The sequence below is a fragment of the Papaver somniferum genome, chromosome 3 (assembly GCF_003573695.1).
Source record: "Papaver somniferum cultivar HN1 chromosome 3, ASM357369v1, whole genome shotgun sequence".
Lineage (NCBI taxonomy): Eukaryota > Viridiplantae > Streptophyta > Magnoliopsida > Ranunculales > Papaveraceae > Papaver > Papaver somniferum.
Genome location: NC_039360.1, coordinates 121726699 through 121798787, shown reverse-complemented (window position 1 = coordinate 121798787; position 72089 = coordinate 121726699). Strand labels below are relative to the sequence as shown.

Sequence of the window (72089 nt, the reverse complement as noted above, 5' to 3'; positions counted from 1 at the left end):
TTCGCGGACTTAGCTCACGCCACTATTCCGGTTCACTTGATCAACAAAGTTCGCAAACTTCGGTTCAAGAAAAAATGACTTATACATATATGTGTTACCACACAATGCTTATATCCATCATTGGTTATATAATCTAAACTTTCATTTCAATCATTGAAACATTCTCAGAGGACGTTATATAGTTGTTATTTACAAACCATTTTTCGTCAGAGCAATTTTCAAAGTGATTGAAACATAACATGACTTTCGTCACTAGGTAAAGATGAACTTGGCCAAAGCAAAAGCTTACCAACACATATTTCGAGAAATAGATGGGGGAGATAAACTCGGCTCGAAATAGCAAATGTGTATAATCAAAACCTACATAGCAAAACAACTTTTATCTCAAAATAGGAGATAGAGTAGATAGACTTTTGAGTGATAGATAAGTTCAAGTCTCCACATACCTTTTAGTCGATGAAGATCCACCAGTTCCTTGAGTAGTCCTTCGTCTTGTATGATGATTGTCATGGAGTTCTTGAGCTCAACTACACTTTCTATCCTAGTCCAAGACTTAGCTATAGTAGACTCGAAATCAAGACTTATAGTTTTGATCACTAACATTGACAAACATGCTTGAGGTAACAACGCATGCGAGTTCGACCGAGCAATGCTCTAACACATATATTGATACAACTATATAGTGCGTATGATTTTTCATTTAACTATTGGGAGTTATAGAATTGGTTACTTATATTAGATTGCTTCAAATTAGTTTTCAAAACCGTGTGAGATCTTTTAGATTATAACAGTATTGTACATTTGATTATTATAATTTTTTAATTACACAGTTTTATTTTTCAATCGCCAATTTGTTGGATAGTTGGTTTATAATAGAACTCACATCGGAACGGGTACGGGGAGAAGCCCCGCCTCAGTGGATATGAATGAACGTTGTAAAAAATTTCAGCAGTCCCGATGCGTAGCACGGATTTCAAACTAGTTAAACATAAAGATAATAAAACAGTACTTTCGTGGGTCCCGCGGAAATATCATTTCTTTCCTTTGGAGATCAATGTCCATGCATGTGACGTTATGAGCCATATAAACAAAATAAGTGAGAATATTTTGTGGAGTAAAATCAAATATATTATGTGTGGCATAGATGACGTGGCATATTCTTATTGGGTTGATGATGTAATAATGGGAATTAAATGGAAGTTAAGATTCTTCTGACCCTATATATATCGTGTTATACAATCAGAAGAGAAGGCCGGTGTTCCGAAAAAAGAGTTGTAGTTTAGTTCTTATTTTTATTTATTCTTCTTTGTAATGGCTAGATAATCTTTCTACTAGGGCTAAGATAAAGCCCTATGATGTACGATGGATAATTCTACAATACTTTTTATAATAATTCTCTTGGTCCTAATTCTCGTTTAGTAACGATGATAACTCTCTTCATGTGTCCTCATGTTTTAATCACGATTTTATTTTCTTCTTAGAGATCAACATTTTAAATGAAGAGAGTGGTCAATATTTTGAGAAATATAATTGAATGTAACGATATATCTTCCGAGGCGTACAACTCGGTCCTAAATCGTCTCGAGTAATATTTTGAGGAGTTTTGTAGAGAGTTATAGCCGAATCATCTGGAATACATAATAGTGGTGATGGTCGAAGCCCTGGGTTTTTCTTTATCTTCTTATTATAACTTTAATTAATTTTTATCTTATATATTCTCTTTATCACTTTATTTAATTAGACATTAAAGGTAACAAATTTAGTCCATGTGGAACGAACCGCATTGTATGTTGTCTTATTGGCAGCCGTACGCTTGCGGCATAAATAAAATCACATCAAGTTTTTGGCGCCACTGCCGGGGACTTATAGTTGTATCTTTTAGTTTCAATTAAATTTGTACATATTAGGCTAGTTTTTTTATTTATTTTGTTTAATTTTATTTCTAGATTTTACTTGGGTATATTTATATTTTTGGTGTGCAGGATAATTGAGCATTTATAGTGGAAATAAAATTTACCTACCAAAAAGGTAAGTAGAATAATAACCAAGATTTTATTTTAGATTCAATTTTATTTTTATTTTTATTTTTGTAAAATATTATGATTAGTATTTACAAAGGATTAATACATATCGGTGGAAACGTTGGTGGAAGGTAACCGAGCAACAAGCTAGGCAAATATTTTTATTCTTTTAGATTTTATTTTCTTTTATTTCATTGTAAATATTTAGTTAATTTTTTTTTAATAGTAATAAAACAAACACACTTGCACACACCAATTGCGTTCTCGCCAGACTACCGATTTTAGGAAAACTTGTGGAAAAGTACGTTGAACTTGTGCCTTATGGGAGTTACCAGCCGAAATTCCACAAACCTTAGCCAAGTATTGTTGACCAGTCTTTGACTGTAGGTATATTTTGCTTAAGGTAACCTGAGCCTACCAATTTTAGTCGACCTTGCATTTGCACGTGCAACAAAAAAAATGTCGAGCTGGTATTATAAAGACCAATATAATGATTATCCGACTGAGTATCTTAATGGATAATATATGTACTATGACCGTCGTGTAGATAGTACTTGGGACCACTACCATTATTCTGAAGGTTATAGATCATACCATGGTGATCCGAATTACTATTCACACGTGCACAGGGTCATACAAACGAGTAAATGAGCAATACTATAATGGCCAAAATGCAAGTTCTCCGTCTTTGGAGGATTTAATGAAATAGTGGCAACAAAATAATTCTTATGATCCTAGTCTTTCTTTAGAAAATTCACTCAAGCAGTTGACTGAAAATTTAAATAGGAGAGACATACTAAGGGAACAATTTTACGAAGAGTCACTCAGGCATGACTTAGATACGAAGGAAAGAATTGCAGCTTTAAGTATTGCTCTAAATGAACTTAATTGCCAATTAGATAAGGTTCAACCATCTTCATATGATGATGATGAGGATAGTGTCGATGAAGAGTTTGAAATATGTAGTCATAATGACGAAGAAATTGTTACACCAATTGAGCCTTATGATGATAATGTTGTTTCTAGTTCAAATCCTAATAATATTAATGATTATTCACCTATTCAAAAGGATGGGGATTTGTCTAGGGATACAATTGTTTTAGACGGTGTAGTATATCATTGTGATTATGAAGCAGATGATGGTTTAGAGGAAAGAGTTTATCCTGAGACTAGTATTTTAGAGTCTAGCGATTCAGAAATAATAGTCTCTGCTGAGGATTATAAAAATGTAGAACCACATGATTACAACCTAGAAGATATAAAAGACCATTTTCCAAAATCTGATAATTTAGAAATTAAGGAAATTGTGACTAGTTTATCCAAGGATATTGACAACTCTAGGTTTGGGGGTAAATATCAGTTTCCCCGTGGTTTACCCTCGACTCTTATAAAGGCCCCTAACTTGGGACTTGATGTATGTGCCTCTACCATATTAAAAGACTATCTTCATGCATGTTTTCCTGAACACAATTATGTCCAAAAAGAAGCTCAGTTGATAGAAACCCATCCTCTGGTTGATGTGATTAATCCGATCCATGATACCCTAATTGACTTTGTTGTCCCACCAAAATTTTATTTACCAAATGTGGGAGTATGTCAATTTGAAATGTGTCGTTATATAGTTTTTGGAACTAAACCTAATTATTTTAGGAAATTATTATCGTCGACACATTTTCTTAAAAATGGCCACCACTTTCATTGTGGTCAATTGTGTGAGTCAAATCTGATTGACTTTAAAGATCCACAATTATTATGTTTATTATTATGTGCTTCTAAGTTTTTAGTTGAGTTTTTCTAGACTCTTAAACCTGAACTTTTGAATCTTAGCTATGAGGAAATCCATCCCATGAAAATATTTTATCTAGACCCTTTTATAGAACATGAACCTGAACCACAATTAGATATAATTGTCTTAAATAGAAAACTTGATAATGGTGTATTTGGTTGGTTCACTTTCTTGGTCTGATGTAGTTTTCTTCTACTTGTGATAGCACTTTTCAATTCAGACGACCCACAGTTGTTCCGGCTACTACTATATGATTTTATGTGGTGACTAATTTATCCCATGTCTGGCTGAAGACTTTAAACTTAGCACTTCTCAGGAGGTAACCCATGCTCATGCAACAAGGTAATATCTTTCCTTACCTCCTTATTTCCTTTAAAGTGGTAACAGTTTCTCCTTGATCATGCTTTTAATTTTATCTTTAGAATATTGAGGACAATGTTAGATTTAAGTTTGGGGGTATAAGAGAAACTTTTTAGTTGCATTATTAAACTTCTAGTGTCACATAGTATTCGGTTAGCTAAGTTTACATATTGTTTCTCACGAAAAGATGGAAATTAGAATTGCTAGGGATAACATTCTAGTGAGACATTAGAGAAAAAGACATTGAGATCATTGACAATCAGGAGAGAACATGTACCTTTTAAAGGGTAATCGTGATGGACCTAACCATCCATGATGGAAATACAATTCGGTCAAAAGGAAATACCAGAAAGACAAAGCAACCTCACAATGTAGTCTTAGTTACTAGATTACGACTCTCTCTCAGTAGAAACTTATCATCATCAACAAGCGGAGCGACATCAAAATCTATGAAGAAAGTTGAAGACGTTTAAGGTTTATAAGCAACAATAGAAAGAAAAGCAACATTCAAAATCAAAGTTGAAGACTTAGAGCAAAGAAAATCAAACGATGTGAGTTGTTGAAGTTCATGATACCAAGATATTTCAAGTTGCGAAGATCCAAGTGCTAAAGTCCTTGTCTCATGGCCATGTAAATATTAGTCTTGTTATTATTGTGTATAAAAAAATGAAAAATGAAAAAAAAATTATATATATATATATATATATATATATATAAATTACATTTAAATTTTGTTGTTAGTTTTGTTCAATAAGACCATAGGGAATTAGAAATCTATAACGAAGTTTCAAGCAAGAAATTGAAGAGAAGAGTTAATTGTCAAGGTTCTACGAAGTTCAAGAGTTTATCATTAACAGTTGAAGCCGAAGAATTTCTATTGAGCTCTATGAGAGAGTCAAAAAGAGATGCATATTGGTTGCTTTGTTAGTCCGCTTTCCATCTGGCACAAGATCTTTCTAACACTGGTTCAACTCATCACACGTAATTTGTCCAGCTGTGTAGCAGATGTCCCTCTCATCTTTATCTCTCTCTCAATCTTATCCAGTTGTAAAGAGGATGCATCTCATAATGTTTATTTAGTTGTGTAGCGGATATATCTTTATCTAGCAGTATAGCAGATATGTCTCCCCTTTTCTTTATTCAGCTTTTGAGCGGATACCTTTAATTTCTTTAGCATTCTAGTTACTTGGATATAGGTTGAGAATATGTATGTCCTCATAGCTCTTTGAATACTTGTAACCAATTTGGAGTAAAAGATTTTGTGGGTACACCTCTGGTAAACCCTCCCGAGACTATAACTCGGCCACTAGGGCCACCTAGGGGTTTAAAGGCTTGTTGGTCCAACCGCGATGCCTGCGACAGTGAGTTAGGATTCTTATTTTCATTTTAGTTTTGCTCGAGGACTAGCAAAATATAGGTTTGGGGATATTTGATAGACACGTGTTTGTGTCTTAATTAATCCTGATAATATATATTGTTGGTGCTCATTTTTGTACTAATTAGGGTTATTATTATTTTTTTCTAGGTAAATGAATAAAATGGGATCTGGCGAGAAAAACAGCTAAAATTGAGCTTACATGCAGATAATATGAGTCATTGGATACCGTGAAGAAAATGGACCCAAACTTGAATGTCAACATCATTTTTTCGTAATATTTTTTACTAAAAATGAAAGTGGAAGAATGTTAAATGCGAACTTCATTCACAAAGATGCTCGAATGGGACACATGCACATGCATCAGAGAATTATGGAAGAAGATTAATTAAACATAAAGATAACAAAACAATATTTTCGTGGGTCCCGCGGAAATACCATTTCTTTCCTTTGGAGATCAATGTCCATGCATGTGAGATTATGAGCCATATAAACAAATAAGTGAGAATATTTTGTGGAGCAAAATCAAATATATTATGTGTGGAATAGATGACGTGGCATATTCTTATTTGGTTGATGATGTAATAATGGGAATTAAATTAGTAACGATGCTAACTCTCTTCATGTTTCCTCTTGTTTTAATAACGCTTTTATTTTCTTCTTAGAGATCAACATTTTAAATGAAGAGAGTGGTCAATATTTTGAGAAATATAATTGAATGTAACGATATATATTCCGAGGCGTACAAATCGGTCCTAAATCGTCTTGAGTAATATTTTAAGGAGTTTTGTAGACAGTTATAGCCGAATCATCTAGAATACATAATAGTGGTGATGGTCGAAGCCCTGAGTTTTTCTTTATCTTCTTATTATAACTTTGATTAATTTTATCTTATATATTCTCTTTCTCACTTTATTTAATTAGAAATTAAAAGTAACAAATTTAGTCCCTGTGGAAGGAACCGCATTGTACACTGTCTTATCGGCAGCCGTACGCTTGCAGCATAAATAAAATCTCATCAACCGACAAGTCCTTAGAATGACATAAAACCAAAGCCTTTTCTTATTGAATTTTAAAACTTAGTGGGTACAAGTGGGGTAAATAATATCATCTGGCCAAGTGATTGCAATATTTTGGTAAACTATATCATCTGGCTCGGCAATGTATGAAAGAAATAATTATTTCCATACTTTATGAGGTAGTTGCAGTGTATTCCTTGGATGCATATACTTCCTATCAAGCTACACGAGGTAGGCATGCACTAATATTCATGTCCAAAGAATGTAACTAAACTGGTACACAATCTAAGGGAGGTTGTATAAGCCGTCTGCATCATAGATATAAAACAGTGATAGATTGAGCCTGGATGATGCACCCGTGGCACGAACAAGATCAGTGTAAGCTTTCAACAACGCCAAAGCGAAATAAGAAAGCTAGAAATATGCTTGAAATGGCCTACATGCAAGTCCAATACATGTCTTATGCATGTACATGACTCGAAATTCAGCTATGCTGCGAAATACATTAGCATAGCCTGCTTTGTGGCCTTGCACGCTTTGCGAAACAAGATTAAATTGGAACGGTATGTAAGCTACATGTAAGGCATCATGTTTGTGAACCATGCTTGGAAGCGCAAATCGACGTGTAATTGTCTGATCAATTTTGAAGTTTATGGTCCGGTCACTGCATCACGAGTGGCGCATTGGAGTGTTCCGCCAGCACGGCTTGGCGGTGGAGGCGTGATTTTAAGATTTTTTATTGATCCCTTGTGGCAAGGATCGATCCTAGAACCGAGTCCAAGTCAGTATTGATCTTGACAAAATCTGACTTATTTCTACGTTTTTGATATGTTTGTTATCTTTGGATTTCTGCAGACATCGATATGTACACGGGTTAGAATAAGAATGTTCAGAAGTTTCGACATAGTAAATTGAACATGTATTAAAATCTAATATCTTGTTGTTCAAGTATATTCCTTTGATACTCAAGGCAAGATCCTTGGGACCGATTTTCAATACCTATTTTGGTGTCGAATTAAATGCTTACCAAATTTCAGAGGTTTGCATATCTCTAGTTGTTATATTAGTAAAATATATGAATGTGTGCTGACTCATATTAGTTATCATCTATCAGATATATCGGTTTAATAGTTGGAATACAATTGGTAATTTCTAATTTCGGAAAGAAACATTCATTGTATATCTTAAGGATTTTTAAAATCGTAAGATATTTAGCGATATCAGTGCACATTGTGAAAATCGATAATTGTTTTTCACTTCACAATTACATTTATGGAGGAAAAAAATCAATTTGAAACAAAGAGGGAACACGCCACGACAATTCATGTCATTCCCTTGGAAAAATAATCTTATATATTCCCCTCTAACGATAGGAAGATTGTCTCATCAAATGACAACTCGAAATTATAGCTATTAAGAAATCTCCTGCCAAAGGTTTCAAAATGCGGATAATTTTCGGGAATCCGTATGCAACAAAACTACATAATCGTTTTGATGACCCATTATAATACAATGTGGAGTCGTAATGTCACATATATAACACAACCAAAAATGCGTAAGAACACAAGTGTCAGACTTATAACCAGTTACCAAGGGGTACACAAAAATGGTTGACGAATTGTGGGTTATAAAACGAATAAGTGAATATGCGTGTAATATTGCATATCCCCCAAGTATTTATAGGAAGGTTGTTATGCATAACCTATCCTTAAACACCATTTGTAACCTTTGATGGTAGCCTCTGCGAGACCATGGGGTATAGGATCTTATATACTGATCCTATTAAATATGCAATATTCATCAAGTACATTTGATGTAAATATCTAGCATTGACAACTTTGATGATCCCTTAAACTGTATAATATGTGCTAGGATTGTTTCAAAAACGCATAATTTCTTGTGAACAATAGTTAATTCAACCCTTCAAATTATCACCAGAGCATAAATCACTTAAGTGGACCGCATTCTGCATGGATATATCCAAAAATATTACCTTGTTTCTTTTCAAATAATGGATTGTTTACCGTTTGCATCTTAGGATGGTCTCAATCCTGTTTACTGAAGAAAATTTTGTCAAATGAGTGACATGCTTTATTATTTTAAAATCATAATGGGAAAGGAGGTGGTGGTTTTAGTACTTTAGAAACCGTTGATTATGAGAATCGCCGTCACTTTGCATTCTTCCAGTCTTTGTAATTCTCATTTTCTTGTTCGCTCAAAGAGTTCTTTCAAAACGGAACATCATGTGGTAACCAAAGTGTCTTCATGGTTATGTCAAAACCTGAATAAGTCAGCACCCCAACATTATATTATCAGTGACGAAACGCATCCAATTATCCAAGTAGTATTAGTGATTTACAGTTTAATAGACTGATTGGCTCATTATTTTCTCTAAAATGTTATTCCTTTCACATTTATTTGAGGTAATTATAGATGCATTCCCATTCTCGCCGAGTCTTCGTACGATAACCGTTTGCACAAATTTCATAGGAACTTAACAAAGTGTGGTTAACTCTTGGTTCTTACAGTGCTCATGTGTTAGAGCATAGCTCGGTCGACCTCGCATGCGTTGCTATATCAAGCATGTTTGTCAATGTTAGTGATCAAAACTATGAGTCTTGATTTCTAGTCTACATAGCTAAGTCTCGGACTAGGATAGAAAAGTGTAGTTGAGCTCAAGGACTTCACAACAATTCATCATACAACAACGAATATCTACTCAAGGAACCGTGGAACTTCATCAACAAAAAGGTATGTGGAGACTTGAACTTATTTATCACTCAAAAGTCTATCCATTCCATCTCCTACTTCTTATGAGACAAAAGTCGTATGCTATTTAGACTGGATCATACACATTTGATATTTCGAGTCGAGTATATCTCACCTATCTATATCTCGAAATCATGTGTTGGTAAAGCATTTCGCTTTGATCAGGTTTATCTTCACCTAATGACGAAAGTCATAATGTTTCAATCACTTTGAAAATCGCTTTGACGAGAAATAGTGTAACAACTATATAACGTCCTCTAAGAATGTTTCAATGGTTGGAATGAGAGTTTAGGTCAATATAACCAATGATGGATATAAGCATTGTGTGGTAACACATATGTGCATAAGTCCTATTCCTTAATACGAAGTTTGCGAACTTTGTTGATTGAGAGAAACCGGAGGAATTGGCTTTGCCAAGTCCGCGAACTCAGTTTGCGAACTCAATCCGCGAACTGACGGAAGTTCTCTTACCGAGAATTTCTGTTGGGATTTCCAAAAACTCGTTTGCGTGTTTAGTCCGCGAACTGGCGGAAGTCTCTTTGCCGAGATTTTCTGATGAGTTTGGAAAACTCTGCCGGTTGCCTTAAGTCCGCGAACTTGTTTACGAACTTGAGTGGATTATGATCTAAAGATGTGCTCTGAACATGAAACTTAAATTACTAAGGAATGCAGTATGCAAACCGTGGCTATAAAGTTCATGAGCCGGTTCAATCGAATCGAATCATGTTTGTTTCAATTGTGTCTTGTGTAGTTACATAAGATCTCATAGCAATTGAACAACTCTCTAACTAGTTCATTTGAGTCAATTGAACTAGTTATGGTGAAGAAGAACAAGGTTAATATGAAATGCTCATGTGGTTAACCTTTTGGGTTACTATGTTGAACCAACATACACGTACATGTTTGGGCACGGTTTTCACAAACCCAGTAAACGTATATCTCAAGTGTGTTTTACAAGCTAAGTTTTCGATCTAACGGTTGAGAAATATTAGCTTGAATCTAAATCAGGTTTTCATCTAATGGTGAATATTGATTGCTTTGTACCTAAGGCAAAACCCTGATTTGAAGACTATATGAATGAGACATCTAGCATTGGGCAAAACTAATCCCCACACGTCTGTGTGATACTAGTGCGCTCGCTAGAGTCGATTCTCCTCTAACCTTTGGTTTTCTTCTCTAAAACCAGGTTAACGACTTAAAGACTTCATTGGGATTGTGAAGCCAGACCGATACTACTTTTATCGTAGTTGTGTGATCTGATCTTGCATCTTCTATCGTACGAGTACAATCTTATTGATTGGCTTGAGATCGTGAGAGTTCTCCGATAGGCAAGATAAAGAAGTCACAAACATCTTCGTCTCACTGTTTGTGATTCCTCGACGTCCTCTTGTTTATACAAGTAAGACTGTTGAGAGGTGATAAGCATGAAAGTGATATGTTTTATACCCATATTTATATTAGCTAACACTCGATATTTTGGCTAAGAACACTATTTTAGTGCTTTTGTAGAAAGTATTCGCAATTCCGATCATCCGGACGATAAATGGCTCAATCAGAAGCTAATTGGCATTTTAGACGAAAATGACAAAGATGACTGCTTTATTATCTACACAACCATTTCACGGCTAGGAGACAGCCTAGACTCTAGAAGATTGGTTCACTCAAGCTTCTTAGCAGTAAACTCTACCGAGGGATGAAATAAGTGGGATACGTGTCATACTCCCCCACTATTTATCTTCTTATGCGAAAAAGAAAAGAAATTGTCGTGTTAGTCAAGCAGCTGCCGTCTTCATTCACTTCCGATGGTGCGAGATCGAGGCTACTATAAATGGATTGGCATCGTCATATCTTTCTGCTTATAAAGTTCGAGTTCTTCTTCTCTATTCGGAAGCGGAGACAGTGGTGATTATCTCGAGTTCCTAATCGGAACACCGATGATGTTAGAGTTTGTCCATGGTCATGGTGCAGCCTGCGAGTACAGGGGAATGTGGATGGTTTGTTTTTGCTGTGAAAGTGGTTGAACTGGGTTCCATTGTTTGGTTCGAGATCAAGCAGTCGATGATGAGAAAAGGAAATACAAGAGATGGAGATGTCGATGACTGATTAAGGCTATGGTGTTTACTGATTAAGGAAATGCAAGAGATGGACTTAGTATGTTGGCAGTTTGTGTTACTTGAAAGAAGAAAATGAGAGAAGAACTGATGCCATGATTGGGAATTCAGCTGAACTGTTGTGTGCAGCTACTGGTGATGTTAATAGAAGGTGTTAGAAGGCATGATAAGCTGGATTGGCTGAGCAATGGAGCAGTTGGCTCAAGGCATGATAAAAGCCTGTTCGAAAATTTCGAATCCAAAAGACACCATTGATGTCTGTTGATGAAGGAACCTGACGTTTCGTGAATAGAAACCTGTTGGCGAATAAAAAACCTATTCCCAACAGGTGCAAAACCCTTTATAAATAGTTTCTCCCAGTTTCGTTTAAAATATAAGAAAAATCAATCTGTTTTCTCTGTTTCAAAAAGCATCATCAGAAATCAGAAATCTCTTTGTGTGTTCTTGATTGAATCAAGGGGTACAAACCTTGAATTCAGTTTTCGTTGCAGGGCTTTCATTGTATCCTGAAGGCAATATTTCGTATACCTGTTGTAATCGCCAATTGTTATTGGGAGGGTAGAAATATTTGTCTAAAAGAAATTTATACAAGCCTTGAAAGTTTTGGAGTGCAACACTTTCTTCTCTGATTCATTCATCCTTTGTGAAACCCAATTTTTTCCAACAGTACTGGAGGAACGAAACAACAAAGAAGCAAAGAGTTTAACTCATAAGCAGCTCTCAGTACTCGTACTCGATGGGCAAAGAAGATGTTGTTGGATTCAGGCTACAAAGGAGTCGAGAAGGGTGATTGGTTGAGATGGTTCGATGTGAATGAAGATGGCAGTGAAATGGCTGGAATTGGCTAGATTCGACTATGCTACCAAGTGGAGTTGTTGAACTAAGGCTACTGGCGGAAGAGAATGGAAGATGGTTAGATGGTGCAGACATGAATGGAAATGGACTAAATGAATTTGGGTCGAGCAGATTTGTACTCGGAATCTCGGTCTCAGTTGAGAGTTAAACAGCAGCTAAGGCTCTTGAATGATTATGAAATTGAAAGAAGACATGCAGAAGAAGAATGGTTGGTCAGAAAGGTTGTTCTTATGAGATTGAACCGATGTTGGTTCTCTTCGGTCGTTGTCTGTATGGGAATGAAGTCGATATGGATTTTATGGAGCCTGGATTGGGAAATAAGCATGGAGCCTGGATTGGGACTTGGCTATTGGCTAGGTCAAATCTGGAGACTTGTCGCAAACACCAGTATTTAGACTGGAATAGAAAGAGAAAATAGGGAGGCTGGCCAGAGTTGGAAGACGCGGCGAAAGCTCTGTTAGAGGATTTCCTGACAACCGGAGAAGAAGCTGTCGTGAAGGTCACTGGAACATAAATAGGAAAGAAGACGACGCCATTGGTTTAATCTTTTATCTCTTGATTATCATTTTTATGGGTTTTAAGAAACTCATAGTTATGTATTGTTAGATTTTTGGTAACTAGGATTTATGGAGAAAACTATTTTGAGCATAGACCAATTCAAATGAATTTATTTTGATAGTAGGCTATGAAAATGAATCTTGAAGTCAATAATTATGTTTATTGATTTTATTAGAATATGAGTTATTGCACACCGGCTTTGTATGATACATTAGCCTCTATTCATAAATTCATATACTTTGCAATTGTATTTGTTAGTATTTGATAATTCATGCTTAGGTTAAATCTTTTGATGGGTTATGCTTAGACGAAGCAAACGAAAATTGTGAATCTATAAATTATGTTTTCGATAATTCCCTCGTCATTATAATTTGATAGGTCATGCTTAGATAATTTGATGGTCTATACTTAGGAGATGCAAGTTTTTGATCAAAAACATATACTAATAATAGGTGTTGCAATAGAACAAAGACGTATACATAAATTTGGATTTGAATTATTTTCGGTGCGAAATATAAATAGTAGTGGAATCCATAGACCCTGGTTGTCGTTTCTCGTATTATATTTTGATTCGTTTAGCTATTATTTTCTTCTTGGAAATCATTTTTTTTTCTAAAACCCAAAAATATTCTTCTTGGTTAGTGTTTTTAGAGATATTGATTACAGTATTTCCATCGCTTCTCGTGGGAACGACCCGTACTTGCCTCTGTCTACTAGTTAGACACCGTGCGATTGCGGTTATTAAGAGGTGATTGATTAATCTAGGCTGTTCTTCAGGAATATAAGACCGGATTATCAATTGGTTCATGTTCACCTTGATTTCATATCATAAGACGGAACAAAAACCTAGGGTTCTTTTGTGGGAGACAGATTTAGCCTTTGATAGATTTTTCTGTGTGAGACAGATTTGTTTATTATCAAGTCTGCGATTTTGGGTTGCAGCAACTCTTAGTTGTGGGTGAGATCAGCTAAGGGAATCAAGTGCGCAATGTCCTGCTGGGATCAGAGGCGTAGGGAGTACAACTGTACCTTGAATTAGTGGGAGACTGATTGGGGTTCAACTATAGTCCAGTCCGAAGTTAGCTTGTGGTAGGCTAGTGTTTGTAGCGGCTTAATACAGTGTGTATTCAATCTGGACTAGGTCCCAGGGTTTTTCTCCATTTGCGGTTTCCTCGTTAACAAAACTTCTGGTGTCTGTGTTATTTCATTTTCCGCATTATATTGTTTATCTTTATAATTGAAATAATACAGGTTGTGCGTTTGTGATCATCAATTGGAAATCCGACCTTTGGTTGTTGATTGATATTGATTGATCCTTGGACATTGGTCTTTGGTACCGTCCAAGTATTCCTTGTGTTTGATTAGGACTCGCTGATTTCTATTAGCTTCAGTAATATCAAAAACAAGAGAGAGATATTAACTCCTTGAGATACTTTTATCTAGATTGAGTCTGACTGTCTAGTTGATTCTCTAGCAAAGTATTTAGGATTTAGTCCATAAAGATTGCTAAGCGAAATATTGGGTGGTATTGTTAGACCCCCGCTTTTTCAATTGGTATCAGAGCAGGCAAACACGTTAAAGACCTTATAAGTCTGTGTTTGTAGCAATCTGATTATGGACGATTCTATCTCTAATAACGTACCAGTTCAGAAATTACCAGATGATTCTAAAAGCTTGGATTCACCTGAGAGAATTGTCACATCTAAGTCAATATTTAAACATTCTCTTAATGTAAAAACTGTTGATTGGGAAACTCTCCTAGAAGAACAGTTGGATGAACTTTCTGATGAAGGTGATTCAGATATTGATAGAGATGTTGATGAGGAAGTCTCAGAGTATGTTAAGTTTTTGGATTCATGGAAAATGAAGAATATTACAACTTCTCATGTCTCACCTCTTCTGATTCATCTCTGTCGAGAAAACAAGAAATTGAGAAGATCTTACGCAGGTGTTTATTTTTCGAATCGTTCTTGCGAATCGATCCTCAAGGATTCTGAGGAAAACCTACGTATGAAGTCACTTGAATGTGATAATCTTTATCAAAATTACTTTTTGTTGGAAGAGAAACTTGAAGAATCTGAAGCAAGGTTTAACTCTCAACAAATTAGTTTTGATGACAGAGAAAGTGCTTGTCTCACTCGAGAAAAACGTCTTGAGGATGATTTAGCTGCTGCTCTTGATAAAATCAAGATGTTGGAAGATGACTTGAAAAAGTTCAATACTAGTTCAAGCAAATTAACCACTATGCTAGAATCAAGTAAAAATCATCGTGATACACGAGGATTGGGCTATAAGGGAATAGATGCTCCAAGTATTAGCAAAGAGGTAAAAATTTTCAAGGCTAATGATTCTTCTCAACAAAAGGTTTCCACTGATGGCAAAAGTGAACTACCTTCACCTGCAGTTAAGGTTCAAAAGAGCAAAGCTTATCAACCTCCAAAGACAGCACACATGGATCGAGGTAAGAACATTCCTTATGTTTGCCACTATTGCGGAAATAAAGTTCACCTGGAAAGGAGATGTCGTTTCCGTATAAGGAATGAGAAACTTCATGATGTTCTTGTTTGGGCATCACAAGAAGTTGTGAAACCAAGATCATACGTTAAGACTGATCCTCTTAACGTTACAGGTTGTAATTGCCCAACCTTTAGGCAAGGGAATCAGTGCTATGATAAACCTAGATTTTCCTATAAAAGTCGTACGAATACTTTTCACAATCGTAATGGTTATCAAAAGGATAACTTCATAAATACGAAAACAAGATCCGATGCTCCCAACTGGAGAAAGACTAACTTGCAAAAGAATAGTCAATCCAATTCTCTTCCGAGAATTCTAGAAGAGAGTAATGGGAAGAACGTTCCAATTGTTCCTAAACGCACTCAGAAGTGGATACCAAAGAAAGTCGATGATGTTTTGAGTGTGAAAAGGAACGATCTCCCAGAAAATTCCATGACTATGGAGAAGGCAATATCCATGATGTTGGAACTTAACAAGTTTTTTGGGAAAATGTAATTGGATGTGAAAGGTTCTAAAAGCGATCTCTTTCATGATAATCCAAAGGTCACTTGTGGTGAGCAAGACATTGTTCATCCCAACACAACTTGATTGTGTTGTAAGTGCATCCTCACCAAGGAATGCCCTGTTATGTATACGGTGAGGGAAGCACGAGAATTGGGACACACAGATTATGTTCAGTAATGCTTTAGAATTCGACTGGATTCATCTAAAAAGGTATGTCTATAAACTTGAGCAAGATTTGTGCTTTTATTTGCTTAGAGAACTTATAATGATTCACGTACCTTTCTTATCATTCTTTTCTACCTAACTTGATCTGTGTTTAAGGTTCTTAAATGTTTAGGTTTGAAAATAATAGTTCGGGATGTTTGAACTTCTTGGTACACCTACCAGGTATGCGTAACATCATTTAAAATCAAAATCCAGGGGTTTAGGTTCGCAAACCCGTATGCATACTTGACGTCGATATTCGGTAAACTTGTTTTGGCCGTAATTTCTTCGTCCGAACTTGGATTGACCTCATTATTTTTTCACTCTCTTCCTCTTTGAATTCTTTTCAAAATGGAGATGAGAAACCTTGAATTTGGATGAGTTAAGATTGGTATTTGTCCCGTATCTTTTTTTTTGAGTATTTTGCTCCGTTTCGTTGCACTTGTTCCACTTCTCTTGGACTTGGGCACTTGGATTCTTGTAGAACCACTCTTATAAGCTCATTTGTATCTGTTACAAGAATGTTGTTGGTGAATCACAAATAAGAAAGCTTAAGATGGGCAATAGTACGTATTACTATGAGATTCTTGAATGTGGACAATTATCTTGTGTGAACTATGATGCATGGTCTTTATTGACTTTGTATGTTCTTCTTTGTTAAGAAAATCTTTTTATACGCCTTTGGTATCTATTCTTGGTGTAAATCCGGGCGAAAAAGATTGATTCTACCCTCTAAGGACAAATCATCTTATATGTGCATTACGAGTTTGTCTTGATGCCTAGGAAACTTCTTATGAGAATTTATTCTTATTTTTGAGAAGGATTACTAGAGTTTGGAATAGCCACTATTGTGATTACACATAACTATGTCCAACGATTTTCATCTTCAATGTTTTAGATTTATTAATATAAATTCTAAGAATATTTGGAGGATGATGTTATTGCAATATTAATCTGTTTGATTTTGAAGTATTGCAATATTTTTATGGGATATGTATTGTTTGTGTCTGTGAACTTGAAGGTCCCATATATTGTCAAAAGTAAAGTCGTTCATAAATTGGTATTCGTATTGATGAAAGGACAAATGGACTTTTGACAAATACAAAAGTTATACCTATGCAGTCATTTATTTGATGGAGAATAGGGTAAAATCTTTTGTGTGACAAGGATAAAGTCTATTATGTCGTTATGCAAATAGTGATGGAAAAATAGAATAGATCCTTGTATGTATTCCACAGTAATGATCATCATTGATCCATATCTTATGTATTACTGTGAGGCTCTGTAATGTGTCTTATGTCGAGCACGATACAACTAAGTTGATTACTTTGTGATTAGCTTTGTTGGTTGTTCCGTAAGGTACTTTACGTCGAGCATTTTTGAACTAAATTAATCATCTTGGTTGGTGATAAGCACGAAAATGCTACATTTTATACCCATATTTATATTAGCTAGGATTCAATATTTTGACTAATGACACTATTTTAGTGCTTTTGCAGAAAGTACAAGTGAATTAGATCATCCAGCGAATAAACATCAAAATGTGAGACTTAATGGTGAAGCGAGTTGATGTCACCACACTAATGCCACCTAAGATTGGTCAAGAGTGACTTTATTATTGTTAGCATAAGAATGGAAGAATATCACCTCCATGACCATGTGCAAATGAAGAAAAAGGAAAGATTAATATATCTTGTCCTTACATAAGTTCTCTTGCTATATTTATATAAAGAATCTGAAGGAATATTTGAAGCCAACTGACGTCATTTTGCAAATACAGTTAGGGTGGGACCCAGCACATGCAAGAAAATATCATGCTTTCTAAATGAAATTCATATACTGTGGAAACTGGAGATTCGGTGATACTTTACAATGTCTCGTCATATTATGACACGCGACACAACATCATTGGGTGAATTTATATTTTCATGACATATGGCAGACTTCTATTGGGAGGTGATGTGGCGACGAAGAAGAAAAACGTGAATTCATTTGTGAGCTATATTTATGTGTTGTTTCAAAATGTACTAGGGGGCGCCCCGCCACAGAGCTGGAAGAGAAACATGAGAAGGATTTTGGAGTTTTGTTTTCGATTCTTCGTTTTTCTTTAGCTAAAGTTTGATTTAATATGTTTATGGTTTTTGAGAAAGCCATGTCTAGCTAGAGTTATGTTAGGGTTTGGGTAGAAACCAATTTAATTGTGTAAACTCTACATTTATATGCTCAATAATGATTTAAATGACTAGTAGTTTTTCTTCATATAGCTTGGTATTTTATTGTTCATGTAATTTTCTTGATTATTTATGCTTTTGAATTGATATTTCGTGCTTCGGTTAAATCCCTAGACGTGGTATGCAAGGATAGATAGGTAATGCTTTAGAATCACTACTCATGAAGCGAAGAAAACTGGAGCGGAGAAACAATATTTGAAAATGCATGGAATAGATTTTTAAAGATTAGTAGAGTTTGCATAATTAATTGGTGGAAACCGAAAATCCTAACAACCTTCTATCATTCTGTTTTTCGTTAAAATTATTTATTGTTTCATTTTGTTTCAAATTTCTGAAAACTCATTAAACATTATCTATTTGATTATTTGGTCTTGGTATTAGTTAGAAGTAGTGTTTTCACACTCCTCGTGGGAACGACCTGTACTTGCCATTGTTCTACTAGTGAGACACTGTGCACTTGCAGTATTTTATTGTAGGTTTCCGAACCTACCAAGTTTTTGGCGCCGCTGCCGGGGAGTGATAGAAAAATACTCGCTAGTTGATATCATTGTATATAGCTTATTTTTAATTTTTGTAAATAATTTATTTTTATTGTTCTTTTAGTTCTTTTTACGCAGTTTGTTTGATTATTTTTTTTTAGGTACTTTAGTCTGAAGTGCGGGCGAAAAGAAAGTATGCACTCGCAAGATATTTGCAAGATCCACTTGGGAGATCCATTAGAGGTTTGCTTAGCTCATTTTGGATATGATTTTGATGAAGATAGTGTTATTTGTGAAGTCAATGCCTTGTTAGACTCCACACCGCTGTTAGACACTAATAAATGGAAATCCAAACTAGAACCTCTAGTTTTTTTCGAGTCTCGACTAGTTCCATCAGTCCAGAAAGTTTCGACCATGACCTTTAAGCCATTAAGTTCAGAATTTTTTTGTCTTGATGATATTGATAATGAAACCGTTTTAGATGATCATGGGTCTATGAGTCATGATATTATTGCTCCATTTGAGCCAACATATGTTCGTGTGCCCTATTTTGCTCAACTGGAACCAATATCAGCCATAAAAGTTATTTCCGCTGATTTAGAACCTGATTTAGGGTGTGCACCTCAACTAGAAGCTATTGAAAAATTTATACCTCTTTGTGTGAATGATTTACATATCCTGACAATGCATGGATTGATTACTAAGGATTGTTATTTATGGGGAATGGATTCACATATATCTTTGGATGATTATATTTTTTGCAGGTGCATATTTTCAGTTGACCGAATTGGTTGGGTTGATCCCCAACTTTTCAGACTCTATATATATGATTGGCAGCTTACTTTGGGGTATCAACCTCATTTTGTTTGAGATTATGTGATATTGAAAGCAGGGAAACAATACATTTCGCTTCGTGGGAGTCAACCCATCAGATTTGTTCCCTTTTCTCTATCTTTTATTTTTATTTGTTTATTTTTTTTTTGCAATTTATAATTTCCCACCTTGATTTCTATGTTGGATGACTCAATTACATTGAGGACAATGTAATATTTAAGTGTGGGGGAGTGGCACTTTGGTTAGGATTTAAAAAAAAAATTATGACCAGTTGTGTAGCGGGTCTAAAAAAAATAAAAAAATGATCAGCTGTGTAGCGGGGTCTTAAAAAAAATATTATTATCGTTATGGTTTTTAGGGTCATGACCAGCTGTGTAGCGGGTCTTTTGTATGGTATTTTCTATGACCAGCTGTGTAGCGGGTCTTTTGTATGGTATTTTCTATAACCAGCTGTGTAGCGGGTCTCTCTCTCTTTATCTTATTATTTGACCAGCTGTGTAGCGGGTCTAAAAAAACAAGAAAAAAAATGATATGACCAGCTGGGTAGCGGGTCAATTCTTTGTTTTGCTCGAGGACTAGCAAAATATAAGTGTGGGGGTGTTGATAAGCACGAACGTGCTACACTTTATACTCATATTTATATTAGTTAGGACTCAATATTTTGACTAATGACACTATTTTAGTGCTTTTGCAGAAAGTACAAGTGAATTCGATCATCCAGCGAATAAACATCAAAATGTGAGACTTAATGGTGAAGCGAGTTGATGTCAGCACACTAATGCCACCTAAGATTGGTCAAGAGTGACTTTATTATTGTTAGCATAAGAATGGAAGAATATCACCTCCATGACCACGTGCAAATGAATAAAAAGGAAAGATTAATATATCTTGTCCTTACATAAGTTCTCTTGCTATATTTATATAAAGAATCTGAAGGAAAATTTGAAGCCAACTGACGTCATTTTGCAAATACAGTTAAGGTGGGACCCAGCACATGCAAGAAAATATCATGCTTTATAAATGAAATTCATATACTGTGGAAAGTGGAGATTCGGTGATACTTTACAATGTCTCGTCATATCATGACACGCGGCACAACATCATTGGGTGAATTTATATTTTCATGAAATGTGGCAGACTTCTATTGGGAGGTGATGTGGCGACAAAGAAGAAAAACGTGAATTCATTTGTGAGCTATATTCATGTGTTGTTTCAAAATATACTGGGGGGGCTCCCGGCCACAGAGCTGGAAGAGAAACAGGAGAAGGATTTTGGAGTTTTGTTTTCGATTCTTCGTTTTTCTTTAGCTAAAGTTTGATTTAATATGTTTATGGTTTTTGAGAAAGCCATGTCTAGATAGAGTTATGTTAGGGTTTGGGTAGAAACCAATTTAATTGTGTAAACTCTACATTTATATGCTCAATAATGATTTGAGTGACTAGTAGTTTTTCTTCATATAGCTTGGTATTTTATTGTTCATGTGATTTTCTTGATGATTTATGCTTTTGAATTCATATTTCGTGCTTCGGTTAAGTCCCTAGACGTGGTATGCAAGGATAGATAGGTAATGCTTTAGAATCACTACTCATGAAGCGAAGAAAACTAGAGCGGAGAAACAATATTTGAAAATGCATGGAATAGATTTTTAAAGATTAGTAGAGTTTGCATAATTAATTGGTGGAAACCGAAAATCCTAACAACCTTCTATCATTCTGTTTTTTGTTAAAATTATTTATTGTTTCATTTTGTTTCAAATTTCTGAAAACTCATTAAACATTATCTATTTGATTATTTGGTCTTGGTATTAGTTAGAAGTAGTATTTTCACACTCCTCGTGGGAACGACCTGTACTTTCCATTGTTCTACTAGTGAGACACTGTGCACTTGCAGTATTTTATTGTAGGTTTCCGAACCTACCAGTTGGTTATTTAGTTATTTGCTCTGAAAGTCTTCTTTTTTCGAGCACAACAATTGACAATTAAATTGATTACTTGTGATTAATTTGATTGAGTTTTGGATATAGAAAATCATTCCTATGGTTTTTGGTGTCCAATTAAAAATCCTTCTTTTCTTTCGAAATTAAGGTCGCTCTTGTTGTTCTTTCGGTAATGACATCAAATGGGGGAGAGTTCTTTTGAACTTGTGCTTAATGGTAATATCTTGCGGGGAGTGTGGCTGTGGAATTTTATAGGGGTTATCTTGTATCTTAAAACTCCTTGATGAATGCATTTAGCTTCGGCTTTATGCTTGCATCTAAATTAAGTTGGTATGTATTTTTTTTCTTTTAGTCTATGAAACGTCTCTTTTCGGAAATTTCATTAGGATCCCGTTCTTGTACCTTTGCCAATTTTATTGACAAAAAGGGGGAGAATTAATGTGTAGTTCTACTATATATACATATGGTTTTCGGATCATTGTGTAAGCGGGAATGGTTTCCATGTGAGATGGAGTATTGACTAAGGGGGAGTGATACATATCACCGTAGTATTATTGTTAAAGTCGTGATGCAATTGGACTTTGATGTTACATAATAATACTATGTCACTGTATAATGATGATCGAGAATCTCGATTTCTCTCATTGTTATAGCTACGGATCTTCAACAACGGTGATGCTAAACTTACAACCTTTGGGATCATTGGAATACTTGGAAGGACGAAGATTTCAGGGAACGTTGAAGATTAGACTATGGAATAGGAGCCACTAAAGTTTATCTTTTTTGTATTCCATATGTATTAATAGTTTTGTCACTAAAATTTACAAAGGGGGAGATTGTTACAGCATAACTCGGTCGACCTCGCATGCGTTGCTATATCAAGCATGTTTGTCAATGTTAGTGATCAAAACTATGAGTCTTGATTTCTAGTCTACATAGTTAAGTCTCGGATTAGGATAGAAAAGTGTAGTTGAGCTCAAGGACTTCATGGCGATTCATCATACAACGACTAAGATCTACTCAAGGAACCGTGGAACTTCATCAACAAAAAGGTATGTGGAGACTTGAACTTATCTATCATTCAAAAGTCTATCTATTCTATCTCCTACTTCTTATGAGACAAAATTCGTATGCTATATAGACTGGATCATACACATTTAATATTTCGAGCCGAGTATATCTCGCCTATCTATATCTCGAAATCATGTGTTGGTAAAGCGTTTCGCTTTGATCAGGTTTATCTTCACCTAATGACGAAAGTCATAATGTTTCAATCACTTTGAAAATCGCTTTGACGAGAAATAGTGTAACAACTATATAACGTCCTCTAAGAATGTTTCAATGGTTGGAATGAGAGTTTAGGTCAATAAAACCAACGATGGATATAATCATTGTGTGGTAACACATATGTGCATAAGTCCTATTCCTTAATCCGAAGTTTGCGAACTTTGTTGATTAAGAGAAACCGGAGGAATTGGCTTTTCCAAGTCCGCGAACTGACGGAAGTTCTCTTACCGAGAATTTCTGCTGGGATTTCCAAAAACTCGTTTGCATGTTTAGTCCGCGAACCTAGTCCGTGAACTGGCGGAAGTCTCTTTGCCGAGATTTTCTGCTGAGTTTGGAAAATTCTGCCGGTTGCCTTAAGTCCGCGAACTTGTTTGCGAACTTGAGTGAGTTATGATCTAAAGATGTGCTCTGAACATGAAACTTAAATTACTAAGGAATTCAGTATCCAAACCGTGGTTATAAAGTTCATGAGCCGGTTCAATCGAATCGAATCATCTTTGTTTAAATTGTGTCTTGTGTAGTTGCATAAGATCTCATAGCAATTGAAAAACCCTCTAACTAGTTCATTTGAGTCAATTGAACTAGTTATGGTGAAGAAGAACAAGGTTAATATGAAATTCTCATATGGTTAACCTTTTGGGTTACTATGTTGAACCAACATACACGTACACGTTTGGGCACGGTTTTCAAAACCCCAGTAAACGTATATATCAAGTGTGTGCGACAAGCTAAGTTTTCGATCTAACTGTTGAGAAATATTAGCTTGAATCTAAATCAGGTTTTCGTCTAACGGTGAATATTGATTGCTTTATACCTAAGGCAAAACCCTGATTTGAAGACTATATAAAGGAGACATCTAGCATTGGGCAAAACTAATCCCCACACGTCTGTGTGATACTAGTGCGCTCGCTAGAGTCGATTCTCCTCTAACCTTTGGTTTTCTTCTCTAAAACCAGGTTAACGACTTAAAGACCTCATTGGGATTGTGAAGCCAGACCGATACTACTTTTATCGTAGTTGTGTGATCTGATCTTGCATCTTCTATCGTACGAGTACAATCTTATTGATTGGCTTGAGATCGTGAGAGTTCTCCGATAGGCAAGATAAATAAGTCACAAACATCTTCGTCTCACTGTTTGTGATTCCTCGACGTCCTCTTGTTTATACAAGTAAGACTGTTCAGAGGTGATTGATTAATCTAGGTTGTTCTTCGGGAATATAAGACCGGATTATCAATTGGTTCCTGTTCACCTTGATTTCATATCATAAGACGGAACAAAAACCTAGGGTTCTTCTGTGGGAGACATATTTATCCTTTGATAGACTTTTTTGTGTGAGACAGATTTATTTATTATCAAGTATGTGATTTTGGGTTCCAACAATTATTAGTTGTGGGTGAGATCAGCTAAGGGAATCAAGTGTGCAGTGTCCTGCTGGGACAGAGGCGTAGGGAGTACAACTGTACCTTGAATTAGTGGGAGACTGATTAGGGTTAAACTATAGTCCAGTCTGAAGTTAGCTTGTAGTAGGATAGTGTCTGTAGCGGCTTAATACAGTGTGTATTCAATCTGGACTAAGTCCCGTGGTTTTTCTGCATTTGCGGTTTCCTCGTTAACAAAACTTCTGGTGTCTGTGTTATTTCATTTTCCGCATTATATTGTTTATCTTTATAACTGAAATAATACAGGTTGTGCGTTTGTGATCATCAATTGGAAATTCGACCTTTGGTTGTTGATTGATATTGATTGACCCTTGGACATTGGTCTTTGGTACCGTCCAAGTATTCCTTGTGTTTGATTAGGACTCGTTGATTTCTATTAGCTTGAGTAATATCAAAAACAAGAGAGAGATATTAACTCCTTGAGATACTTTTATCTGGATTCAGTCTGACTGTCTAGTTGATTCTCTAGCAAAGTATTTCGGAGTTAGTCCATACAGATTGCTAAGCGAAATATTGGGTGGTGTTGTTAGACCCTCGCTTTTTCATCATGTAATTTTCAATTTTTATACAAATTAGGCAATAGATACTGAGCATTTCTTCGCTTGGTTATTACCTGTAGTGATCCAATAATTGCACGATATTATATAAGGAAATAGTTCAACAAGCAGTTTAATATATTTTCTTAAAAGCTTCGTGTAAAAAGTGGAGTGGCCTTATTACGTAAAAAAAGAAAATTTATCTCATTTACTTTAGAGTGTTACATTTCATGAAGATGATATACATTTCATGAATATGATATACTTTTCATCATAATGTACGAATGATCCTTATAAATCAAGTAGTTTTGAGTATATCTCAAGTATTTTAGAGTATTTCAATCTCATGCAAATGATAGACTTTTCATTCCATGGGTACAGACAATGAATTTAATTCTTCGCAGAAAAAGACTTTATTTTACTTTAAAAAAAATACTTATTAAACTATCACATAATCAATAGTCCGGGATCAAATCATACAAAATTCAGTTGAATAAAGATAATAAGAATATAAAATTTGGTAAGCGTATTAACTGGCAAATTTCTAATTTCCATTGAAGTTGACAAGCATGAGTATTATCTTCTTTTAGCATATAGTGATTTTGTTGTCACTCTTGTCGTATTTTCACTTTCCACTTTTCACCTAAACAGGATTAGCAGTAGTTACCAACGAGACTGGATTAGCAGTAGTTTCCAACGAGACTGGGCTGGCGGCAGTTATTGGTGTACCGCTTATCACGTGGTAGTTAGCCTATATTGGTTTCAAAATATTAGAGTACACATAATGCACAAAAATATCAACTCTTTAAATCATATAAACTTGAGAAACTTTAACCTATCTCATCCCTTTTTTCTCCAATGAATCACATCAAAAACCTTCTGCAATGACTGTTATCCTCGGCTTTCTCGAGACAAACTTTGGTATTATGACCACAATACTTAATACTTTCATTTATCTAATACATCTAATCTCTTGGAGAACCATTTATTTTATGGCTGTCGGGTAGACATCAAATTAATTCCCTTTATGAAAATTCCTTATTAATGTCTCTATTATAACATAATAAAAGGGAGCGTCATTCGAAAACTCGCACTAGGAGATACGACTCTCGTACCGAAGTCTATAAAAATATGAAGATTTCTAAATTTATCCTGATAAAAAAGGTGCACGTACTTTCTGACAGCCAAAGGACTCCAAATATATATTTTCCTTTTCAATATAAAATCTATATCTTTTAGCTTCAAGAATTAGGGTTAACCACTAAAATCGGACATTGTATGAAGATTCCATAATGTTTTTTTATGGAATGACCTGTAGCTGGAATTTTTTATGACACAAATTTAATTCAAAGTTTTCGTATTTCATGCATACTTCTGTATATTCAACTGTATAATAGGGATGCATATGCAATAGCGAAAGCAGTACAAGAAGTAAAACTTACCAACTGTTCCTCAAACAGATAAATGATTATTCTCCAAAATAACAAATTGAAGATCTTGATTAGTTTCGCAAACTTCCACACTGTCAACTTGAGAATCAAACTACTCACCTATAGAAACCGAAAATGTTGTCGCTCTATAATATTTGTATCTTCATTGAAATTCATTGTTTATTCACTTGGTACATTAAGAGACTTGTGCTTGGAGCCTTATTGGTTCATTGAGACTTGCCAAACAAAGACGACATCCTCTTTTAGATCATTTTGTAAAAAATCTTTGATGTTAGATAGTTGTCCCTTCTAGTAATTCCTAGATTCGGGATACACGTGGGGGACTCAATTCACACATACAAATGAGAAGCATCTCTTAAGTTCAACAATTGTACGAAGATTGCGATGCACCTTACTCAACGAACAGTTGGAATCTGTTGTGATAAAAAGCTTACTGATCAAAACCTTAATTTTCATTTTCCATTGACACCAAACATGCTTTTGGCGTCCCCTAACCCTGCTTATCCAATATACACACACATGTGTGGCCTTACAAGATTGTTGATGCAAGCAATTCCTAAGATAAAATTTAGGTGCAATAAACTCTAAGTTAGAGTTCTCACGCATTCAAGACAGGATTTCGATCATCACCAGTTATTGACAAAGCGGTAACCCTATGAGATTAATCCAACTACATACCTCTCATGCCCTAGCATCAAGACCAAAATATGTTAATCAAATTCAATCCCAGATCAAGAAAAGCTCACAAGTTCTAAATCTCTCATGATATGGACTGCACACGACCAAGTTGTGAACACGCTACCAGCTTACAACCTACAAGTTCAAATTAAGTATTTTCATGCAAGATGAACTTTTTCGCAAGTAAAACATTGGCTTTGATCATGTATGCCTAGGGTTCTTCAGCAAGGGAAGATCAAATATTCTGTAGACGAGCACGCACCACATATATGCTCACCATGCAACACTTATAATTCCATGTTGAGTATGATACTTAATGTAGATGGTGATTTTCTGACAACGACAAATCTAAGAAAAATGATCATTTGGGAGTTAGACAATTCGGTTTATAGTACAATTGAGTCTCATGAACACGACTCCATATTCAGTCTCACAAGCGCATCTCAGGACCAAGCCTAAGATGAGACTCTATCCTAAGTCTAAGAAAAGATCGAGCCTAAGCCTAATATGGGATTCGATCCTAAGACTAATATGACTCTCGAGCCTGAGCCTAAACCTAAGATGATACTCGACCCTATGCCTCATACAAGATTCAAGCTTGAGCTCAAGTGGAAACTCAAGCTAGCCTCATGAGCGCAACTCGCGCTTCGACCACGACTAAGGCACGACTCGACCTTAATTAAATAACGTCCTTAACTCATGATGTTTAAAATTCACGAAACCGTGCTAGATATATTATGTACATACGAATGTCATAAGAAGACTCAAAAATCTACAGTGTTTTCTGAGTCTTGAGCATATTTAAAGCCTATAACATATAACTCATGACATCTGAGATTCATGAGCTTATCTAAATTCAACAAAGTCTCTGAGTTGCGAACACATTCATGGTGCTTCTACCTCCTTGTAGCTCGCAAGCTCATTCACGGTACTCGCATAAGTAAATTAGGTTTATGCTCTCCTAGAGACAAACATCGGGCCTCAGTTAACATACGTCCTCGTCTGCGCTTCTAAAATAGGCGGACGACTGTACACTTGACCTTAGCCACTACAAGCCTCGGGCAACACCAAAACTTCCTTTGCTTATCCGTGGATAAACGACCATGATAGGTTTTCACTCGACCTCAGTCAAACTCGTGTCTCACACACGATACATAAAACTATCCTATGTTACTTCGTGCTCTCCACATGGTCGACCATTATGTACAGATATAAGTATTCCTCCTCCCCGGTCAACATCGACCATGAGAATATATCACCATATCAGATTTATACAATACATCACATACGAAAGCTGACTAAGTCACACGAATGAGGGGTATCTTTAGGGTTTTTGTCTGGAGGTCTACGATTTGTGTAAGTATCAACCTAGTCACACAAAAAAGAAAAATCGATGGAGGTTAAAAAGAGAAAACTGCAGAGGATATACCCAACTCATTAATTTAACCTTACTTATTATACATGTAATCATGGATGAGGTGCTTATAGATCTAAACCGACCCGAGACAGGGTTCTGCAGCTATAAATAGACCAACAATCGGTCACTCTAAACATAACAACAAAACAATAACTTTAGCTACAACCTTCGTCTTTCTCGGAGTCTTCTTTAAATAACTAAGAGCTCTGACATCTTTCATCCCTCCCTAAGACCAACTCATCCATGTGGATGAAGCAGTCTTCGAGCATCCATAAACTTAGTTTAAGGGAAGAGTGATCTTGCTCAACCTTCAACAATTCATATTAAACCCCAAAAACTTATCTTTAACCTTCAACCATTTTTAGGTACCTATATGACATCGTTGTTGACTCTAATTATATTCATTATTGAATATTTTATTTTTATATATGTATCAATATCAAGTTTCGCCTCTTAATAATACATGGATTAATATCCATATAAGTCCGTTGCTAATTTGAAAAACATTTTCAAGCATAATCTTACATACATAAGAGTGCTATTAGGTTCCAAGTCTACCTACAAACTACTACATGTTTTTTTCTAATATGAAACTAGTTTCAAGACTGTTACAAGAGATTAAATTCCACATGGAATGCACAATTACATATATATGAAAATAATTATTGTTACTTAAATATTTTCTATTTTCTTTGGAAAACAACCCCGAATGCAATTTGTTCACGCCTAGTTAGCAATTTAGCGATTCTTTGTCGAATTATTCCCTAATATTCACGAACTAATCTTTGCCATATAAAGTATTCGTCCAATTGTAATCCCGAGTGATGAGCGACTAATACGAATCTGGGTACTATTTGGTCGTTGAATTCGTCTGCATAATCCTTACCCCCAAAGAGTTTTTTTCAAAAACTTTGACATGTGTACGGAGTTGATTATGTCACCTGCAGCTTCTTATGGACCATCAACCACTGGGCCGGACTAGTTGGTTGGTACACATATCTTATACTCTTTCTGTTTTTAAAAAAAGAGATATTATCACTTTTTCATTATGGCATATATCCATAAATCATGTAATCAACCAACGAAAATGTTTTCCGTTCAATAATATATGCTGAATTTTTTTGTGACGCATTTGTTCATACAAAACGCATTAAACGTGAATTAACGAATTCCCAAACTACACCAGCATCACACATTTTTGACCACGTAACCGATCAAATTCGCATTTTTCTTAACCGGTTAATGCAATACTTTTACGGGTCCGAATTTTAGTCTCGCGCCCAATTGCTAACTAGGAGGCTGCAGGGGGCAAGGGATTTGTTTTTCACTTTCTTGTTTCATCTTTGATTGAAACCAAGCAATTCTAAAAATAAAATCCTTATTATGAAATATTGTTTATTTATTAAGATGCCCCCGTGTCTAAGATTAGGTTTTACGTATCTTGGGAACCAAGTCTTCAATATATACAAATAGAGGTTTAAGACATGAATATAATTTCTCCCTTCTTCTTCCCCTCTACTTTGTGTCTCTTGTTCTCTGTCTTCTATTTCATAACAAGTCATCAGTACGTAGTTCTAACCACTAAGTTATATATCAAGTCGGTATGTCTTGTTCGGAAACGAAGCTGCTAGCTATAATCGACTTCCAAGAGAAAGAAACCTTAAACATCATCGTTAAGTACACCAAGCCCTCATCATAAAGCAGACGGTATGATCCATTGATTTGTTGATTAACATCAACATATCCACTATATACATAGTCGGCGGTAAACTGTACATGCACAACTCCTTGTACAATAAATTTTTAAAGGTTTCATCTTCTTTATACAATTGATTTTTTATTATTATTTTATTAATTATATGTTGTGGTGATCAACTTAGTTAAACGAATAAGTTTGATTTTTCTTTCTTCTTTATTTATCTTTGTAGAGAAAGAAAACTAAAATCCATCAGATGATGGTTTATGGTTTTCATTCTCCTAATGATACTGTAATCACCATACGTTGGTGTTGTCGTAATTTGATTACCATTACAGTAATGAATCACATGCATGGTTGAAAAACCTACAGCCAATTAAATTTGGTATCTTTATCCGTTGGATTTAAATCATGCGATTTTTATTTTTGGTTTCCATTTATTTACAAGAAACCATCCGTCAGACATAAAATGGATTTTCCATATGCAGTGATGAAAACGACAATATCATTTATTTGTCGATACATTTTTGTTAATTGTACAAGCCAATTGATATTGGTTTTTATTCTCTACAACGAGATGTAAAAATTGGCATTCTAAGAATTTGCCAATTTTAATTACTGATTCATATTCCTTCAAGGAAATCTTTATCAAATAAAAAGTAGATTTTTTTATACAAAGAATACAATAATTATTTCTTTATTTTTCTCAAAAGAATCATTTAAACCAATTGGAATTAAATTTCTTCATGGATCCTAAAAGGATGAGATTGGGTATTACGGTATTCACGATTGCAAACACCAATTTCTCCATTCCTGAGGGGTAATGAGCAATTTTTTATTATTATTAGTATTGTCTTGGTGTGCCTTTTTTTTCCTGATGATAGTGTGTGCCCATGTTGTAGCCGTGCCATGGATACATTTGGCGATCATGCCATCCATTGTGCGAATGAAGTCTGCCCTAAATTCAGACACGATTTGGTTCGTGATGTGGTCATGGATATATATAACAAAGCAGGTGTAGCTGCTAGAAAGGAGGCTTTTTTGAGATTTTTGGCGGATGGCAATGGCTTAAAACCAACTGACATTCTTGTATATAACTGGAAGAACGGTCAAGACACTTGTTTTGATGTCATAGGGATTTCTCCCTTTACGGGTGGTGGTGTTCATACTTTGTTCCGGGACGTGTTGTTTTTGCGGCCATCAATCGCAAGCGCGACAAATACTTGGACACATGCACATCTCATGGTTATAGTTTTGTGGTTTTAGCGTTTTCTACATTAGGCGAACTAGGAGATGATTTTTTGAGTCGGGTGAGGAATTGCTTAGCTAATTATGATGTTAATTATTAGTATTTTTTTTCTTCCTTGTGCTAATCTCCAAAACTGAGACCGTTCAGCTTTATGTTCGAATACGGTATGACATAAAAGATCAATGGGTGCGCACCCATCTTGTTAGACATTATCATTAGTCCTTGTAGTGAATATATTGATGTTGATCTTGATTTAATTTTCTTGATAAAGAAAGTGTCCAATAACTTCAATCTAAGCCATTATTTCGTTGGCCCTCGAGGTAACAAAATCATCGAAGATTTGTTTGTATACTTTACATGTTTTTGGTTTTAACGTATAAGAAAAGAAAAAAAAAAATTGTTCCAAAAGTAATCCATGGTTGATGATAAATGTTTATTATGACTCTTGAAAAGTCAGTATCTGTGGTACATTAAAACCCAGAAATTATTATAAGTTGTATGTCTTCGAGTAATTCGGATTGTACTTTACGAAACTTGTTTTCGTATATGAGATGACAATTTCTGCCAAAATCAAGGGGAGACTCTATGCTATTAGAGGTTGGAATTAATTAACTTAAAGATTAGATCATTTCTCTCCCATCATGATCAAATCGAAAAAGACTACCATTGCGTGAAAAAATCTCATTTAGCTTTAAATGAGATTTTTTCACGCCTATTTAATGGTAGTCTTTTTTGATTTGATCATAATGAGAGAGAAATGATCTAATCTTTAAGTTAATTAATGCCAACCTCTATAAAAATTCTAGGATGCCAAACTAAGTTTTCATTTTTATATTATCGACAATACAGTTGTCCAAATTTTTTTTAATAAGCTTATGCCGTTTGAAAAGGCAAATACAATCACATGTAGCATTTTTATATATGTTACAAATATGATCCAACAAATTTTATGATAATACGATTCACATTCTCAAAATTCATATCTCATAATTTGAATAATAAGAGATTATAACGCCCGTGGGCACTGGTACCAGTAAATTTTGAATTTTTCAAAGTATGCATACATTTGAGAACTATCTGGGATCGTAGTAAGCTATAAATTTTTGAATACTCATTAGATTTTGAAATAATAAATGATGGTGGTTGTGAACCCCGACCTTTGCAGAGGAATATCGACGTATATACGTGATTGGTTGGCACACGATCCAAATTAGATTGGATTATTAGAATTTCTCGATTAACGCAATTTTGGATCCAAGACTTAACACCTTAAAATTTCCAAGCCTATTACTTATAGGTTGGTGTAGTCATAATGCGTTGTAGGATAAATAAGTTCGTTGTACAAACGATTTGAGGGTTTCATTTTTCCTCAGACCCTAGGATTGATCCAATAATTGTTCTCCTTCTATGATACATTTGACGTGGTAGTCCTTGAAGGAAATGTATGTGATCGGCGAACGTATTCGAATTTGTAATCCTTAAAGGATTCACATTATATTCAGATAGTCACTTGACTCGACTATATATGTCAAGTTTAACAATCCTTCGTGTGTTTTTAGAAATTAGGTACAAAACCAAGAACCCGGATTAGTTATTTGATGATATCAACTTTATAGGTCTCTTGAGGAGTCCTTAAAACACACAAAAAATCCACGCTTTAGCAGCAAAGATATTAATTTTCTTAAATTTGAAGTTAAAATATTATGCTTGCATTTGTCTATGATATAGACTAGATTTATGATTTTGGTACTTGTTTTTTGTAATACTCATATATTGAGTTAGCATCCATAAATCGTCAATAGTTGTACTCTTTTTCCTTCGTTTCAGGTTTTGTCCCATGTGGTTTCCCTTACAAGGTTTTAACGAGACAACATCTTGTTCACATTTAATTTTCTTTCAAAATGTTGATATTTGTGCTCATTTCACTTCGTCCATATATTCCCCCCCCCCCCCCCTGGGTTTTTAATGTGAAGGTTTTAGTAAGGCAATTAAATTCAACATAGTGGTCATCCAAGAGGGAGTTGTATCAATTTCAGTTATTTGGTGGATTCCCACCATTAACTAGGTCATTTTGTTAAACCACATCAACATAACCATCTCCTATGAATTTGGATATTATTCTAATCCATATAAGGTATGATCACTACTTGTGTTCACTTATGCAACTGTAACTACATATTGGCACTTTGTTGAAGAAATTATATCAACTATTTCTGCAAATCATCTTCGAGAAGCTAGCAATCCAAGAAGCAAGTCCTCAATGTATTTAAAGAAGCATGAAGACTCGAGAACACTACCATTAAAAGACGAACACAAAAGAAGACTTCATTAACTAGAAAATTTCCCATGAAAGCATTCTTATCTCCAACATTCAAGAAATTCGTTCATCGTAATTGTAAAATTATCGACTCGAAGATTTGCAAGCCAAGATTTAACTGAAGTAATTATCAGAGGGGAGTATCAAATTAGAAAGTATTTTACTGGAATATCACATTGTACTCTTGTTCCTTCGTCAAGGTTTTGTCCCACCGGGTTTTCCTTGCCAAGGTTTTAATGACGCAACATATACATGTCCAGCTATGTTCTAAGTACACCCATAATTGTACTCTTTTCCTTCGATCAGGTTTTGTCCATTTCGGGATTTCCTGACAAGGTTTTAACGAGGCAATTAGCTTAGACACAATGTCATCAGCGGAAGTGTTATAAACTATTTTTTACTAAGATGCCCCCGTGTCTAAGATTAGGATTTACGTATCTTGGGAACCAAGTCTTCTATCTATATAAATAAAGGCTTAAGCCATTGTATTTTACACACATGAACATAATTTCTCCCTTCTTCTTCCCCTCTACTTTGTGTCTCTTGTTCTCTGTCTTCTATTTCATAACAATCCCTCTTTTTTTTTATGCTTAACTTGCCGAAGAAACAATGATAACACGACTGGTCAATACACGTTGACTATTTGACTCTTTATTATAGCTGTGTTTATTCCCTTTTCTTCTTAGCTTTCGATACCACCTTGGATCTCTCTCACTCACACTTAGGGTTTTCGTATCTACCATCTACAACTTCAAAGTTTCTTAATACTAAGATGGTAAGTTCACTGCAACTCCCTCAGATCCTTCGTTTCTACTCGATTTTGATTTCTAATTAGGGTTTTTATTGGCAGGAAGGAGGAAGTAATCTTGATTCTCAGATAGAATCACTATTGAATGTTGAGAAGCAAGCGAGACTTGAGGGAGACGTATCTTCTACCAAGAAAGCAGCTATGGATATTATACAACTCTGTTATCAAGCTAAAGCTTGGAAAACCCTAAACGATCAGATCCTTGTTTTGTCGAAGAGAAGAGGTCAATTGAAACAGGTAACTAAATATCCCTATCTCTTAACCCTAATTTTATACTTTCATGATTACGTAGCAATGAATTTTAGTTCTCTGAATGCGAAAATCATTGTTGCGAAAATCATTGTTTGCATCAAACTAGGGTTTATATCATTAATCTTACTGTTGTTAGATGAGGTGTAAGATGTGGGTTATAACCCTATAGTGTTATAGAAACAGCGGAATAGAGAAGTTGCTAATAGAGACTAAAGGTTAGACAATAAAATGCTTTTCTCACCTCTTAACAAGTACACTCCACTTCTGGATGTTGCTGTCTGACACAATCTCCTTCCAACACTCGTGTACACTGCAATCGGTACTTGCACATAATAATGTTAAATATTGTAAGTTTATCTTGTGTGTACATAGATGTGTTTGAATGTTAGATATCGTTATCCTTATAATTTGACGATACCTGAATGCATATGCAATAGTTTTAGATTTATCAAAGAGATTATAAGTATCTAAATGAATAAATAACATAGTTACGGACTTGAGTAAATTTGTATCTTCTAGCTCAGTGTGTCAAACGTCTAGTAACTGTGTTCGTCACTGACACACATACCTTATCATTGTTAGGTTGTATTTTTTAGAGCTTAAACTACTTGGTTATTAATCATATATATGGTAACTGTGCAACGACACCTTTGTCTTTTTGGCCTCTATTGTCACATCTGCTTGTAGTCAAGAAAGTAGAAGGTAACACAATGTCATGTTCTCTCTTTGATTGCATTCTTCAGAAACTACGCCTTAAACTGGGTGGGAGTCTTATTGAGTACCACGGTTCTACTCTGACATACATTTCCTTGTCATTGCTAAATAGTATTTTCCAGTGCGGTACTTAGTAATCTTATTTTTGGCAACTGGGCGAATGTATCTTTATTTTTTTGTCCCTCAATTGTCGTATCTGCTTGCTATTCAGTCACATACATCTCTCTTTCATTGCATTGTATGGGTATGTCAGTTGTTGTATCACATTACGGTTTTGAATAGTGTGAACATCGCCTATTACATCACTTTAAGTTGATGAAAGTTATCTCGACTTCCTTATATATTCTTGTAATCTTGTTTATGTTGATGAGAGATATGCCAAACTTATGCAAGATATAATGTTATGAATTTGCTGCTCAATATTTGTGGTCACACAGGCAGTAACTGCTATTGTCCAACAAGCAATGCAATATATTGATGAGACGCCAGATGTTGAAACTCGAATTGATCTAATCAAAACGCTAAACACTGTATCTGCTGGAAAGGTAATTACTACTTGCATAAATCAGTACATGCTCTACCCTAATTGTTTTTTTCTTCTGTTAGTACTGTTTTAATTCAAATCATTTTGTGTTTTTGTTTAAATTACTGTGTCTGTTTGTAGATATATGTGGAAATAGAGAGGGCGAGACTTGTCAAAAAACTTGCAAAGATTAAGGAGGAGCAGGGTGAGATTGCTGAAGCGGCTGATTTGATGCAAGAAATTGCTGTAAGTGTTCTCAGAAAAGTAATATTGTGTAGTTAATCCCATTCTCAAGATATAATTAACGTGTTTGACTATGGTATGGGTAATATGTCTTCTTCTATTATGTGAATTACAGGTGGAAACTTTTGGAGCAATGGCAAAAACAGAAAAGATAGCGTTCATTCTAGAACAGGTATTGTTATAGCCTCACCAGGATTGTGGAAGTTGGCAATTGCTAACGGGGGTTTTGGTATGGCTCGGTTGCTAAGTCAAATGTGATGTTTCCCTGTTAAATCCTATTTTTCTAGGTTCGTCTGTGTTTGGACCGTCAAGATTATGTGCGAGCTCAGATCCTATCAAGGAAGATTAGTCCACGAGTTTTTGACATTGATGCTTCAAAAGAAAAGAAAAAGCCTAAGGAGGGTGATAATGTTGTTGAAGAGGCTCCCGCTGATATACCTTCTCTCTTAGAGTTGAAGCGGATCTATTATGAACTAATGATACGGTATGTAGGGAACTTATGTGCCATGAAAGTTTTCGTTTGGATTGTGTTGCTACCTTTCTTTTTTCTTTTGTTCTTTGTGGGGAAGAGACTGTGACCAGGAGTGATGTATAATCTTCGGATGGGTTTTTACTGTCAACATGTAGTCTTGTTCTCGTTATCCAGGGCAATTACAATCAAATCCACGCAAGTGTACATCCCGTAATGGAGGCTGTGTGTGTGCCTTTTGATCTTTGGATTATTACTGGATAGACTGCAACTTCTAGGATCATAATTTTATAAAAAAATGTACAACCACCAATTCATTATCTGTCTTCTGTCATAGGTACTACTCCCACAATGATGATTACCTTGAAAAATGCCGTTGCTACAAATCAATATATGATATTCCATCTGTTAAAGAAGATCCGGCCCAAATGGTGCAGGTAATGTCTGTTCTTTAGGTCATTATTTCTCAGTTTCTTTTGAAACTTCGTTGACATTAATTTTCCGTGTAGGTATTAAGAAAGATCTGCTGGTTCATAATCTTGGCGAAACACGATCCAATGCAGTCAAGCCTCCTTAACTCCACTTTGGAAGATAAGAATCTCTCTGAGATCCAGAATTTTCGGCAAGTATTTTTCATTCTTGTTAATTATATACATGAGCCTAAACCCGTGAATTGGTTATTGTCCCTTTCCTTTATTTGGTTTAGACATTTAGTTGTTTTTGGTTTTTGTTTAATTGATTATCATGTGTTCCTTTCATACCACTTTCAGGGTCTTACTGAAGCAGATCGCCACAATGGAGGTCATCCAGTGGACATCTCTTTGGGAAGCATACAAAGCTGAGTTTGAGAACGAGAAGAATATGCTTGGAGGATCGTTGGGGGACAAAGCTGCAGAAGATCTAAAGCAGAGAATCATTGAACACGTAATTTCTTTATCCATAAAAAGTGATTTGCTCCTGGTCATGCTTGATCCTCCAATTGCTCAGCTGATATGAGTTTGTTTTATCCCTTTTCAGAATATCCTGGTTGTATCTAAATATTACTCAAGGATTACCATGAAGAGAGTCGCACAGCTGCTATGCCTTAGTCTCGAGGTTAGCCTTCATCTCTGACCATTCAGTGATATTATCGTCTTTCGCCCTTCTTATATCTACTTGGCTTGGTGAATATGTGTTTATTTCATGTGCCCCCTGTTATGTTCACTTTGAGATTCAACTTAGTTCTTCTTGTATAGGCAGGTCAGCTTCGCGAATTCTTTGATAATTTCTTGTTTATTCTCGAAAAACAGAAAATCTTAAAGAACCTCCTCAACTCCAAATGTTCTTCTACCCATCTATATGTTCTGCAAACCAGTTACATTTTGAAGAGTTTCTAGTTATTTCCCGACGGCCTTCCCATACTCTGAAACCTGTTAGAGATTTGTACTGGGCAAACATCTGCCTGGTTTAGTCTGACCTAGTTAACCAAACCAACTCTGCTTCATCCCCTTGAATATGACACATTTTCCTTCTGTGTTTCGTTTTTAATATTCTTCACCATTGATAACTCTGAAAAATACCATTCCTATTTTGTTATTTCAGGAGGCTGAGAAACATCTGTCGGACATGGTTGTTTCTAAGGCCCTAGTGGCGAAGATTGACAGGCCAATGGGAATAGTATGCTTCCAAACAGCAAAGGACAGCAACGAGGTTCTCAATTCATGGGCAGTGAACTTGGAGAAGGTGCTTGATCTTGTTGAAAAGAGTTGCCACCAAATCCATAAGGAAACTATGGTCCACAAAGCTGCTCTTAAAGTCTAGTGTACCTTGTTTCACCAATGGTTAGTGCAATGTACGTTGTAACGTTTTTGCTATTTGGTCGTAAATATATATTCTGGGTATTTTAATCTTTTGGGTAACTTGAGAGATTGTAAAGCTTCTGTTCTTCTTTTTTTGTACAGGATGCAACTTCCTATTTTTTGGACAAACTGGGTCTAATCATCTACCAGCAAATCCTTGATATATTTCTCAATTGTGACCTGGTCGTGGAAGGTGTTTAGTTGGTAACATTCTTTCTTTTTTAGTATATGTGGACCACAAGATGCTTTTAGTTATGTTTATGTTTCAAATTTGGAAAAGTTGTATACTATGGTTATAGAGTGAGAGTTCACAGAAACATCGTCTCCCACTGACTAACAACCAACTGATTCAAAATCTGGAAAGGGCTGCAACACATTTGTATTAGTAGTCGAAAGAAAATTAAGTTATTTGTTTTAAATGTTCTGGATTATGGAGGAGACTGGTGGTGGGAGGAAGCTGGAGCATCCCCCCCCCCCCCCCCTAAGGCCTACATGTTTTTCTTTGGTATCATAAGGTTGTTGTGGCCTGTGCAATCTGCACAAAAATTGTGAGGGTTTCTTAGAGGGTTTAAAACCTCGTAGACAAGAAATTTGGGTTCATAAATGGGATTGGGGTTCACTCTATCCCCATGAATTGAAAATGGATGAATAATCTTGAATTGAAAGAAGAACTCTTCTTTTCCAGTTGGAATGAGTCTTCTGCCACCGGCTGGCTAGTCAATATCGTCAATGTGGGAATAATTTGCTTGAATTGACTGGTGTCCTTAATGAATTGTTTCAGAAATGACAGCCAACTGTTGTTCTTTTTGTTGATTGTTAATTATTATCATGGGAGACCTTTTCTTTTCTAAACAGTGGTACCTCATCCTTCTTCAATAAAGATGCAAGCAAATGTGAAAAACGAGTTATTTTCCTCTTGAGGATGGTATTAGGTGTAGTGTAGGTGTTAAGGTGGTTATTTACAAATAACAAATAAAATGACTTCTAATAAAGAAGTAGAAAATGCCTCTTTTAATTTTTGTAAGGACGTCATCTGCACCACTGTCATCATGTATTCGTCACAAAATCTGTCAACAACTCCTTCCCCAGCTGCTTATAACAAATAAGATACTCCTTTGAGACAGGAGAATGCTGTGAATACGGGACGAGAGGTTTTTTAATGATCAAAGTATGCATAAGACCTTGTCTGGCCCACACATAAGCCAGCCAAATAGTCCATGGAGAGCAAATACCGCTTTGTGAAGCCACTAGGCCGAACCAGAGAGAGTTCTTGAGAACCAAAACACAGCGGAGAAGCCATTAGCTTCAGCCTTGTTGAGTGAGCAGGTCCATAAAACTTATGTCGTCCTTATTGTCGCCATCACTATTGCATCATGTACACGCACACCCTTGAGTGAACTTTGTTGATGGTTAGAAGGTAGAATCAGAATCCATTATTGATCTTTAAATAACAGGTCAGATCAGGACTCAGATGTCGGTTGAACATCCAAGTTAAACATGGTCGACTAAGTCGCACGGGTTGTGGGCTACATTCATGATATTCAAGTATACTTTTAAAAGATAGTTGACCCAATTTTGGTATATGACTTTATGGGGATGACTGTTCCTTTTAAATTTAATTACTTTAGTTCCTTCGATTCCCCATCAATTGACTCCATGCCCCGTCTCTTTAAATAAGCCCAAAAACGAGTAGGTAAGTTTAAGTAGTTCTCAGGTCACCCCCTTTACCATGCCCAGGGTCGATAAGGACTTGGGGATGGGTGTCACCTGTATGCGGAGTAGCTAGCAGCTTGTGTTTTGGCTAGCTCGGTTGCTATAATATCAACAAAATAAGAATTTAGAGACATCAAATAGATTACCACGGATAGGCGGATAGCTTGGCCTAACTCGCACACTCGGATAAGATTTTCTACTGCACCCTCCAAATTTTGTCAATTTCTTAACACCAGTTTCCATGAGAAAAACATTTCCTTTATACTTACTGGGGAGTCCTCAGACAACAACAATAAGTCGCCAGTCCTAGGTTGAAAACATATTCAGATTCAACCCTTGTCCATTTAGTCAGGCAGTTTTAGGCATTGCATAATTGAGAGTCAATCCAAATCCAAATTCTCTTCCCTTTCCATCTGTACATCCCTTATATCCCTGTGGATAGATGGCTAAATTATATTGTGACATGTTAGATACGTACATGCTCACTCAGCATTATCATTCCGGTATGCATTTAACCTTTTCCGTTCAAAAAATTCAAAAAATAAACAAACAACCTTAACATCCATTTTCAAAAAAATAATAAATCATTTTGCTTTTATAATTAAATATACAAAAATGTAAATTAGGAAACCTCCTCGCAAAAAAGCAATCTTATTCATCTATAAATTCAATATTCCAATCGAATCTTCAACAACACCTACATGTTAACAATGTTATAATGAAAAAAAACAAAAAAAAACTGATTCTTTAATCATGTATAAGATTCCTTTTAGTAGTAATAATAATGCACCGTACATGTTAGTAATAAATATATTATGGGTGATTGCGGTGTGAACTTCAACTTAATGTAGCCAAAGTCGGTTCACGTTCTTCGCATATATATCGATTAGTCTTACAAAACGTACTGCCAAAATGTAATTAATATAAGGATTAAGATTTAGAAGAAGGCTTACACGATGAGATATCTTTAAGTCTCTCATATAAAATAGTAAACCACCAACATATCACCACATGTAAAAATGCAATATTATATGGAGTCATGACATACGCTCAAACGCAAAAGAGCTTACAGGTGGTGTCTTAATTTTAAAGACTACTACTACTCATTTCAATCCTCATCATCTCTAATGGCGGCCATCTACCTCGCACGCGTCTAGAGGTTTCCTATATCCCCTTGCTATCCCATCTCTTTATCTGAAATTAATCTTGGTCACCATCATCACACAAAATATATATAGAGAGAGAAACAAATCCATTCAACAAATCATTCGCTAGTTGTTGTCAAATCAATGAGGATTACTAATAAAACTACCGCTCCAACTTATCAAGAAAACGAGGATACAAACAGTACAACTACAACTAATTATGGTGATGAACAAGCAGCGATTAATGTTAGAAATACTAATCAACCCGCGTCACCAACATCATCAGCTGCACAATCCTCCTCATCACAATCTCATATTCCAAGACAACAGCAGCAGCAAGGACAAGGGTTTGTAACTTTGGATCATCGAAGTAGTAACGATATGTGGCAGAATAAAGAGATGTCGACGATGATTTCAGCTCTCATCCAGGTTGGATCTACTAGTCATCAGCAGGCTCATAATCAGCCTAACTTGTTGCCACCGCCACCTACTAATTATTACCACTATGGGTCATCACCATCCACCAGTGGTTATGTTAACCCAGCATCAACATCATCACCATGGCCTGTACAGATGATGGCTAGTGGGCAGAAGAGAGGACGTGATCAGGAAGAAGACAATCATCATCATTATCATCCTTCTCATATTAGGGCTTACAGATCAGGGTTTAATAATATATCTACAGCATCTTCTTCTTCAAATATGGCAGGTATGTACATGTGTGGAACCAAAAAGTACTTGCATTTGCTATACCTAGATTTTTCTCTCTTTTTTTTACATGTGTTTATACTTAGATTTTGTAGTGGATTTTTTTTTCGTCCAAATGATAAAGCTTTCTAATTGATTAGGATTCTTTACTTGCCCATTATCTTAATTTGATAACATATGTATCTATCTCAACTCCCCACATGTCGAGAATGCAACAAGTGTTTACATATATTAACTAGTCATGCATATGGAAACTCATCTCTCTCTGGGAGTGGATTTATGCCCTAAGAAAGGAATGTAACAAGTGTCAAAATGATAGCTCCATTGTGTTGCCAGGTTTCTTCTAATCAAGGGTTGCATGTGTGCAGTGACTGGTGGTGCAAACGTTACAACCACAACAACATTGACTACTACTCCATCCGTTGATGATAATCCCTATAACATAACAACTGCAAGAAGATATAGAGGAGTAAGGCAGAGACCATGGGGGAAATGGGCAGCAGAGATAAGAGACCCTCAAAAAGCTGCTAGGGTTTGGTTAGGTACATTTGACACTGCAGAGGCAGCTGCAAGAGCTTATGATGAAGCTGCTCTCAAATTCAGAGGAAGCAAAGCTAAACTTAACTTCCCTGAAGATGTCACTAGTCTTCCCAGACCATCATCTACTACAGCTACGCAACCATCGATTTCTCCTGCAGCAGCAGCCACAACATCCCATCATTTTCGTCCAGCGGTAGTAGTTCCTAATTCTTCATCATCACAGCCAAGTACTCATTTTTTCTCTACACTACTCTCAGATCAAATTAACCACCAGCAGGAAGTCAATAGAAGAGTTTACAATATTCCACAGGATCAGTACTTATCTCAATTAGTAAATCATAACATGTTTAATCCTTCTTCAGCTCCGCCTTTTGCTACTTCTTATTCTTCAACAACTATGTCTTCCTCTGCCCCTGCTTCAGATCCTACCTCATCTTCACTATTTATCCAAAATCAGCAGCAGCACCAACAAATGAGAGGTGGTTATGGCATGATGAGACCATCCACATCGACGTCTTATAATAAAATTGATGATGATGACAAGAGTGGAATAATTAGTGTTACAAATTTTTCAGCGGTGCCATTTTGGTCACATGCATCAGCTGCAGATGATCCATCATCTTCTTCTGGTTCTTGACAATACGTTTAAATGTTTCCTTTTCTTCTTTCCGTTTTTGTAAATTTATATGCTTACATACTGTATGTTATACGATTTGTTTCAATTTATCATGTCAATGATTCTTGTTCTTTTTTATTTTTATGAGGTGTAAATGTATTAGCTCGTCAGAATAGAGATTCCCAGAAGATACTATAAGGACGCTAGTAAGAGTTCAAAAACTCGTTAAACACCTTATGATAGAAGATTATAGTTCTGAGAACAAAGAGCTCATACACATTCATAGCTGCCACCAGTACTCCTAGGGCTATGCTTGATTTTGGGAGGGATTCTGTTACTGGCTCTTAAAATAACATTACATTACCCTATACATCTCGCCAGAACAAGTTTCTTACTCAAAGCACATATCTACAAATAAGGTATACTTGTCAGCTTCCACAAGCCAAGCACTCATCTCGGTTCTCTAAAGAGCATATCACTTGTGCGGCAGCAGCCATCTTAACATCATCCTCTTCCCTCTTCGCTGCCTTTGACTTCCCCTCCTGCATGAATTCCATTGCCACTCAATATCTTATCACCGGTGGATAAAGAACTCACTAAACTCAAATCATGTGTTATTGTCCTGGGAAGGTCTTGGACTCACCACGGAGAGAGAGAGAGAGAAAACCATCACATGCAGTCCATAAGATGAACACATCCATTAATATACACTAGTGCCACTTACCTTGTTGAGGATAAATGCTGCTGCTGATGTTGTATCCACAGTGAACTTAATTGCCTCAGTCGCAGCACGAGTGCGCAAATAATACATTCCAGTTTTCAGCCCCTATTACACCATCATGTGGTTTCAATCATTGTTAACGGCTGAATATTCAAAAAGAAATATAACTCAAATGTACCCAATAAAATCGCATTATAACCATAAAAATACCTTTGACCAAGTATGGAAGTGCAACGATGTGAGTTTCTCAAAATTAGGTTTGTCCATGTGGATATTCAAGCTCTGACTCTGATCAATGTAACACCCACGATCAACAGCCATGTTAACCAAAGACTTCTGTTTTATCTCCCACACAGTCCTGGATCATACATATTCTCACATTGTTATGTAAGTCAATTAGTGGTGTAAACACCAGAATAATCATTTACAACAATCACAGAATTAAGACCACTGAATAGAAGCTGAAACTGAGCACCAGCATTGTTATCATAGTTATCCATATATACCTGTAAATTGCCTTCAGATCATCGGGAATCTCTGGAATGTTGATAATTGATCCATCATCACTTATCATCTTGTTTTTAAGAGCAGGGGACCAGAGACCCATCTCAGTCAAGTCATGAAGGAGATGTTTGTTCACAACAACAAACTCACCGCTGCATGCATCACATACGAAAGAATATAGGTTTAAGATTAACTAGAGAAGGAATTAGATATCAAGCAGTGATGCGTTCTAGCCTAGCCGAAAACAAAACGAAAGTGCTAACCTTAGCACTCTACGACTATAGATGTTAGATGTATATGGTTCAAAACACTCATTATTGCCAAGAATTTGGCTGGTGGAAGCAGTTGGCATGGGTGCTACAAGAAGAGAATTCCTCGCTCCATTCTTGGCGACCATTTTTCTGAGGCCACTCCAATCCCAACGATCTGTTGGTGTTACACCCCACATGTCTGGTTGAAAAACTCCCTGCATGCAGATCAGCAACAGTTTATGTTATTAGGTAATATATATTCACAAGGTCAAGGATGTGCTGAAACCCCATGCAACTGCCTAGCTAGTGCCAATAGTTAGATGACTATTGACATAGGTTTTGGATATTGATAAGTATACCAACTACTTGCTAGCTCAAATCGATTAGAGAAATTACAGCAAAACAACTTAATTTATGCTTTCTTCTTTAATAAAATAAAATTACTAAAGAAAGTAAAACACTACTTCAAGATCAATTCATATAGAATTATGTATTAAGTATTAACATACCCCAAAAGATAGAAGGCAGAGCTAGCTCTACCAAATTACTAACCTTGCTAACAGGACTCCCGTGATATGTCTCATAAGGACCTTCCTTTGCTGCCAGTTCAGAAGAAGCTTTCAAAGCATGGTAGTAGATGCACTCAAATACATCTTTGTTAAGTTGTTGAGCCTGTAGACAACCATGAAATCTCAATTTACAAAAAGCCGAACTTGAAAACAATTCATTGTAGGTGTTGCAAGAATCAACAGCACCTCTGGAGAATCAAATGGCATTCCTAGCAAGATGAAAGTATCGGCAAGACCCTGGATTCCTATTCCAATTGGCCTGTGCCTCATATTTGATCTTTTTGCAGTATCCACCGGATAGTAGCTTATGTCAATAACCTTGTTGAGATTGGTGGTAACAACTGTTGTAACCTGGGCAACAAAAAAAAAAAAAAAGAGATTAGTGATTAAGTTTCTAAACAGGAAATAAAACTGAAGTAATGCATATGTAAGAACGACACGGGATATGGTAAACAAACCTCTGCCAGTTTTTTAAAATCAAAATATCTGTCTTTAGAATCCCTACTCCCAACCAGCTTAGATTCAATAGGGACATTCTATAACCAAGAAAAACATCAAGAATGAAGATTATTGACATAAACTATCAATGGATTATCAAGAACCATGAAGTATATTTCATAAACTAGACGGTCCAGACCCACCTTCTCCCTGACAAATCGTGGCAGAGCAATGGATGCCAAATTACAAACTGCAGTTTCTGTGGGACTTGTATATTCAATTATCTCTGTGCACAAATTTGAAGATTTAATAGTTCCCAGGTTCTGCTGGTTACTTTTTCTGTTGCAAGTATCCTGAAAAAACAAAGAAAAAAAATAAAACAGTGAACAGGAGATATAGAAGTGATTTTGTGCACACAGACCAAACAACTATGCAAAGTACCTTGAAGAGCATATACGGGTTTCCAGTTTCTATCTGGGCTTTCAGAATCTCAAACCACAGATTTTGTGCAGGAATCACCTTCTTTGCTTTGTTCTGTCATAAACGATCCAGAACAGTGAGTGAACTACCAAACTATAAGTTTTAACTCAAACACAAAGAGCAAAGGTTGACAATGTTGCCTGTTTACCTCCATCTCGTACTTGGTATACAGCTTCTCAAACTCATCACCCCAACAATCCGCCAAGCCTGGAGCCTCATTTGGGCAAAGCAACGACCATTGCCCATTAGTCTGGACCCGTTTCATGAAAAGATCAGGAACCCAAAGACCATAAAATAGATCACGAGCTCGATGTTCTTCCTATAAGAGTACAGATTTACAACCATAATTACTTGAACTTGTTGGAGAGAAGCACTCTAGCACAATAAAAAGAAATGGACGAAACTAACATATCCTATGCTAGTCACAAGAAATGAACAAAGTAAAATTGGATTGAATTTTAGACATACCGCTCCATGATTTTTTCTGAGATCTAAAAACTCGAAAATATCTGCATGCCAAGGCTCCAAATACACAGCAAAGGCGCCTATGTGTGCAAGTGCAACACAATTACATCAAACTAGTGTAACTAAAATGGAACAGTGAAATTTATGAAATAGTTCCACTTATGCAGACACAAAATGTGGTTAATACACATAGACATGCTAGAGCAAATGATCATAACTTGAGAAAGCAAAAGTAATAAGAGGTGGTATGGATAAGTTTACCCTTCCTCTTTCCTCCCCCTTGATCAACATAACGAGCAGTATCATTAAACACACGTAGCATTGGAACAATGCCATTAGAGGTCCCATTCGTACCACGAATATAACTCCCTGTGGCACGAATATTATGGATAGAAACACCAATTCCTCCAGCAGACTTGCTAATAACAGCACACTCCTTCAATGTATCATAAATACCCTCTATGCTGTCTTCTTTCATGCATATTAGAAAACAGCTACTCAGCTGTCATAACCAACAAAACAACAAACAAATAGATGGATTACAGAAGAGAGAAGGCATCATGTCTAACAAATGTTAGAAATTACTCTTATGACAAATCGTAAAACAAAAGAAAGAACATACTTGGGGCCTCGGGGTGCCTGCATTGAAAAGGGTTGGGGAAGCATGGGTGAACCAACGTTGGGACATGAAATGGTAAGTTCTCAGAGCAGATCCAATGTCATCCTTGTGAATTCCAACAGCAACCCTCATCAGCATGTGTTGTGGCCTCTCCACAATCTTCCCCTGAACCTTTAGGAGGTATGATCTCTCAAGGGTTTTAAAACCAAAGTAATCATAGTCAAAGTCTCTGTCATAATTGATCTGACTATCCAGCAGCTCGACATTCTGAAACAAATAACAAACTCCCTTTTATCAATCAAGGTAGCTAAAGTAACTTTAATATCATCGCGTAAAATCAAACTACAAAAGAATATTTTGCTCAAGAACATCCAACAAGCAGCACCAGATAAAACAGTAAAACTGAGCACAACTTTCAAACAATTGTTCCACTACAACTCGTACTAGTGTTTGACACTTTCTCACCTTCATGACTATCTCGTATACATCATCAGCAACAAGAGACGCCTTCAATCCTGATCCCTTGTCAATATGATTGTACATATCCTTTATCCTGTATAAACCACTCTTATCAAGATCAAGTCTTATCAATTGTAATTTACAGAAAATAATGTTATTATTCGTTGGATAAATTTAATTTTTAAATATTTTTGTAAGCAAGAAGGGCAAAATTTCAAAATATTTCTATTAACTATTTAGCTGAGAAAAAATAGTGATCTGCAACTTACGTCTCTGCGAATGATGTCTTTGTGTTCTTATGCAGACTTGAGACAGCAATTCTAGCGGCCAACTACATCAGAAAATAAAAATAAATAAAAATGAATTACTAAACATTCACAAAAGAAAACAGTATACAAATGAGAATTATAACGAAGGGAAAAGAGTTAGTACCTCAGCGTAATGAGGATGGTTAGCAGTCATCCCAGCGGCTGTCTCAGAAGCAAGTTGATCAATCTGCATAGTTGTAATCCCTTTGTAGACCCCAGCGCAAACCTTTTGAGAGACGAGAACAGGGTCACAATGATCTTTGTTAAGACCATAACTCAACTTTTTTAGACGAGATGTGATCTTATCGAATTGTACCACTTCTTCCCTACCATCTCTCTTAACAACAAACATTTTCTGTTTCAATATTTAGATGAGGAATTCTGTCGAACGGGTGTTAGATATCTACTAAGTATACATACATATATGTTCAGTAGAAGAGAAGACTTTGATTGAATACAGAAGGGGGGGAGTCGGAAGTGTATGGAAGAAGATTGGTTTCTTTCTAGGGTTTCGTGTTATTAATTAAATAGGTGGTGTTGGTAGTTATTGAATGTTTCAGTTTTCAATTTTTCATTTTCGAATTTTCCCTCCATGATTGCCTTTCAGCTTTCAAGTTTCCCGCCGAGGTTTTTCACTTAGTTTTCTCATCGATAATTTTCAGGAGTTCCTTTCGGAACATTGACTGTGAGGAAAATCTTGGCAAATTTGCCGTACTTCTTTGAGTCACGAAACGATTTTTTTTATTCAATACCACGATTTTTGGATAACAATACTGTGCACGTTATGGCAGGGAATGTTAAGGAAAAAGAAAAAGAGAAAAGAAAGTGTTAGAGGTATTGAGATACCGTAACATTCAAGCCACAGGTTACGTGCAAACTCTAAAGTTTGCTATACATAGAAGTTGTTGTATCCGAGGAAACTATGTAAACTAGGAAACACTTGTTTTAAAAGTTAATAACTCTAGAATCCCTGTATATAAACAGAGTGCTATCATGTAAACTGAATTCACCGAATCAATATCATTATTATTCATTCAAAACTATTTCTCTTTTCTTGTTCTTCTCTTTGTCTTCTAAATGTAAACTTGTTAAGAATTTTGTGTATATTATTTCATATCTCTTCATAACTGATTACAAGGATATATATATGTGCGATCACATAATAGAGTCCTAATAGAAATACATTCCATATCAGTCTCGGTTTCCTAGAATAAGTCTTTCCTAGACTTTCCTAATATAAACACATTCCATATCAGTCTCAGACTTTCCTAGTTTATGTTCTAAGAGACGTGTATATCTGAGACCTTCCTAATTAGTCTCAGACATATTCTCAATACCCCCCTCAAGACGGAGCATGCAGGTCACAAATGCCCATCTTGGACAATAGACCATGAAACTGAGCTTTCCCCAACGACTTTGTGAATATATCCGCCAACTTTGTGAATATATCCGCCAACTGTATTGTGGTAGGAGTATAAGAAGGTGAAATAATCTTCCTTATTATCGCATCCCTGACTAGATGACAGTCCACTTCAATGTGTTTCGTTCTTTCATGAAACACAGGGTTCTTCGCAATATATAACGCTGATTGACTATCACAAAGAAGACTCATTGCTTGTGTATGGTGAACTCCCAAATCTCGGAGTAATTGTTTCAACCATTTTAATTCACATGTAGCCGCCGCCATGGAACGATATTCTGCTTCTGCCGAGCTACGAGACACAGTTTGTTGCTTCTTAGTCTTCCAAGATACTGGTGAATCACCAAAAAGAACAAACCAACCCGTCAGTGAGCGTCTAGTTATAGGACAACTTGCCCAATCCGAATCACACCAACCTCTCAATTTGAAACTACTATCAGAGCGCAACAGAATTCCTTGTCCAGGATTCTTTTTCAAATATCTAACCACACGAAGTGCTGCTTCCCAATGCTCCAGTCTAGGTCGCTGCATAAACTGAGATAAGATATGCACTGAGTAAGCAAGATCTGGTCTGGTGACGGATAAATATATTAAACGCCCAACCAATCTTCTATATTTCTCTACATCACTAAGCAAATCTCCTGTTGCTAAGGCAAGACGATGATTTGTCTCCATAGGAAATTCTGCAGGTTTCGCACCCAATAAACCTGTTTCCATTATAATATCCAACGCATATTTTCTTTGGCATATGTATAAACCCTTTTTACTACGTTCCACTTCCAATCCTAGGAAGTATTTCAACTTTCCTAAATCTTTCATCTTAAAACATTGACCCAAGTATGCTTTAAATTGTGTAAGCGCAACCAGATCATTTCCTGCAATAATCAAATCATCAACATACACCAGCACATTAAGTTGCATCTTTCCCTTTAGCATAGTAAAGAGAGAATAATCTGAGTACGATTGCCGAAACCCATAATTCTTCAATGCAGTGGACAGCTTCGCAAACCAACACCGCGGTGCTTGTTTTAGTACATACAATGATTTCTTCATTTTACACACCATATTAGGATTACCCTTAGAAAATCCAGGTGGTATTTTCATATATACTTCCTCTTCCAAATCTCCATGTAGGAATGCATTATGCACATCCATCTGATGCACATCCCATTGCTTAGCCGCAGCAACAGCCAAAAACATACGAACAGTTGTCATCTTTGCCACTGGTGAAAACGTCTCATTGTAATCCAAACCTTCAACTTGATGATTTCCAAAAATCACAAGTCTTGCTTTTAAACGTACCAAAGTACCATTTTCATCATATTTTTCCGTATATATCCACTTACTTCCTAGAGCCTTCTTACCAGGTGGCAATTCGGTGATATCCCATGTGCCTTGTTCTTCTAAGGCCCGTATTTCTTCCGCCATTTCTTTCCTCCAACCTGGATGTGTCATTGCCTCTCTGAAATTTTTCGGCTCAGACTTTGCCGACAATGCAGCAATATAATTTTTATGCATGTCAGAAAACCTGTCACAACTAACATAATATGTCAAAGGATAAGGTCTACCTGAGGATGATGACTGTGATGATTGAGAGTGAGATGGACTATTTTCTCGAATGGTGTGCGTCACAAAACCTTTCAGCCTACTTGATGGGATCTTCTGACGCTTGCCCTTACCCAAATCGTTGTTCACAGCAACGGTATTTGTGGGTTGTCCATCACCATTTACATCTGCCTTAATTTCTGACGCCGTAGACTTGTGCTTAACAGCGTTATCTTCAGCATATGTCGCAGTCTGTTCTGCTGCAGTTTCTGCAGATGTCGCAGTCTGTTCTGCTGCAGTTTCTGCAGATGTCGCAGTCTGTTCTGCTGCAGTTTCTGCAGATGTCGCAGTCTGTTCTGCTGCAGTTTCTGCAGATGTCGCAGTCTGAACTGCAACATTTCCACCAGGCGCTGCAGTCTGTACAACGACATCTGCATCTGTCTGTCGTTGTATTTCTGCACCTTCTTCTCCGCCAGCTATTACTGAATCTTCATCACTATCATCACTCCATTCTTCACCAACACGATCTGTCTCATGTGTAGTGCCAACGACATCAGTCGTTATATGAGTTCTAGTTCCATCCAACTCGGTTTTATATGGAAATTGTGTCTCATAGAATTTTACATCTCTAGACACTATAAACCTTCTTGTGTCGAGATCGTACACTTGCCATGCCTTCTTACCGAATGGATATCCTAGAAACACACACCTTCTTCCTCGACTAGCAAACTTATCTCCTTTGCTACTTTGATCATATACATAACACAAACATCCAAAGACCTTCAACTGTTTATATAGAGGTGGTTTTCCAAACAATACTTCATCTGGTGTTTTATTATTTAGGATAGGTGTAGGAGTACGATTGATCAAGTACGCCGCTGTCAATGCACACTCTCCCCAAAACCGTTTCGGCAAGCTTGCTTGAAATCTCAAAGCCCGTGCCACATTCATTATATGTTGATGTTTTCTCTCAACTCTTCCGTTCTGTTGTGGAGTACCTACACAAGACGTCTCAAAGACTATTCCACTAGTCTTAAAATACCCACGTAATGCATTAAATTCCGTTCCATTATCACTTCTAACAATTTTAATATCCTTGTTAAATTGACGCTTCACAAGAGCAACAAATTCACGAAATATTGATTCAACTTCTGTTTTATTCCGAATTAAATAAATCCAAACACCTCTTGAAAAATCATCAACTATTGTTAGAAAATATTGTGCTCCACATGATGAATGGATTTTATAAGGACCCCATAAATCTATATGAACTAAATCAAAAATACAATTCGATTTACTCAAACTACTAGCAAAACTGCTTCTACGATGCTTTGCCCGGGGACAAATATCACAAGCATCATTATTCTTCTTAATTAATCTACTCACACCTTGCAATTTCTGCAAAACTTTTTCTGAAGGATGTCCCATACGCTGATGCCACAACTCATATGAATCTTCATGCACAGCCATAACTTCAACATGCGGCACACCACAGAAAATATATAGTCCACCTTGTCTCTCAGCCACTCCAATCATCCTCCTCGTAGACCGGTCCTGTATAAGACATAATTTGTTAGTACATTGAATAATACAACTCATCTCATCAATAAGTTGTGTGACTGAAATTAGGTTACAGGTTATCTGTGGTACATAAAGCACGTTTTCAAGTTTCAATCCACCAGGGAGAATCACGGTTCCAATTTTCTCAGAGTATGCATATTTTCCATTAGGCAATCCAACTGAACATGCCCTAATATCTCGTACACTCCTCATGTTAAGAAGTTCATACGTAACATGATTTGTTGCACCTGTGTCAACAATCCAGGATGTTTTATTCTTTTTACCTTGTAGATGAGAACCAGACTTTCTTGAGTTTAAAAACTCCATCACCTCTTGAACTTGTGCTGCTGTAACTCCTACTAGACCCGTTCCATCAGCTGATGACGTACCAGCACCAGCACTCTCCTTTGTTGCCGAAATATGCAGGTTATGAGCACGAACAGGATTTCCTCCTTGTCCTCTACCTCCTCTTCCAGTACGTCCTCTTCCTCCAGCTCTTCCTCCTATTCCATTCTTTGGTCTGTCTCCCCACCATTCTGGATATCCAATAATCTTAAAACAGCCATCATCAGAGTGTCCTTGTCTGCTGCAAGTTTTGCAGTACTTGTTGGGATCATAAGCACTATTAAGTAGGCGTTGATCAGATTGCACCTTAAAAGCCATAACATTCTCTTGCATCTCTGTAGTCACAACTCCATCTCCAATTTTCAGGCGTTCTGAGTTCACAATTGTTTGATATGCAACATCCACAGACGGCAATGGTTCTCTTGCAAGCAATTGTTCACGCAAAGAGCTGTATACAGAATCTAACCCAATCAGAAAATAATGCAATAAATCTTCTTCTCTCAACAAACTTACCTGAGATGCAATATTACAGGTGCACTTTCCACACTTGCATTGGGGTATCTTCATATAAGTCACCATCTCATCCCATATTTTGTTCAATCTTCCAAAATATATAGCAACTTCCTCCGTTTTCTTCTGTTTGCAGTCACTTAAAGATGCTTTTAGTTGGCATATTCTTGTTCCACTAACAACGCAAAATCTTCTCTTCAGGTGTGCCCATAATAGACTTGCATCCTCATAATCTCCCAGAGTTGATCTCACTGATAACTCCAGCGTGTTACTGATCCATGAGACCAGCATTGATTGCACTGCTATCCATTCTTCCAACTGATCCGGATCTTCAGGTCTTGTAACTGTTCCATCAATAAAACCAAATTTTATTTTGGCTATTAACGATCTTCTTATGGCTCTAGCCCATTCATCATAATTATTTCCTCTCAAAGTTATTGGCGTGATGATATTTCCTGGTCCATCACTCGAACCTAGGTAATATACAGGGTTCTTCTTTTGTATATCATATTCCACCGTCTTTCCTTTGGATGATTCAATTTCGTTAACCATCTTTAGTTTTTTTTTTTTTTTTTTTAGGTTTCGAAACTGGCTCTTGATGCCATGTTAAGAATTTTTTGTATATTATTTCATATCTCTTCATAACTGATTACAAGGATATATATATATGTGCGACCACATAATAGAGTCCTAATAGAAATACATTCCATATCAATCTCGGTTTCCTAGAATAAGTCTTTCCTAGACTTTCCTAGTATAAACACATTCCATATTAGTCTCAGACTTTCCTAGTTTATGTTCTAAGAGACGTGTATATCTGAGACCTTCCTAATTAGTCTCAGACATATTCTCAATAAAACTAAATCTAAGTTCCAACTTGGTATCATCCTGGTTGTGATCTTCATGTCTTCCGCAGCCTCTTCCGTGTCTACAGTTTCGACTCTTCTTCAATCTTCTCAATCTATAATGGCTTCCTCTGTTTTTTCACAACCTCATCATATCATCACTGTCAAACTCGATGAAACTAATTACTCTCTCTGGCGTGCTCAATTTTTACCCTATCTTCAGGGATATGAACTTGATGGCTATGTTGATGGCGACAAACCTTGTCCACCTGCAACTCTTGAAAACTCCCAAAACCCTAACCTTGAATATGCTCCTTGGCTGAAACAAGATCGAATTCTTCTCGGATGGATCTTCTCCTCTCTAACCCCTGTTGTACTAAGGAAAGTTCATCGTCTTACCACATATCATGATGTTTGGTCCTCCCTGGAATCTTTGTTTGCTTCTAAATCTGATGCACACATTCATCATCTTCAATGTGAGCTTCGTGCATTGAAGAAAGGGTCTCTTTCTATGAAAGCCTATATTGATCGAGCTCGTGATCTTGTTGACAGTCTTGCTGCTGCTGATACTACTGGGACTAACACCGAGTTACGTCATTGTATTCTTGCTGGATTAGACTCCTCTTATGATGCCATCGTCACTTCTCTCACCACCTCCATGGGAACTATGAAACTTGAAGATTTCATTACATATCTTCTCCCCCTTGAACTGCGCGTTGAACAACAAACTAAGATGCTGAATTCTCAACTTGTTGCTGCTGCTGCTTCTCGGAATCCTTCTTCTCAGAATCCTGGATTTTTACCACGACCAAATACTGGCCCTCTTAATGTTGGTGCTCGACCAAACACTGTTTGTCAGTTGTGTGACAAAGCTGGACATCTTTCTCCCATGTGCTGGAAGCGTTTTGATCGGAACTTCAATCCACAGCCTCCTCGAAGCAATCGGTCATCACAATCACCTGCTCCTCGTGCTTATGCTGCTGACACACAGGGATCTTCTTCTTTCACTACGTGGGTACCTGACAGTGGGCTACCGATCATATCACGAATGATCTATCTAGATTGCATCCTTATTCAGAATACACAGGTCCGGATGAAATAAAGATGGGTAACGGTTCTTCTATTCCAGTTACTCATGTTGGTTCATCCATACTAGGTACTCCTGGACGTAAGTTATATCTCAACAATACTCTATTTGCTCCTCAAATCTCCCATAACTTATTATCAGTCTCTCGGCTTATTACTGATAATGATGTATTGTTTGAGTTTCACCCTGATTTTTGTATTGTGAAGGATCGATGCACGGGGAAGGTTCTTCTGCGCGGAAATAGGGTTGGTGGTCTCTACGTTCTTGATGGTTCAAAAATTTCTACGACAAGTCTTGTTGGTGAACGTGCTAGCTTACAAAACTGGCATTATAAATTAGGACATCCTATGATGCGAACTGTGCGTCATGTTATTTCTAAATTTTCTCTTCCCGTTTCTAGTAGAAAAATAAGTTTTTGTTCTTCTTGTCATGAACATCGAAGTCATAAGTTACCGTTCTCTTCTAGTAATACTATTTATTTGAATCTACTTGATTTGATTGTCTCGGATGTTTGGGGTCCTTCTCATATTGTTTCTAATGATAGTTATCGATATTACATTATCTCTATTGATGCATATTCTCGTTTTACATGGATGTTTCCTCTTACCCATAAATCAGATGTCTACTCTATATTTCTTGTTTTTCAAAAACATGTTGAGAATCTCTTTAGTCGAAAGATAAAGATTTTTCAATCTGATAATGCTCTTGAATATCGTAAGCTTACACCATATCTTCAACAAAATGGGATCTTTCATCGATTCTCTTGTCCACACACCTCTGAGCAAAATGGAATAGTCGAACGTAGCCATCGTCACATTCGTGAAACTGGACAAATGCTTTTATCTTCGGCCTCTATACCAACTTCTTATTGGTATGAAGCATTTTTTACTGCATGTTATCTAATGAATAGGGTACCTTCATCTGTTCTAGATAAAGCGTCTCCGTATGAAGTTTTGTTTGGTTCCCCTCCTGATTATTCCTTTCTTCGTGTGTTTGGATGTCTTTGTTTTCCTCATCTTCGCCCTTATAGAGCTCATACGATAGATCCATCATCATCTCCCTGTGTGTTCATTGGTTATAGTCCACAATATAAAGGCTATAAGTGTCTTCATCTCCCAACTGGTCGTGTTTATGTTAGCAGGCACATAGTTTTTGATGAGACTACCTTTCCTTTCGCGGCACCGAATGAACCATCTCCAGCATCAACTTCTACTGATCAGGTGATATCTTCTCCTTTGCACATCATATATTTTATCCCAGTGTCTGTTAATTCTCCTGCGACACCTACACAGGAACAATCTTTACCAACACATGGTATTGATTTGGGATTACATGATGCGCACTCATTGATGCAAGAAGAAACAATATCTGATGTTCCAGCTCCTACTCAATCTGATTCAGGTGCAGCATCTCCAGACTTGCCTATACCTCCTTCAGGTCAGGAACCTACTCAAAGTGACTCTGTGTGTCAACCATCTACTATTATTCCAACTCATCCTATGATTACTCGGGATAAAGATGGGATCTTCAAACCAAATCCAAAAATTTTAAGTGCTTCTAAGTATGCTCTTATTAGTGATTCTGTCCTTGAACCAACGTGTTTCTCTCAAGCTCAAGCTGACCCTAAATGGTGTAAAGCACCTGATGATGAATATAATGCTTTGCTTAAAAATGGTACGTGGATCTATGTACCTTATGATCCTTCCATGAATCTTGTTGGTTGTAAATGGGTTTATCGAATTAAACGTAGAGTTGATGGCACCATTGAACGTTTTAAAGCTCGTCTTGTAGCTAAGGGATATAATTGATAGACGCATTTATGTGCCTAATTTGTCCTCAATGTTTCGTATTGTTGGTACTCGTTTTCGTCCTTATTATGGTGTTTTGTGTATTTTTAGGTATTTTTGGAAAATAAATATTGTTGGAAAAATCGGCTCGAAAAATCACTCGGAACACCCCTGGAGGACACTTGCTATACGGAGCCCATATTTGGTTAAGGGGCGCCTTAATTACTAAGGGGCACCCCAAAATACAGTTGTTATTCGCACCCCACATCTGGTTAGGGGGACACCATCTTCTTCATTTGAAACTTAAAAATTGGCGGGAAAAATGTGGCAGCTCTCTGAGAATGTTACAATCGAAATTTGAAGATGTTCTAGGTGGACTAAAGGGCTGAAACTTCATGGGTAGTTGTGATATGTCATAAAAGAGCTGGTATGGGTGTTTGTTTCGATCAAATTTGGCTGGAAAATCCGTGACAAGGAATCAGGGCAGCCCGTGCATGAGAAGAATAGTTCACGGGTTTTGGAAGATTTATGCGTGTTCTGCTCGTGTATGATGACTCTAGCAACACTCTGGACCGTGACGAAGATAAATGAGGAGATTTTGTAGTTGAAAAAACACGTGAGAAGCTAAAACAGGGAAGAAAATATTCACAAAATTTTTTTCTTCACTGCCGAGTTTAATGAAAATTTGTGAGAGTTATGGCGTGATATTTTGCTGTTGTTGAGTATATATAGGGTGAGGGGATCATAGAGAAGGGAGACGGAGAGATTGGGAGAGAAAAAGAGCACCACAGAACGAAAAATCAAATTTGCAGAGCTGCCATTTCTGCTGCTGCAAAACTGAAGAACACGAAGAACGGACCTGCACCAGCAGTCGTTTTTGAACAGTGACAGCAACTCATTCTGTGGGTCGCAGTTTACGTGCAGACTTAAAAACGCAACAACAACAGTAACGACTCTTTGTAACGGTTTTTGCAACAGTTATAAGCGTTGAAAACCTGATTTTTATTATAATTCTCCCTTATTCGTCATTTGTAACCCTTTGAGCATAAATGAAATCAACTTTTGAGCGTGTTTCCAACATGATGAGCGGATAATTCTCTCGTAACCAAGGCAATGGATGAAGCTATTCACACATGAACAATGGGTAACTATTTCATTTTCTCTAATATTTAATTATAATTCACTCAATCACTGCTTTTGCAGAGTTCTTAAAAGTTTACATAATTTTCTTCATTAGTTGTGATTCAATTAGATAAATTATTCTTTGGTTAGATAATCTATGCTTAGGGGATACAATTAATTTTTGAGAATATGTTTGATTATTTGTGGATTAAGAAATAAAGGATTAAAAGGATAATTAGAGTTATGAAATATTTGACATCATTCATGTGTAATAGTGAATTCTAGTGTCTTGGTTATTTTCCAATCACCTGAAATCAATTTTGAGTTAAGTTTTCTATATTTTTAAGTTCTATTAAGTCTAGAATTCATTGCCTTCACAAGCCTCAACGAACTCTTTACTACAACATCATTGAAAATATCATCAATAATCAACAAGAAGGTGTTGATTATAGTGAAACTTACAGTCCTGTTGTGAAACCATGCACAACTCGTATTATTCTTACTATAGATTTGACATCTAATTGGGCTATTCATCAGTTGGATGTTCAGAATGCATTTTTACATGGCAACCTTGAGGAGGAAGTTTATATGAAACAACCACCAGGATACACTAATCCTAACTTCCCAAATCATGTTTGCGAACTTCAGAAATCTCTTTATGGGCTTAAACAAGCACCGCGTGCATGGTATCATCGACTTAGTGCATTTTTACTACAGCTTGGTTTCATTACTTCTAAGTGCGATTCTTCTTTATTTATTCGAAGGGATCAAACTGGAGTTATTTTCTTACTAGTGTACGTCGATGATATTATTCTCACTGGATCAAACACTGCCAGCTTGGACTTTATTCGTCAATCTCTGCACAAGGAATTTGCAATTAAAGATCTTGGTCCTTTATCTTATTTTCTTGGAATTGAAGCAACTCGTACTTCTTCTGGTATGTTTCTTACAAAGAAAAGATATGCTCATGATCTTCTTATTCGAGCTAAAATGGATGGTGTTAAACCTATCCAAACACCACTTAGTACCACCGGAGACATGTCTTCTGATCGTAGTACATTATTAAAAGATGCTACATAATACAGAAGTATTGTGGGTGCATTACAATACTTGACGTTTACTCGTCCAGATCTGGCTTATACTGTGAATAAAGCGTGCCAATTTATGCATGCCCCAACTGAATTTCATTGGACATTAGTTAAGCGTATATTACGCTATCTCAAGCATACATCTACAAACAGAATTACTCTCAAGCCAGCAGATAACTTGCAGTTGTCATTCACAGCTTACACTGGCTCCGACTGGGCAGGTTCATTAGATGATCGTCGCTCTACCAGTGGCTATTGCATTTATTTAGGTGGTAATATTATTTCTTGGAGTGCTCGTAAACAAAAAACATTGTCTCGTTCTAGTACTGAAGCTCAGTATCGAGGTCTTGCTATTGCTACAACTGAAATTATGTGGATTCGTTCTCTTCTTTCGGAACTTCAAATCTCTACTGCATCTCCACCTGTTCTATGGTGTGACAATATAGGTGCGACCTATCTTACTGTTAATCCAGTTTTTCATGCACGAACAAAGCATATAGAGATTGATTATCACTTTGTCCGTGATCAAGTTGCTTCTAAACAACTTGATGTTCGATTCATTTCTTCTAAAGATCAGATAGCGGACATATTTACAAAAGCACTTCCCAAATATAGCTTTGCTTTGTTAAGATCCAAGCTAACAGTTCTTGATGACCCGTTACGCTTGCGGGAGGGTATTGAGATACCGTAATATTCAAGCCACGGGTTACGTGCAAACTCTAAAGTTTGCTATACATAGAAGTTGTTGTATCTCAGGAAACTATGTAAACTAGGAAACACTTGTTTTACAAGTTAAGAACTCTAGAATCCCTGTATATAAACAGAGAGCTATCATGTAAACTGAATTCAGCAAATCAATATTATTATTATTCATTCAAAACTATTTCTCTTCTCTTGTTCTTCTCTTTGTCTTCTAAATCTAAACTAAATCTAAGTTCCAACTAGAGGCGTGGAGGTAGTCTTGTGGTAGAAGAAATCTATCTTCCAAAATTTAATGACCTTACCAATTGGAATAGGGAAGTGTGTAAGTTTAATGGTGGAAAAATTATATCTTCCAAGTTTGGTTTAAAATACCAATTGGATTGTTATCCATTTTGAAATTTTTTACATCAGCGGTTCGTATTGAATGCTATTCAGAATAAGTATTTTGTGGCAATTTGATAAACTTTTTATGACAGATTGAGCAGTATTTTGATTATTATAAACGGTTACATCAACAACATTGAAAACTTAGAACCCTACACGCTTGTTTATATTGATGTATAGTTTGTCCTTCTAAAACCTAAGGATCGTCGACATCTAAGGTTCGACTTTTAGATACTTACACAAGACTTTATCTGGGTATTACGGTGGATGAGTTGGTAACAACCATTGTTAGAGGAAATAAAGTAATGATAAATCAAAATGCCCCTTATCTAAATACTTTTGTTAATGGCTAAGTACTCTTTTTGTTAAGTTACTAAGTTAATTGATTATAGTTTCATAATATATTAGTGAGTCAAATAAATAATTTGAGTTGGTGTTAGTAGAATTACTCGGTGAAAGAAAAAGAAGGAGGAGAAGAAGGAAAGTTTTGGGAAAATAAATTGAGAAATTAGGTTTTGAGATTTTTGCATCCAAAATGAGTGTTTCAAGTGACATCTCCGACAATTTTGAACCTTCACCTTGTATAACAGTCTGGTAGTGAGTGATTTGTTGGAGGGTGGGTCTATTCTTCCCTATACTCAATCTCAAACGATGGTTTTTACGAGCCAATCGATGATCAAAACGGAAAAAATGAAGAGGATGATGTTTGAGAAGATCAAATATACAAGTTAATCTTATTTTGTTGCTTGATTTGGCTAAAATTAGGTAAAAGTAAGAACTTGTTGGAAAATTGAATCCAATTTTCGTATATGAATGCGAAATTCATGTAACAAGTACCGCATTGGATTTGGGTGTTGGGTTGTATCAATGGGCTTAATCTTAAACTGGCCTATTAGTTAGGTTAAGATAGTTTCAAGTTGGAAACTGAAGAAAACCTAGAAACTGGACGTGAAGGGATACAACCCTTAGGAATTCAAAAGTCACATCCATTGGGAAATCCTTGAAGCATCATAATTCTTCATTGAATATGATGCACCATGATTCTTCATTGAAAAGGTACTAGTGATTTCTATAAATACCATGTACATACTTAGAAATATATATTAATTAGAAACCTAATTATCATCCTACTGCATTCTAAAATAATCAATTTATTTTGTGTTAAAGAGAGAGTTCATCACTTTAACTTTGGTTCACCATTTCTCGAAGTTCAGAGTGCTACTACATCGAGAAGATTGTCGTTGTATCTTGGGAGACAGACATCGATAGTTCGTAAGCACCAGTGTGGGGTGAATCTGTCTTAAAGCTAGAGGATATAATCCTTGCCTTGACTTTGATTTCGACTAATTGGGTTTGCGTTTCTATTCTTCTCTGTTTGTTTTATTGCAGTTTATACACAAGATTGCCAACAGAACTTTTAAAGCTATGTTCTGGCTAGATAAACATAAATTCTGCTAGCAGAAATGATGAATAGATAACCGACGTTGGATTTGATAGAGTTTTGGTTTAAGCTCGCTACCAGTTATAAAGAGCTACTGGTTGAATATCTATTTTGGTTACACAGAGTAACGTTCGGCTAGTTGCAGTGCAGTATATTCCTATCCAAACTTTCAATTGGAAATTAGTGGGAAAATATTAAGTATATGTTCGTCTAGTTCGTGTCCAGAACATTCATGACTGAACTTTGTTGTTCGGTTGGCTAAGTATATATCGATAATGTCGAACCTAGTTTTTTTCTTCGTATGTCACAACTTACATCATTTTTATTTTTCGTAAATCCATCTGGAACATGTATTAATGAAACATCAACCTGATCTCGTTGGTATCTTGTACGAAGATACATCCTATCACCATGTTGATGACTTGGTAGGTTACCACAATTTATGTATACTTCAATATTCCGAAGTAAATTGTCAAGTTCTGTAACTTTATATTTTGCTCCACGTAGACATGGGAAAATCATGCTGGAGCAAAGAGTCGGTCTAGATAACATGGAAAGAAGGACATGTGTGTATTATTTTAAATCGGTAAATCGAGCAAAACACATTTTTAAATTGTTTGTAGAAGAGTTTGAAAACAGGAAAGTCACAAGAAGAAGGGTTATGTACACAAGGGAAAGACCTGTAGGAATAATATAACTATCTCAAAGAAGATCAATTTCCCGTTCAAGATTGTAATTAATATCCATGGAGATTTAAAGAAATAGTTTGTATAAAAAGTTGTGCAAGGTTTCCATAATCACCCCCGTTCGGAATATCTTGAAGGATATTAAATGGCCGCAGGAATCATTCCTAAAGTAATTGACAAACTAGCTAAAATGATGAAATTGCAAATTCCACAAATTAATATACTTTGCAAAATAAATGAGGATAACAAGGATAGCTACTCCTGTTTTTCCATATTTTCAATGAAAATGAGACATTGAAAAGAACGAACGGAGATATAGGAAGGTAATAAAACAAATTTTTTTGTGGCTAAGGAGAAAAACTACGCAGTTCAGGTGCAAGCATGTTTGACTTGTGTTAATTTGGCTTAATAATTTCATCAAGTTCTAATAATGAATTGCACTTATAAGACTAACAAGTACCATATGCCATTTGTTTGACGGTGGATTTTTGGCAAAGGCTAAAATCATAAAATCGCCTACCCTTCTATAGAAACATCATAATTTGTTATGTCTTTGACCCGATATCAGACATATGAAATTCATATTTTATATTCCGCTAGAGAATTAAGATAAAGCTCTTGCTACAGACATCTCCAACTGATCATGTAAACTCTACAAAACATAAATATATGCGACCGAATTGGATCCCCGCCTGGCTGCGCTATCCATATTCTATATATCTTCAAAGCATAAATATATACGGTAATATTAGAGCCTCGCCCGACTGAGCTTTTATTATTCTATATATTTCAGTATATACATTGTATGACCCAATATTTTATTTATGTATTCAAAACTCACTATGTTGAGATCTTAAAACACTACTGGTGCTTGTTGCATCACGGCCAAGATGTTTCATAATTATACAAAATATATACTCAGAATAGGTATGATGTTTCTGCCATCCTATACCTCGTTCTTGAATCAATATAATGCTTCTAGATAGATTTCTTACTAGTATAAAGAGACTGATTAATTAATGCTAGTGCATTATTCATCAATTGAATCCCTATAAGGTATTCTAATTTCACCAAAATACATCACGACTTCAGTTTATAGTTGTTCTCATCAGAATTCTATAAATTAATGGTGAATATTTTCCTTTCGTACATAGGGCCACCACCAGTTAGCCCCGAGAAAATGGTGTGGGTGTACATAGAAATGATTCCTTATGAAAAAGCGGGGGTCTAACAACCACACCCAATATTTCGATTAGCAATCTGTATGGACTAACTCCAATATACTTTTAAGAGAATCAACTAGGCAGTCAGACTCAATCTTAATAAAAGTATATCAAAGAGTTATATCTCTCTTTCTCGATTCAATACTTACTCAAGAAAATAGAAATCTGCGAGTCTAATTGAATACAAGAGAAATCACTTGAACGATACCAAAGACCAATGTTCAAGGATCAATCAATTTCAATCAACAACCAAAGGTTGGATTTCCTAATTGATCGATCCAACGCACAACCTGTGATATTTTAATTATATAACAAAATATAATGCGGAAAAGAAATAACACAAACACCAGAAGTTTTGTTAACAAGGAAACCGCAAATGCAGAAAAACCCCGGGACCTAGTCCAGATTGAACACACACTGTATTAAACCACTACAGACGCTAGACCACTACAAACTAACTTCGGTCTAGACTGTAGTTGAACCCCAATCAATCTCACACTGATCCAAGGTACAATTGCGCTCCTTACGTCTCTGATCCTAACAGGATACTACGCACTTGATTCCCTTAGCTGATCTCACCCACAACTAAGAGTTGCTACGACCCAAAGTCGAAGACTTTAATAAACTAATCTGTATCACACATAAATGTCTACGATAATAGATAAATCTGTCTCCCACATAAATACCTACGAGTTTTTGTTCCGTATTTTGATAAATCAAGGTGAACAGGAACCAATTGATAACCCAGACTTATATTCCCGAAGAACAACCTAGTATTATCAATTACCTCATAATAATCTTAATCGACTAGCGAAAAAAGATATTGCGGAATCACAAATGATGAGACGAAGATGTTTATGAATTCTTTTATATCTTGCCTATCGGAAAAATCAATCTCAAGCCAACCTTACGATTGTACTTAGTACGATAAAAACATCAAGATCAGATCACACAACTACAAGAAAGTAGTATCGGTCTGGCTTCACAATCCCAATGAAGTCTTCAAGTCGTTAACCTACAGGGTCTTGGGAAGAAACCTAAGGTTAAAGGAGAATCGACTCTAGCTAATACAACTAGTATCACACAGGAGGTGTGGGAATTAGGTTTCCCAGTTGCTAGAGTTCTCCCTTGTATAGTCTTTCAAATCAGGGTTTGCGATCAATGTTAGCTTAGTAACAAAGCATTCAATATTCACTGTTAGATGAAAACCTGATTAGATTCAAGCTAATATCTTTCAACTGTTAGATCGAAACTTAGCTTGTTACACACAAATGAAATGCACGTTTATCTAGGTTTGTGTAACCGTACCCAAACATGTACATCCAGTTGGTTCAACAGTAATTAACCAAATGGTTAGCCACATGAGCACTTTCATATCAACCATATTCTTCTTTACCACAACTAGTTCAAATGACTCAAATGAACTAGTTAGAGAGTTGTTCAATTGCTTAGATCTTTATAATAGACACAATTGAAACAAAAACGATTTGATTCACTCGAATCGATTCATAAACTTTATAGCCACAGTTTGCAAACTTGCATTCCTTAGTTTATATAAGTTTAAGTTCACGAATAATCGTTTTTCGAAAATAACCAACTTAAGTACGCGGACTGGTACGCAGACTTAAGTATCCAGAATAAGTTTGTTTTCAGTTCACAAACTCCAGCAGAAATTCTCGGGATGAGAACCTACGACAGTACGCGTACTTGGTACGCGGACTCTAGTTCCGGTTTTCCTGAGCAGCAAAGTACGCATACTTTGGTTCAAGGAATAAGGACTTATACATGTATGAGTTATCACACAATGCTTATATCCATCCATGGTTATATAATCTAAACTCTCGTTTCAATCATTGAAACATTCTTATAGGACGTTATATAGTTGTTGTTCACAAACCATTTTTCGTCAAAGCCATTTTCAAGTGATTGAAACTTAACATGACTTTCGTCACTAGTAAAGATGAACTTGGCCAAAGCGAAAGCTTACCAACGCATATTTCGAGAAATAGATAAGCAAGATAAACTCGGCTCGAAATAGCAAATGTGTATAATCAAAGTCTACATAGCAAAACGACTTTTGTCTCAAGATAGGAAATAGAGTAGATAGACTTTTGAGTGATAGATAAGTTCAAGTCTCCACATACCTTTTAGTCGATGAAGTTCCACCAGTTCCTTGAGTAGTTCTTCGTCTTTGTATGATGATCGCCATGGAGTCTTGATCTCAACTACACTTTCTATCCTAGTATGAGACTTAACTAATAGTAGACTAGAAATCAAGACTTATAGTTTTGATCACTAACATTGACAAACATGCTTGAGATAGCAACGCATGTGAGTTCGACCGAGCAGTGCTCTAACAATCTCCCCCTTTGTCAATTTTAGTGACAAAACTATCAATACATATGGAATACAAAAATAGATAAATAAACTTTTGTAGCTTCTCTTCCACATGCCTGATCTTCTTGGTTCTTCAACATTACTCGAAATCTTCGTCACTTCCAAGTACTCCAATGATCCCAAAGGTTATAAGTTTAGTATCACCGTTGTTGAAAATTCGTAGTCATAACAATGAGAAAACAAGAATTCTCAATCATTGTTATACAGTTTCATAGTATTATTATACAACATCAAAGTTCAATTGTATCACAACTTCGACAACAATACTATGGTGATATGTATCACTCTCCCTTAGTCAATACTCCATCTCACATGGAAACCACTCCCCCTTACATAATGATCCGAAAACCATATGTATTTGTAGTGTGAACTACACATTAATTCTCCCACTTTTTGTCAATAAAATTGGCAAAGGTACGAAAACTAGTGGGATCCTAATGAAATTTCCATAGAGACATTTCATGACCAAAAGAAAGCACATATCAACTTTTTAGATGCCATCATATAGCCGAAGCCAAATGCATTCATCAAGGAGTTTATAAAGATACAAGATAACCCCTATAATAATCCACAACCGTACTCCCCACAAAGATTTGGCAATTAAGCACAAGTTTAATTAAGAACTCTCCCCCATAAAATGTCATTCCCGAAAGAACAACAAGAGTGACCATACTTTCACGAGAAAATAAGGATTTATTTGGACATAAAAAATCACATACAAATATGAATTTGAATCCAAAAGTACTCAATTGAATTAACCACAAGACAACCCGTAATTAATTCAATAGGAATACACAAGTAAATTACCACAAGAGTGTGATCAATTCAATTGGTCACGCTCGACATAAGAGAACTTACCGAGCCGCACAGTATATACATAAAGTATGGATCAGGGAAGATCAATAATGCGGAATAGACAAGGATTCATTCTATTTTCCATCACTATTTGCACAATGACATACAATAGACATAATCCTTATAAACAAAAGTTCATCTTGTCTTCCATCAATACTTGCATAATGACATAATAGGCTTAAAACTTTTGTAATGTCAAAAGTTCATTCATTCTTTTACCAATACATTCATATTGACATATGAAAGACTTAACTTTTGACAAGGTGTTGATGGTGGTTTTTAGACAAGGGGTAAAATCGTAAATCTTTACGTATAGCACGACGTCACCGGTGACACTAAACACACTTATTAGAACATTTAATGCATGTAAAAATTACCAGGGTATCCTTTTTCAAATGCTAAACTTGGGTTTCGACACACAAAACCCTAAGTCTGCGCATACCGCACAGCCATTGTGCAAAAGCATGGCAAACATGCCAGAATGCACGTACCGTGCGACCATCATGCAATACATAGAAATTGCACGCACCGTGCAATCATTGCGCTTCATGGCAACCATGCCAAAACCAATCCGCACAATCGTTGCGCATCATGGAAACCATGCCAAAACCAAGCCGCACAATCGTTGCGCATCATGGCAACCATGCCAAAACCAAGCCGCACAATCGTTATGCATCATGGAAACCATGCCAGAACCAAGCCGCACAATCGTTGCGCATCATGGAAACCATGCCAAAACCGGCCGCGCAATCATTGCGCTTCACGACAACCGTGCGAAATCCGAGCTGCACAATTATTGCGCCACACGCGCCATTGGCACATGCCAAGCAGCTCTTGCAACTTAGGGCATGCCAAAGCCGTGCAAACCTAGGGGCCAAGCCGCCACACGCGTCATTGGCACATGCCAAGCAACGCTTGCAACCTAACATGCCAAGCCGTGCAAACCTAGGGGACAAGCCGCCACACGCGTCATTGGAACATGCCAAGCAACGTTGCAACCTAGCATGCCAAGCCGTGCAAACCTAGGGCCAAGCCGCCACACGCGCCATTGGCACATGCCAAGCAACGCTTGCAACCTAGCATGCCAAGCCGTGCAAACCTAGGGCCAAGCCGCCATACGCGCCGTTGGCACATGCCAAGCAACGTTTCCAACCTATCATGCCAAGCCGTGCAAACCTAGGGGCCAAGCCTCCACACGCGCCATTGGCACATGCCAGGCAATGCTTGCAACCTAGCATGCCAAGTCGTGCAAACCTAGGGCCAAGCCGCCACACGCGCCATTGGCACATGCCAAGCAACGCTTGCAACCTAGCATGCCAAACCGTGCGAACCTAGGGCCAAGCCGCCACACGCGCCATTGGCACATTCCAAGCGACCCTTGCAACCTAGCATGCCAAGCCGTGCAAACCTAGGGCCAAAGCCGCTACGCGCGCCCTTGGCACATGCCATGCAACACTTGCATTTTGGCATTGCCACTTGCACCCGATGTGCAACCTACAACCAAGGCATTCCACACAATCCATTGGCACATGCCGTGCAACCCTTGCACTTTGGCATGCCGCGCCTACATCAAAGGCCACGATTCCTCTTAAGATGCAAAATCTCGACCGTCGAAGGTCGCAACTGAGCCGGCACGTCTCTCCAGCTCAACTTATCAAACACCAGTGACATGCTACACGTTTTCCACGAAAACACTCGAGACATCAATACATGTCACAAACTGGGAGATGCTCTTTAGGGTTTTGGTTTGGCGGTTTACAGCGTGCGGCATACACAAATGCCCGTTTCAAGACAGTGTATTAAGAATAAAATGGTTAGTAAATGCAGGAAGTAATGGTGAAACGCTCTTTCATTATGGAACATCAATTCCATCAAATTCCATCAATACCAGGCTTTACCACCTCTTCCCATTTAACTCATCCGTTTCTTTTTCTTACGAGGCCAGAGTACGTTTCACTTAGACTTGTATAAATAGGTCTTACCTATTTCTACCAAAGAACAAGTTTTTGGTCAGGGAGAAATACAATACTCAGAAAGGCAACTTTGCTAGCTTTCTCAAAGCTTTCACATTCTGATACAAGTCAAGTACTACTCTTCCAGAACTGCTCTGGTCTCAACACTCCCTTCGCTTCCCTCCCTAAACCAGCCCTTCTCCTCCTCTTTGTGACCGAAGCAAATCCGGAACGGCCATTTCTTGGTTTAGGCCAGATTTGTATAGATTGATCTCTCGAATCTAAAGTACTCCCGTGCAGTACATTTGTTTAGGGTTTAGATCTATTTCTCATTCACCCACCGAAATTACCAAAATCAGCAGAAACGATTTTCACCCATAAACACAAGGTATGGGACAATCATAGTTCACTGACGTAAACACACATATCCCATAATAAATTTGCAATATATAAAACCATAAAGATTAATACTGCAAAAACCATCTTCCAAACAACTTTTTAGAATTTAAGCAAATAAACCTAAAAAAAATGAAGATGAAAACGTTGGACATAGCTATGTGTAATCACAATAATGACTATTCCAAACTATAGTTATTATTCTAAATAAAACATGGAAAGAAGATTTACTAGACAAATAACTCTTTAGAGAACATGATATGGAAAACACTAAACCCGGTCAGCAACTAGAGATTGAACATGGACGAGCTCATCAGTTGCTTTCTTCAGATCTTTTTTCAGAAAATCAAGATTCCTTGTTGCAATTTCGAGTTGTTCACGTACGACCTCAAAATCTCGAAGAAGATTTCCTACCAGTTGTCATGACATCTGGACTGGTAGTTTGTTTTCATGATCAACAACATGATAGCAGGTTATGAAAACAGGGTTCTTGTAAAACTCGATAGGCTTGCTCTTCTCAACATTGTCTTCCTTGTTGCATCCATCCATTGTACACACAGAAATCAGGTGAACCTTTTGACGTTACGGAACGTGTATTACCAAAACTGAGCATGATACATATATATATGAGTGATTCTTAAGAAACCCTAGGGATACTCATATACGTTCTGTGTGGGTCAGGTGTACGTGCACTTATGGTTACAACCTTGGTACGAGACCAAAAGAATAATGGAGCTAAATTTAGAAGAGGTCTTGAAAAACTCAAGAATCATTCTAAACAAAGGATGACTTTCTTAGTTCAAGGGAACATAAGAGAATTGTTGAAATTCAAGGCAATCAACAAGAAATTATTCTCAAGAGTGAACGATCAAAAAACATTACATCATGTAAAGTACTGGAGCAAGGCTCAACATTTTAATGATCATTGTTTCTAAAACAAAATGAAATATAACAACAACTACTTTCTCAAGACACACAGGATTCTTGAGAATTATAAGCATCCTTCCAAATTACAAGAAGGATGCTACATTGAGTAGTTATGTTGTATTTTGATGAGCTCTTTGCTCATCAAGAATATTGACTTCTTCTCTCTTTCCTTATTGAAGACTTTTGTAGATGGTGGATTTTCGACAAAGGCTAAAATCGTAAACACATAATTATACGAACTTCTGATCCAGCAATAAGACGCGAGTATTGAGACACGGGTCTCTCATCGAATCCTCTGACTGAGAATACTTTCTCTCGAAGTACATGCAGATATGTAGTCTCTCGGCTAGACAACGACATATGTCATGAATACTGAACACTTCAGTAATTATTTTTATATAGAATCACGAGATTGACGGCTCCTAGACAGCTTGCTCTGCTAGTATAGAGCGATAACGTCTTCAGGATACAAACAACAGTTTTCCCTGACTATAGAAAGGATATGAAGCTCCAGCAAGCTCATGTCAGAATAATTAATGCTCCTAGACAGCTTGCTCTGCTAGTATAGAGCCATAAGTTAATTATTCCTAAATTCTTGGATTCATCCACTGAATTTCCGAAATATTCAAATATTTTCGCAATATTTCGTTACTTCAATCTATGGTTCTTCCCAGCAGAATTCCATGGGTTAGTAATTAATATTCAACGCACGGGCGTCTGAGCTACCTCCGAGTAAACCCTGACTCAAATGGTGTAAGTGTACTCAACGATGATGCATTAACAATCACCGCACGAACGAGTATTTCAAAATACGACGAAACGATGAACCTATGCAAAATAGGAAGGAAAATAATAAATAATTAAATATTGACCAAGGTGCTGAGGGATTGGGCTCACCGGACGGCCATCCGTGCCGTGGCCAACCCCACGCCAGTTTTATATTTTATCATATTTTTTGTTATTTTCCTTGATCTTATGAAAATCCTTTCATTTGAATAAATATCCTTCGTTTTGAGGAAACTCCTCAGTTTCATGGTGTTTCCTTCGCACCATGGAAATAATATAAAATTGGGAAAAACATTGTGGGGTCGTGATTATCGGCCAACCGGCAATGCCTTGATTCCGGCCGGCCCCACACCTCATGGTTCCTCATTATTTTATTATTATTTTCCTAATCTCATGAAAACTCCTTAATCTCATGGTATTTTCATAAATCCATGAAAATATAATATAAAATTAGGAAAACCCGTGGGACCGGGCCCAAGCCGGTCGGCCATGCCCTAGCAGGTTCCACACGTTCCTTTATTTTATTATTATTATTTTAAGGTTTCCTTGATCCCATGAAATTCCTTGATTTCATGGTATTTCTCTCAAATTATGAAAATTCCTTCAAATCATAGAAAAAATACATAAAAATACATAAAATTAGGGAAAACGCATGGGATCGGGCCCCAGCCGGCCGGCCATGCCTCATCCGGTCCCACACACCCTTATTTTATTATTTTTAATATTATTTGCTTCCTTTATCCCATGGAAACTCTTTCACTTCAAGGAACTCCTTAATTTCAACAAATTCCTTTATTTCATGATATTTTCATAAATTCATGAAAAATAATATAAAATTAGGAAAAGCACCACGGGACCGTGGTCACTGGCCGGCCGGCCATGCCTTGGCCTCAGCGGTCCCACGCTTCAACATTCCTTCATTTTATAATTATTTTCCTTCATCTCATGAAGTTTCCTCAGTTTCAGCAAAACCCTGATTTTTTCATATTTTCCCGAATGGTTGCTCAAACGCACGCC

The 72089-nt window shown here is 36.6% G+C and overlaps 3 protein-coding genes across 4 annotated transcripts; 2 read left to right on the top strand and 1 right to left on the bottom strand.

The window, feature by feature from the left end:
* The first annotated feature begins 34163 nt into the window (after positions 1–34163).
* On the top strand, positions 34164–38897 carry LOC113357204 (26S proteasome non-ATPase regulatory subunit 12 homolog A-like). 2 transcript variants are annotated; one of them, XM_026600535.1, is made up of 12 exons: positions 34164–34406; positions 34482–34676; positions 35843–35950; positions 36070–36174; positions 36287–36343; positions 36459–36655; positions 36978–37077; positions 37150–37262; positions 37411–37564; positions 37658–37735; positions 38222–38460; positions 38581–38897. In XM_026600535.1, exons 1-11 carry the CDS (start codon positions 34404–34406, stop codon positions 38438–38440), a joined length of 1329 nt encoding a protein of 442 aa, XP_026456320.1. In that variant the 5' UTR covers positions 34164–34403; the 3' UTR covers positions 38441–38460; positions 38581–38897. The 2 variants fall into 2 exon arrangements, with proteins under 2 accessions (XP_026456320.1, XP_026456321.1); XM_026600536.1 differs by having other exon boundaries at positions 38222–38471.
* Positions 38898–41480: 2583 nt separating this feature from the next.
* On the top strand, positions 41481–43221 carry LOC113359910 (ethylene-responsive transcription factor ABR1-like). Its single transcript, XM_026603475.1, has 2 exons — positions 41481–42045; positions 42413–43221. Exons 1-2 carry the CDS (start codon positions 41481–41483, stop codon positions 43219–43221), a joined length of 1374 nt encoding a protein of 457 aa, XP_026459260.1.
* A 190-nt stretch (positions 43222–43411) lies between these two features.
* Positions 43412–48819, bottom strand: LOC113357203 (ribonucleoside-diphosphate reductase large subunit-like). Its single transcript, XM_026600534.1, has 17 exons — positions 48139–48819; positions 47976–48037; positions 47713–47800; positions 47251–47514; positions 46890–47130; positions 46632–46708; positions 46312–46482; positions 46125–46217; positions 45887–46036; positions 45704–45781; positions 45432–45596; positions 45229–45348; positions 44689–44891; positions 44428–44577; positions 44132–44279; positions 43925–44026; positions 43412–43742 (listed from the first exon to the last, which is right to left on the bottom strand). The coding sequence occupies exons 1-17, from the start codon at positions 48364–48366 to the stop codon at positions 43629–43631; spliced, it is 2454 nt and encodes an 817-aa protein (XP_026456319.1). The 5' UTR covers positions 48367–48819; the 3' UTR covers positions 43412–43628.
* Positions 48820–72089: the final 23270 nt, after the last annotated feature.

Excerpts from the sequence above, each read along its gene's own strand:
- LOC113357204 (XM_026600535.1), top strand. Across the intron at positions 35,951-36,069 it reads ACACTGTATCTGCTGGAAAG|ATATATGTGGAAATAGAGAG; the intron begins GTAATTACTACT and ends GTCTGTTTGTAG. Across the intron at positions 37,736-38,221 it reads TGCTATGCCTTAGTCTCGAG|GAGGCTGAGAAACATCTGTC; the intron begins GTTAGCCTTCAT and ends TTGTTATTTCAG.
- LOC113359910 (XM_026603475.1), top strand. The coding sequence starts at position 41,481 with ATGAGGATTACTAATAAAACTACCGCTCCAACTTATCAAGAAAACGAG. Across the intron at positions 42,046-42,412 it reads TTCTTCTTCAAATATGGCAG|TGACTGGTGGTGCAAACGTT; the intron begins GTATGTACATGT and ends GCATGTGTGCAG.
- LOC113357203 (XM_026600534.1), bottom strand. The coding sequence starts at position 48,366 with ATGTTTGTTGTTAAGAGAGATGGTAGGGAAGAAGTGGTACAATTCGAT. Across the intron at positions 48,038-48,138 it reads ACCATCCTCATTACGCTGAG|TTGGCCGCTAGAATTGCTGT; the intron begins GTACTAACTCTT and ends TTTCTGATGTAG. Across the intron at positions 46,483-46,631 it reads TCAGAAAAAATCATGGAGCG|GAAGAACATCGAGCTCGTGA; the intron begins GTATGTCTAAAA and ends GTACTCTTATAG.